Below are 67,475 nucleotides of genomic sequence, written 5' to 3' on the forward strand. Positions count from 1 at the left end.
CACCTGAATGTCAGCTTTCCCAAATACAAGTTGGGTAAAACAGCCAAGCTATTAGGAGGTTGGTACAAGTGATGCCTGCCAACAACCCCAGCGTGGGGTCTCACACGGCACGCCCAATACACGTCAAAACGAAGTGTGCTGGGTTTACTGGCACCTGCTTATAGTAATCTTAGCATGTGGGAGGTGGAGGCAGGACGACCAGGAGTTCAAGGTCATCCCCAGCTTCCTAGAGCAGTTGGGACCAATCTGGGCTATATGAGACTCTGTCTCAAAAATCCAAAACAAAGAAATCTGGTGCCAGGAAGTGACATGCACCCACAGTCCCAGTGACTGAGGTTGGAGACTCATTTGAAGCTAGGAATTTCGCCAAAGCCAACCACAGTAATATAGCGATACTGTTTCAAAAACTAAAACTTCAGTGGGAATGGTGGCACATCCCAGCACTCAGGAGGCAGAAGCAAAAGAATTAGGAACTCAAGGCCAGTGTGGGCTAACACACACACACACACACACACACACACACACACACACACACACGTATATATATGACATACATCTCAAAACAAAAGCCTTGGTGCTGAGAGATGGCTCAGTAGTTAAGAGCATTAGCTGCTTTTCCAAGAGACGCAGGTTCAATTCCCAGCACCCACATGGCAGCTCTTCTCTTCTCTGTCTGTAGTTTCAGTTTCAGGGGGCCCAAAACAGACATGCAGGCAAAACACCACTGTACATAAAATAAATCATTCTCAAAAAAAAAAAAAAGCCAAAACGAAAACTAAACAAAAACCCTTAGGCTGGCATGTAACAGTGTAAACCCAAAACCCAGAGGCCAAAGCAAGACCAGGAGTTCCAGGAAGCACGATGGGGTGTGGGGGAATGTATGCTTTAAGTGGCCTAAGGACCATGCTCTGAGAACACCATTCATCTTTCCATGAGTATTTATTAAGCAGCGACCACATGCCAGGCTAGTTTTCACTCTGGGCAGACATCAGAAAGACATAGTCTGCTCTCATGAAGTTTACATTCTCGTGAGGGTAGAAAATATCAAGGATACAATGGAAGTGACCAGCCAGGGGCATAAAGCAAGTGGACAGAGACAGTGCTTGTGAACCTGAGGAGCCGGCAGTCTAAGGTCACTGGAATGACAGGGAGGAGCCAGCCACCTTCTTTGGGAAAAGCATCCAGGTGGATCTTTTATACCCAGTTCCTTTTAACCCGAGGCCCTCATCTAAGACCGTCTCAAAGCAAACAAGTCCGAAAAGAGTGAAGGTCCCCCCTTTATCATGGAGGCTTCCAAAGCAAGAGGACAGGATAGAGGAGTTTGCCTCAGGGAAGGATCTAGCTGGCTCCTGGCCCCTTCCCTCCTGGGCCTGATACCCCAGGCTTCCTTGGCCCAACGGCATCAGTCTGATTCTTCTGCCTTTTGGGAAACCTGGGAGCCATACATCTCCCACCCGCACATGTCCCCCAAATCTCGGGCCAGGCCAGACCCCAAGGCTGAGCCAGCAGGATATGTGGCAACACCCAATCCTCAGACAGGCCTCCTGGAGCACCAGCTGGATGGGGGGGGGGGCCTCCTGGAGCACCAGCTGGATGGGGGGGGCCTCCTGGAGCACCAGCTGGATGGGTGGAGCCTCCTGGAGCACCAGCTGGATGGGGGGGGCCTCCTGGAACATCAGCTGGATGGGTGGGGCCTCCTGGAGCACCAGCTGGATGGGGGGCCTCCTGGGCACTCTTCCTGCTTTGCAGTACCAGGTCCTTGGGGTCACAGGCATGGGTCTGGTCCTCAGCGTTAAAGACAGTGACAACACCACACAGAGGCTGACCCCCATCCCAGCAGGTTAGAGAACACATAAGACATGACACAAGGACCTCTTAGGAGGAGGAGAGGAGCCATGAGGCACAGTAGATGCCCAGGGCAGGTGGGCAGCTGGGGGCGGGCGAGGATCATTTCTTCTTGGCACGGTCTGCCGCATCCAGAGCAGCCATGTTTCGCGCAGCTGTGATGAGGTGGATGACACTAATGACGGACTTGAGCAGGGCGATGGGAGCTGTGATCCAGAGGCCCATTCGGAAGAGCCCCACAGAGCCCACTACGGGGAGGCAGAGAGAGAGAATGGTAGGAGGCGACGGAGGGGTGCGAGATTGAGGCCTCTCCTTCCCCAGGCAGGGCAGGGTGGAACCCCACCCCCACCCCCTTTTCCTACCTAGTGGTCCCTCGGAGAAATTGAACAGGTACAGGAGGCAGTAGAAGAGTTCATTTCCAGCACACAGGGTGAACAGGGCAGGCTGCACAAAATAAAGGCTGCCTAAGATGTAGGGCCATGTCCCGACCGTAACCCACAGGGACTTGGGCCACAGACAGGAGAGGGCCTCTCAGCCAGCTACATACTGCACCCCACTGCATGCTTCTTTAGCCTCTGTCTGTCTCTGTCTCAGAGCCTCATTCTTACTGCTGCCAGGAGGATTCACACAGACCTCCTGCCAATTCTCCTTCCCCAGGCCTCAGCCCAAGGACCACTCCTGCTTCGATGGTTGGGGCAGACATTCTCTCCTGACCAGGGTCCAGCCCAAGACTTCCCATTCTCGGATCAAGTAAGGGAGGGGCAAGAAGGGCTCACCCTAGAAGTATAGTAGATCCGAAGCACGGGGTTCCCAGAGAGGTCGATCATCTTGTGGCTCTCACTGCCCCTTACCACGGAACTTGGGGAGAAATTCAAAAGACTTCATGAGCTTTGACTGCCACCATACCCACCCAATCATCTCACCAACTGGCACTGGCAACTGGCATTGCCTCCACTGCACGGAGGAGCTGGTGTGAAGCTGAAAACTGCACCTTGTTCAAAGCCTCAGAATTCCCTAGGTGGGGGCAGTCAGGATTAAATGCCCCACCATAAAGCACTCATGCGTCTCCTGGCATTTGGAATCCAAAAATATCCAGCCAGGCCCATGAGAGAAATTGCTTGAGCCACCTTTAAAAATGACAAGCCCACTCACAGACACGGCACTCACCCAGGGACTTTAACAAAGCAAAATTTAAAAAGAGGCCTCAGCTAAGGCTAGGGGCGTGCTGGCCTAGAATTCCAGCACCCAGGAGGCTGAGGTGGGAAGACTGTCGTGAATTTGAGGCCCACCTGGGCGCACACTACATTCGAAGTAAGTCTTGGGCTGCTGTCTCAAGGGGGAAAGGAAAAGGAAGACGCCTCCCAGGGAGCCTGAAGTCATCCCAGCCCCACTCCCACTGAAATGTCTTCCACTCATCAGCAGCTCCAGCATCAAGGCAGACCTGTGCAGATGCAGCCAGTGACTGGCCACGTCCAGGCTCATGCTGAGCTGGAAGAGCAGAGTGGCTCTAGGGTACAGCAGGGCCAGGTTGACCAAGAGACACATGGTGGAACAGCGGTCTGTCAGCATGTCGAGCATGGCCCCAAACCGGGTGCCTGAAAAATAATGAAGTTGAAAAACATCAAGGTGGAAGGGACTGTGTGGTACAGTAGATGACAGGGACCACATCTGGCCTATCACTCGGGGCCGAGTATGAATGGAGTTTGAAAATGTCTACCATCGACTGTTCGAGAAGGAAAGCAGGCTGCTGTCAATAGACGGTGAGGTCAAAAGGACGAGGATTATGAGGACAAGAAATGAGACTGCATGGGGCTGTGGCAGGAAAGCAGTTGGAGGAGCAGAGCAGCTCTATCTTCAACTCCTCTAACCAAGAACCAAGACCCCAAAGAAAGGCAAGAGACCCCAAGTCTCAGGGGCAGTTTAAGAGGTGGATCTGGAGAATTCATTAATCAATTAGTCGGAGCTCCAAGCACCACCTGCTCCCTACCCACCACCCAACCCCAGCTCCAACCTCTCCTGGAATCCTTATTGTCTGTGACTAGCACATAGTAGCACCCTAATAAACACCTGTTGAATGGAATTTTATTTTCTTATTTATCTTTTATTTCATGGTATGTTTGTCTACATACACGTAGTACCTACAGAGACCAGAAGACAACATTGGATCCCCTAGAACTGGAGTTATAGGTGGCTGTAAGCCACCACATGGGTTCTGGAAACCAAATCTAGGTCCTGCACAAGAGCAGTAAACATACCTTTTGTTTGTTTTGAGACAGGGTTTCTCAGTGTAACAGACAGAACTGGAACTTGATTTGTAGACCAGGCTAGCCTTGAACTCACAGAGATCCACCTGCTTCTGCCTCCCGAGAGCTGGGATTAAAAGCATGCGCCACCACCGCCCAGCACAGTAAGCATTCTTAACTGATCCTCTGAGCCATCTCTCCAGCCCCAATGACTTTTTTTTTCCTTCTTCAGCTCTGGCTCACCTGGTTCTCAAAATGCAGCCTGGGAGGACTTTGGACTTGGAGCAATCTTTCTGTCTGCCTCTCCAGTGCTGGAATTACAAGCATGAGCCGCCACGCCCGCCCCAAAGGGAAATTTATCCAGAGAGAGACCTCTTCCATTCACATCACTATGTCCAGTTTAGGTCATACTGTTAGGTCCCACCCTTCATAAGCCGTGTACAGTCGTCAAGAGCAAGCTTAAATCTCAGGTTTAAATCCCCCCAAAATTCCTGTTTGGTGTTCTTACAGAGATGGGAATGAAAGAGCCATCTATCTCTGAGGTTCTGGAAAAGCAGGAAAAGGGCAGGGGGATGGATGTTGGGTCCCCAAGCGGTGGTAGTGGTGGTGGTAGAGCTCTGTCACCTTGATTAAGGGCTCGAGCTGCGTGTCCATCAAAGGCGTCTAGAAGTCCACTGAGTAGATAGAAGGAGGAGGCCGTGAAGGGACAGCAGGGCATGAAGTAGAAGGAAATGATGGCGAAGACAATCCGGGCGTAACCTTGGGATGGGAAGGGAGAGGGACAGGTTGTGATCGGGGAAAGGGCTCACGATCCCCTGCTCTCCGCTGGTGTTGGGGCCGCAGACAGCACTCACCGATAAGGTTAGGCACGAACAGGAAGATATTTTCCTCTGGCATCTTGGCGGCTCCCCTCGTCGCCCTGGCCCAGCTCTGGAGGTGCAAGGGCTTGTCCCAGTCTCACCAGCGCGGCCTCAGCTTTCAGTCCGGGACATCGGCCGCTCCACCAGAGCCCTGGGCCCAGTTCCCCCGCGCGACCCCAGCTGTTAGAGCCCGCAGGGCGCCAGGGCGCAGGGCACCCCTGGGCGCAGCTCACGCACACCTGGCCTTCCGATGGGCAGGAGCTGCCGTCTCCAGCAGAGGGCCCCGCTGCTGGCTGCGCCCGGCTCCCCTAAGCTCACTCTTCCGTCGGGGACGTTAACAACATCGGAGGAAGGAGAGAGCGGCTTTTAAATATAAATAAATAAATTAAATAAATAGTAGCTGAGGCCCCTTTAAGGCCGGCCCGCTTCCTTTTCCTGCCCGCACCCCTTGGCTTCGGCTCATACCAACGCACCGAGGGAGGGGAAGGAGCTGAGAGCCATCCGCAAAGGAGGGAACTGGAAAGGGAGAAGCCGAGGAGACCTGAAAGGGAACCTGTACTTGGCATGTTACAGAGGGCATAAACTCCTGGAGGCCAAGGTAAAGCGGTGAGAGTCCGACGTCCCGAGTCTGGGCCTCCCCGAGAGACGGGGTGACTTAGTACAGCCCACATCGCTTCCCCGCCCGCTACGTCTGCGGCCGCGATCGCTCCCCGACCCAGGCTGGGAAGAGGCGGCTAGAGAGGCTCGGGGCGCGCCTGCCGCTTGCTTCTAGCGCCGCCCTGGTGGTGGGAGGATTAGAGCCCAGGTTCCACCCTACGTCATCCCCCAAATGCCTCGAAATAACCCTGGGGTCACCACCTCTGAGGAGGAACCTGGAGAGCAACCGTGGCACGCTAGGAAAATGTCTTTAGTTCTAGAACCTCTAGTCTCCTAGCAACGGAACTATAGAACCTCCGCAAACATTTAGGTCTTTATAGCAACCCGGAGCAGCGCTTCCCTGGCTCTCCCTCTTTCCAACCTTCCTCCCCAACTCCAACTCCCTATCCCCATCATAGGGCCCCCTTAGACCTCTCCTTCTCCCCTCCCGCCGAGTAGCCCACGATTTCAACCCATCAGCCAGGTCGGGGGCTGCATGTTGGCTGCCTTCCCTTAGGAAGGGCCTTGGCAGAGAAGAAGGAAGAAGGGCATTGGAAGTCGGGGGAGTTATTCTGAGAGCTCCTTCCCTCAAAGTCATAGGCAAAACAACAAACTTTTTCAAGGGCCGGACTAAGAGAGTGGGGTGTTTTGAGCAGTAGCCGTGGACTAAATCTGGGCCCAGGGAATAGTTGAGATGGGATCTGGGAGGAAGTGGGCTGGTTTGTCAGTCTTAACACAAACTCTGTTTCTAGGGGATGGCATCCACATCTGCCAGGAATGGGGAGAAAAAGGACAGCTGGTCATCTCAAGCTGCAGCCTCCTTAGGTGGAGGGCAGGTGAGCAACGAAGGGGATGTGAAGGAGAAGGGAAGCAAGGCAGGAAGTCTGGTTCTGAGTCCTGTGCCTTTATCCTGAAGCTCCATAGACTGGGTTCCTTGTCCAGGTCCTTCTAGTCAACCTTCTAATCCCAGATTCCCCAGCCACAGAGCCTGCAGCCTGGAAGACACCAGACCAGTGGGAATTTGCAGGCTGAGTTCTAACTTCCTTTCCAGAAAGTCTCATTATCCCGTTCAGAAGAATTCCTGACCCGTATCAGCGCAGAACTTACAGATGAAGCCCTGTTTATTGCTCGCTCCCACGTGAACTCTGTGCCCATCAAGGAAAAGCAAATGAAAGACCAAGGGACTCAGATATCTAGACATGGTGAACTCTCCTTCTTCATCTAGGGACCAGTTCCTAACTCCCTTCCAGCTATAGCTGACCTCCCCAGGAATCTGCCCATTTTTCCCCTCCTCAGTGCCAGTCCTGGGCACAGTGCCCCTTACCCTCTCACGCACTCATTGTTGCTAGCCAGGAGCCCCCTCTCCCCATTCACTCTAGCCACAACTCTTTCTAACCATGGGGAAAGTCTCTAATTGGGGCCTCTATTTCCAGTGTTCTTCACCAAGACCCGTGGCACAGATACCCGGTGAGTGAGGCTCTGTCCTGGGAGAATCGGGGGAGAGCAGTGGTAGGGGAGTTTTGAACCATCTTGCAGTTTATGATTGTCAACCTTCTCTCTGTTCTTCTACCGTCTCCAGCTCTGACAGAAATCGCACCCGCACCAAGGCACACCTCCTGCCATCTCCTCGTGAAAAGGTTTGTATATGGTCATTCCGGTTCAGCATTTCCAGTGTCCCCTATGTGCCACTCCTTGTGTTAGGAGCTTGGGACACAGAATGCACAATATAGACTCAGCCTTTAAAGAATTCAAGGGTTGGTTTGTTGGTTTGAGATAGGGTCTCACTATGTAGCTTAGTTGGCCTGAAATTTACTATGTAGACCAGGCTGGCCTTAAACTCACAAAAATCCACTTGCTTCTGCCTCCTAAGTGCTAGGATAAAAGGCGTGATCTAGCCGGGCGGTGGTGGCGCACGCCTTTAATCCCAGCACTCGGGAGGCAGAGCCAGGAGGATCTCTATGAGTTCGAGGCCAGCCTGGACTACCAAGTGAGTTCCAGGAAAGGCGCAAAGCTACACAGAGAAACCCTGTCTCGAAAAATCCAAAAAAAAAAAAAAAAAAAGGCGTGATCCACCATTCCCAGCAAAATCCAGTTTAGAATGAGGCCAGGCCAACTTAGTGGCCGATGATAACATAGTATGGAATGGCGTCCACCTGGGAAAACAATAAGACTGCTTTTGCCTCATCCTCAGCTGGGCTGGGAAAGAAAGGCATCACGGACCTTCCTGAAGAAAGGAACACCTAAAGAAGGGATTTTCTAGGAAAGCAGCTCTGATATAAGTATTCTAAGCAGCAAGGATTGTATGACCCAAGGCACAGAGAGGTATCTTAATAAGTGAGATTGTGAGCAGCTTGTATGCTCTAGGGCTTGCCAGGCTTGGTGGCACACACCTTCGATCTCAGCACTCTGGAGGCAGAGAGGGTAATTCCTGTGAGTTCAAAGACAACTTGGTCTGCATAGTGAGTTCCAGGACAGCCAGGGCTACATGGAATGACCTTATTTCAAAATAAATAAACAAATTTAGGAATTTAGAAATTATACTTATGTAATACAATAGATAATAGAAATATACAATATATAATAGAAATTATATATGGGGAAACAAAAATTTAAAAGCAGACAAAAAAAAGAGGCTGGAGAGATATGGCTCAGCAGTTAAGAGCACTTGTTGATTTCCCAGAGGACCCAGGTTCTATTCCCAGCACCCATATGATGGCTCACTACTGTCTGAAACTCCAGTTCCTGGAGATCTGATGCCCTCTTCTGGTCTCCACAGGCACCAGGCACTCAAGTGGTACACAGACTACTCATACACGTAAAATAAAACTAAAAAAAAATTAAGTAGAGGCAGGTGGATCTCTGTGAGTTCCAGGCCAGCCTGGTCTACATAGTGAGTTCCAGGTCAGCCAGAGCTATATAGATCCTGTCTCAAAAAATAAGTAGCTAAATAATAAATAAAATTTTAAATTAAGCTGGATGGTGGTGGCGCATGCCTTTAATCCCAGCACTTGGGAAGCAGAGCCAGGCGGGTCTCTGTGAGTTCGAGGCCAGCCTGGGCTATCAAGTGAGTTCCAGGAAAGGCGCAAAGCTACGCAGAGAAACCCTGTCTTGAAAAACCAAAAAAAAAAAAAAATTAAATTAAAAAGCAGACAAATGTTAGCTGGGAAGTAGATGGATGAGTTGAAGGAGCAGTTGGCAAGTGGGTAAATGGGTGAATGGATATGTTGACTGAGCATGTGCTAAGCACTTACTGTATGGCGGGCAACACTGTTCTAGAGTGTAGCACTGAGCGAAATAAAGCCCCTGCTCTCAAGAAGTGGGAGATGAAGGAGATGAGTGGGCGGGAAGGCAGGTGAGTAATGAATGCGTGAGCAGGTGGATGGAGTTGAAGGATGGGGAAGGGATGATGGGTAGATCTGTAAGTGAATAGCCGGAAGGAGGATGTGGGTGGATATGTGCATGGAGAAATGGATGATGAGAGCAGTGGAGCAAGGCGGCTATATTCAAGGGTGGTATACAGCTTGGATGCTAGGTGAGGGAAGGATAAGACAGGGTCCCTAAGTGTAGAGTCAGCAGCTCTCACTGTCTTCCAGGGAGTGCTCCCCAACAGTCTGACAACTGGAGGATGAACTCTAACCTCCCTAGTGCTGTTCTCTCGGCCTCCTGCCCTCCCCACTTTGCCCCTCAGTGAAAGCCCCAAAGCCCCTCTTTTGCAACTGGCTAAACACCTCGTCTCGGGAGGAACTCCTGGTCATCAGCGTGCCACCTTTGAAACCAACAAAGTCTTCTGGACCTGTTGCAAGACTCCACCTTCCACGGGCAGTCACACTACTGAGGAGAAAAGTTTTAATAAAGAGCCAGGGATCCTCCCTTCCCCCAAATATCAGGAGTGTTCTGGAGTGACTTCTGGAGGGGGCACGCCTTTCTTCCAGAGGGGCATGGTGCATGTCAGCTATTCCTGGAATCCAGTTGTCGGCCACCTGCAGGACCCAAACCCGCTCTCTAGTACCCTGTGGCTAGCTGCAGCATGCAGGGCCCCCTCTTCCTGCCGAGGAGAGCCTTCACGGTCACCTTGGGTTCTGAGGAGCAGGCTTTTGCTCCTCCCTCTGAGATTTTGGGGTCTTATGTTTATGAGCCCATGCTGGCCTGCTACCAGCCGAAGGTGATGCAGAAGGCCCTGAGGAGTTGCGGTTTCAAGCCCCATGTGGCCACTTATTTGGCCCTCTGAGAAAGTCCATTCACCTGTCTCAACCGTAGTTTCCTTAAGTGAGAACTGAGTAGCCTGGTGTTGGTGGCGCACGCCTTTAATCCCAGCACTCAGGAAGCAGAGGCAAGTGGATCTCTGTGAGTTCGAGGCCAGCCTGGTCTACATAGTGAGTTCCAGGACAGCCAGGGCTACATAGTGAGACCTTATCTCATAAAACAAACAAAAAGAAACAAAAAACCCAAACAACTAAACAAACAAAAAACTGTGAGTAAAAAATTTCACGAGGCCCTTACAAGGATTAAAAAGCAGTGCAAGCGGGGTATGGTGGCAATGCCTAGAATCCCAGTACTCAGTGAGCAGAGGCAGGAAGACTGTCTCCAGTTCACAGTATGAAGCCAGTGTGGAATACACAGCAATGTCCTGTCTCAAAAACACAAGATGAAGAAACCAACCACAATGCATATAGAATCTTACTGACCCAGCAGGCTGCTGATGGAGAATCCTGCAGTTCAAGACTAGCCTGGACTACATGGTAAGATCCCATCTCAAAAACAGAAATATTAACCACAGAAGCTGTCTCAAGTTTACTTAAGCTGTAATCAGGCCAATTTGCCCAATAGTCCCCTACAATCCACCCCTTTTGAGGATTTCAGCATCTCAAACATGCTCCAGTTGTTCAGCTTGTATACATAATTTCAAGTTAGTAAAATTCAGTTAATTTGGAAAAAAAAACTAGACAAAAAAGATAGACATTGGACTGAGGGTATAACTCACATGGCCTGCTTCTATGTGACATCCTGGGTTCAATTCACCAAAAGGAGGCTCCAATCTGCTTACAATGTAGATCAAACACTATAGGGAAAAAGGGGGCATTCTTGGTAGATATATACCAGCAGGTACGCTTAACATGCCAGGAAGCTAGGCATGATGACATGCACTTTTAATCTCAGCACTTGAGAGGCTGAGGTAGGATTTCAAATTCAATACCATCCTGGAGCAAGACATAGTGATGCACACCTTTAATTACAGCACTTGGGAGGCAGAGGCAGGCAGATCTCTGTGAGGTCAGCTTGGCCTACTGAGTGAGTTCCAGGCTAGCCAGAGATACATAATGAGACCCTGTTCCTCCCCGCAACACACACACACACACACACACACACACACACACACACACACACACAAGACCAGCCTGGGCTATAGCAAGACAATCCAAAAACAGTAATAGAGGCAATATGCCACAAAAGATCAGCAGGAGAAAGAAGAGCACAGAATACATAAATGTATACAAACATTTTCAAAAGGGGGAAACTGCTCATGAAACAAACAGAAGGCTCACTGCTCCCTGGATCTCTGAAAGAGTGTGGGCAGTGTGGCTCTTCTAGCTGGAAGAACCTAGCAAGAACCAGTGGAGAGGTCAGTTGCCCCAGCCATCCCTTTACAGGGGCTGGGGCTCAGTCCAGGCTTGTTTTGAGATGGTCTTACTCTATAGTCCTTGCTGGCTTGGAACTCTCAACATAGACCAGGCTGGGCTCAAATTTGCCTGCCTCTGCCTCTCAAGAGCTGGGACTAGTGGTGCTCACCATCGTACCAGCAACAAGCCAGGCTTTTGGACTCCAGGCCAGCACCTGGGACCCTGCCCAGTTTGGGATTTCCATTTTCCTCCAAAGAACTTCCATTTCCCCAAACCCCCTCCAGAGGGCTCCCCATCACTTGCCCCAACCTTGAGCCGCACTTTCCCAGACTCACCAGCTCAGTTACAAGTGGTGACTTTCTGTTTATTGCTCAAAAACAAGAACTCAGAAGCAAATAAAGGGAGTGTGGGTGGGAAGGCACAGGGAAGGGATGGGGCTCGGTCCCACCTCTCCCGTCATCCCTCTCACCCTCAGAGGCCCAGCAGCAGTCGGCATCTGGGGTTAGGGAGCCTTCATGGCCATGGGAATAGTAGAGCTAGGGGACAGTTCTTGAGTGGGGTCCTGGGCTGGCAGGGGCCCCAGGAGTTGCAAGGGGCTGAGTTCCCTTCCCTGGGTCCAGAAGTCAGTAGGATGTGGGGACGGAAGGCCCCTTGTTTGGCAACTAAGAAGAGGCGGCTTTGGACGGCAGGATGCTGGTTTATTTACTGTAGGGTCTCCAGGGCCATCAAAGCCCCCTCATGGGATGGGAAGACTATTTACACAGCAGGGGGGGAGGGGAGCCAGAGACCAGGTCCTACGCTCCTCACTGCCCAGAATGGTGAGAGAGCGGGGAGATCCTGGGTCCTGCAGACTTAGACTTGGGGTTCAGATGGAAACTTCGTACTCCCGTGTATCCTGAAGACAGAAAGAGCAGATAAATTGGAGTGAGTTGGAGGTGAAGAGGCATCCACAGGAGGGGGAAGACATAATATTTGAGCTGAGTCTGGTGGTACCAACCTGTAATTCCAGCTGCTAGGGAGATAGAGGCAAGAAGATCACAATTCAAGGTGTGCCTGAGCTACAGAAGGTGCTCAGGATCAGACTGGACAATTTAAACCCTTTCTCAAAATCCACGAGGACTGGAGAGCTAGGCATGATGTTGCATACCTTTAATCCTAGCACGTGGAGGTAGAGGCAGAGTGTGTGTGTGTGTGTGTGGGTGGGTGGGTGTCCTGTGAATTCGAGGCTAGCCTGGTCTACATAGAGTTCCAGATCTGCCAGAGCTACATAGAGAGACCCTTGTCTCAGAATAAAAAAGAGGGTGAGACACTAGAGATGCCATCAGATGTCTTGAGCTCACCAACTGTACATGAGGCACTAAGTTTAATCTCCAGTACTACACACTCTCAGAAAGACCATGGTTTTTTTTGTTTTGTTTTTGGTTTTTGGTTTTTGGAGACAGGGTTTCTCTGTGTAGCTTTGCGCCTTTCCTGGAACTCACTCTGTAGACCAGGCTGGCCTCGAACTCACAAAGATCTGCCTGCCTCTGCCTCCCAAGTGCTGGGATTAAAGGCATGCACCACCACCGCCTGGCCGACCATGTTATTTTGAGACAGAGTCTCTCTATATAGTCTTGGCTGTCCTGGAACTCCCTAGGTAGCCTAGGCTGACCTCAAACTCAGAGATCTGCCTGCCTCTGCCTCTGGAGTGCTGGGATTAAAATCATTGAGCCACCACGACCAGCAAGACCTTGATATTTAAATTAATATAGAGGAGCTGGAGAGATGGCTCAGCAGTTGAACACTGACTGCTCTTCCAGAGGACCTGGGTTGGATTCCTAGCACCCACATGGTGGCTCACAACTGTCTGTAACTCTTGTTCCAGGGGATCTGATGCCCTCTCTGACTTCTGAGGGCACTGCATGTACTTGGTATACTGACATACAGGCAAGCAAACACCCATACACATAAAACAATTCTAATTTTGTTTCGGTTTTTTGTTTGTTTGGTTTTGTGTTTGTTTTTGTTTTTTCGAGACAGGTTTTCTCTGTGTGGTTTTGGTGCCTGTCCTGGATCTCTCTCTAGACCAGGCTGGCCTCAAACTCCCAGAGATCTGCCTGGCTCTGCCTCCCAAGTGCTGAGATTAAAGGCGTGCACCACCACTGCCCAGCTTGTTTTTTGTTTTTGTTTTTGTTTTTGAGACAGGGTTTCTCTGCATAGCTCTGTCTTGGAACTCACTCTGTAGACCAAGCTGGCTTCCAACTCATAGAGCTCCACCTGCCTGTGCCTCCTGAGTGCTGGGATTAAAGGTGTGTGCCACCACTACCTGGCTACAATTTAAAAAAAATTTATTTTTCTTTGTAGCCCTGGCAATCCTGGAACTCACTTTGTAGACTGGTAGACCAGGCTGGCCTCAAACTCACAGGGCTCCACCTGCCTCTGCTTCCCAAGTGCTTGGGATTAAAGGTGTGCATCACAGCCCAGCTAGAAAATATCTTTTAGTAAAGATTCCAAGTCAGGTGTGGTGGTGCACATTTTAATCCCAGCACCCAGGGCACAGAGGCAGGCAGATCTCTGAGAGTTCCAGGCCAGCCAGGGCTACATAGTGAGACCCTGTCTCAAAAGAGAGAGACAGAAAGAGAGAGAGAGGGAGAGGAAGTTTCCTGGGTTGAATCTAGCTAATATATGTTTGGTTTATCCTGTAATATCATAAGATGACAAAGATATGAATTTCTGAAATGTCTAGAACAACTTGAAGATTGGAGATGGGCCGAAATGCCCACTATGGATTTGAGCTGTACCTGTGGATGGACTCTGGTTCTCCAGTTAGCTACAGCCAGTCCTTACCATTCCCTACCGTCCACACACAGCCTTGCTTTGACCCTCATGACTTTTGTAGGAAACTGAGTTTGAAATTCCCAAAAGAGAGCACGGAGACTTTGGGAGAAGATTATGAAGTCCTGGGGGAGACTGAGAGACGTGGCATTCCAAGGGGAGGGGAGGGACTCACCCCAGCTTCATACAGTGGGTTGCTGAAGTCCGACTCCACAGTGATGGGACTGTAGGAGTGGGAACCAGAGAAGCCAAAGAGCGATTTTCCTTGCAGCCTGGGGAAGGGAGGGGACAGTGGACTTATCATGTGTGAGTCCTTGAACTCCCTTACCTGACTCCCATGCCAGGTATGGCACCTGCCCTGGCATCAGTCAAGGCATGGCACTCACTTGGTGTAGTATATGTAAACACCACTGCCCAGGACAATGACCAAGCCCAGGGGCAACAGGATGGCCAAAGCGAGGTTCCCACCCTCCAGCTGCCGTGATGGGTCTGTAGTCTGGGTCACTGCGGAGGAAGGAAGAACAGTAAATGAGGCAGGGCTGGACCCACTCCTGGGCTCTCCCAGCCTCCTGCCCTGGGTCCTGAACCCTTGGCCTCACCCCTCTGGGGCCTGGCCTCCTGCCCCCAGCCTTGACCTTGCCCTCCCAACCTGGCCAGGCCTGGTCTTCACCTGCACCCTCACTGACCTTCCAGTTTTCGGTTGTCCAGGAGCTCCTCATAGGCCACTGCAGGGAGAGGAGGGGGAGGGGGACGGGGTCTGAGCCAGGGAGGGAAGGAGACTGGGGAGAGGGCCGGAGCCCGGTGCGGCTGGGCTGCACAGCCTGGTTCTCTGCCCTCTGTTCAATCAAAACTTATCTTTGCCTATGTGTGTCTGGGGCCTGGGAACTATGGCTCAGAGCCTATCCTCCTCCAAACCACTAAAGGTTCGAGGTTCCTGGAGAGTCTGAGCCAACCAGTTTCAGGATTTCTCACTGATAGCAAAACCGAGGCCTTTGCAGAGAGGGCAAGGGGCTTCTAAACCAAAGCCCGCACTACAGCCCTTGATAGGTAAGGGACCTCAGAGCTCCCTAGGTTTTCCAGCCATGTCTGTGAGGATGAGAGCCCCCAGGTTGGGCACTCAGCAGGGTCAACCATTGGTCTTGAATTGTCTACCCAACTTTTATAGCTCCGTCACTCCCCAGATGATGATATGCCCCTGTCTGCCCAGGCACCTTTGCAGAGCGGGGGCTGGCTGGTCCACTGGGAGGGGTGACCGGGTACACAGGTGATGGTGACCTCGCCGATGAGCTCAAAGCCCTCATAGCAGAAGAAGCGCAGAGACTCGCCGGCTTGGTAGTGATGCTTGTACAATGTCTGGTAACCATTCTCGGGAACCCCGGGGTTCAGGCACGGCTCGTACTTTACTGCAGGGAGCATCACAGGCCCGCTTAGAAACTGTGCAGGGCCAGTCTGGGTTCCTGGGTCTTCCCTTCCTGGGGTGTCCCTCAAACTTACAGGCGCATTTGGGGACTCGATCACTCCACTTGGGTGTGCCTGTGTCTCGGCTGTAGCAGGTGAGTACAGCTGCCCCCTCCAGGCTGTACCCTGGCAGACAGCGATACTGGACGTGGGAGCCGATGGGAAAACCAGCATCTGAGGCAGTCCGGTGGCCATTGGTGATCTCACCAGGGTCAGCACAAGTCATGACTGGTGACAGAAGAGAGCGGTTAGGGGAAGCGAGGCCTTAGGGGATTGCCTGGAAACAGGGCTTATAGAGGCCTGAGTGTCCAGCGGTCTCCTCAGAACAGCCTTGTCCTCCTCCTCCTCGTCCTATTCCTTGAGGGACATAGTGTGAGTCAGAAACATTTCAGAGTCAGTGGATTTGCCAAATGTGATGGGGCAATGCCTGGAATTCCACCACTTTGGGACTAAAGGAAGGAATATGAGCTCCAAACCAGCCTGGGCTACATAGCAAGTCCCAGAACAGGACACCCTGGGCTACATAATGAGATCCTGTGGGAGGGGAGGGGAGGTCGGTGTGTTTTATATTTCTTTTGAAAGCAGGGTGAGCAGGGCAAACTCGGCCCCTGTCTTTGGGTAAAATTCAAAATGTTTCATTATTATATCAGAGCACACAAACTGAAACCCAGCACTGTCCCTGGCACGAAAGACCATTGTTATGGACGGAAGCTGGTGCCTCAAGGGAGGGCGGCTCTCGTGTCCCCTCCATGTGCGTGGTGCCCGGCCCACGTGGCTGGCATATACTGCCCCCTTCTACGCCCAGTGTTACTGTAGAAGGTCATAACCATGGCCTCTGCGAGTGTGTGTATGTGTTCATGTATGTGCATGTAGAGGCCGGGTGGTGGTCTGCTATTACTCTACAACTTATAAACTGAAACAGGGCCTCTTACTGAACCTGGAGCTCACCTATTTAGCTGAACTGGATGGCCAGTAAGCTCCAGTGATCCTTCATGCCCCCACCACTGGGGGTTACAGGCCTGTGTGCCTCCACACCTGGCTTTTATGTGGGTCCAGGGGATCGGCCTCAAGTCCTGATGCTTGTATGGCATCTGAGCTATCTCTCCAGCTCCATGGCCTTTGACTCCTATAAACCTGTGCTAGGCAGCCTGATAAATATTTAATCCTGATTATCCTGACCGATCAATGTTACTGCCATCTCTCTTGTGGCCCAGGGCTTGGCACTGAGCCGAGCTGGAACCTGCCAGGATCATAGTCATGGAGTTCTGGATAGATCCCGAGACTTGAGTCTCAACTCAGCATCAGACTCAAGGTGTAGCCTGGGCAACTTTTCAAGGCCAGCCTTGGCTAGACAACCTGACTGCTTGGCCCGCTCAGCCCCACAGTTCTGTGAATCCTCCAGGGATGAGGTGCAGTGTCAGCAAGTGTTCCCTGTTTCTAGTCCAAATCCGGCTTTCTGAAATCCCTCCCCACTGACCCCTGGGGCCATTTGCAAGAACTACAATGGTGGCACTGAGGAGGCAGAGGCAGTGGGATCTCTGAGTTCAAGGCCAGCCTGGTCTACAGAGCGAGTTCCCAGATGGCCAGGACCACACAGAGAAACCCCGTCTCGAAAACAAACAAAGGGAGGGGAAAGAAAAAAAGAACTACAACCCATCTTTGTGTCAGTGTCTCCAAATTTAAGAGACGAGATGCTGCTTCTTCCTGCTGTTTGCTTTGTTCTCTTTATTTATTTGTTTGTTTGTTTATTCATATTTTGGGTCTTGCTAATAATTAGCCGTGGCTGGCCCTGAACTCTTGGAAATCCTTCTGCTTCAGCTTCCTGAGTGCTGGGAGTGCACAGCTGCACCACCACATCTGGCTCTGCATTTTTTTTAAAGTCTGTTTTACTTGTTTTGTTTACCAAGTAAGTACTGTGTCGCTGAGCTACACCCCCAGCCCTTGGGCTTTCCAGACAGGGTTGGCTTTGAACTCATGATCATTCTGCCTCAGCCACTGTGCACAGCCATTTTTAAAAGACAAATAAAGCCTCCAAGCTCCTGTAAATATCATACCAAAAAAACCTAAATACTCCTCTGAAGTGACTGTCTCACTCCTGGGTGAATGGGGCCGTATCTTCCTACAATGCTGCTGCATGCTTAGAGCTGTGCCATGACTTTACATGCACCAGGCATTTGTGAAAAGCTGTCTCTGCTCTGCACTACTCCTGCTTCATTCACGGGAGAGCCAGAGCTCAGAGACGTTAAGTACTTTACCCCAGGTCATCCCCTGGTTACCACTGCGCACCATGCCTGGTTGCTTATGTATCTCTCTCCTCCAGGTCTGAGACCCATCAGGGTAGGAAGGAACGAGGAACTGGTACTATAACCACAACCCAGTGCCAGGCTTCAACCACTGCATTCAAACAGATCAAATCCACTGACAAGCCTTGCCTCTAACAGAGTGACTTCCCACCCTGTCAGCTTTCGGGGAACTAAGAGTTTGGGGGTGTATAGAAGAGAACTAAGAGTTCACGGGGCAAAGCTAAGGGGCAATTTGGTGAAACCTGGTAGGGGTGGGACTCAGCCCTGGCAGGGATGGGGTCTGGAGTGGAGGGGGCTTGGGCCATGATGAAAAGTGGATTGAGCAACAGATGAAAGGAAGAAAGCAGTCTGAACTAAAGGCGGGACGCAGTGGTAGTGGTGGTGGTGGTGGTGGTGGTGGTGGTGGTGGTGGTGGTGGTGGTGGTGGTGGTGGTGTGGTGGTGGTGGTGGTGGTGTGGTGGTGGTGGTGGTGGTGGTGGTGTGTGTGTGTAGTAATTTCAAGACACTGAACGCGGTGGGACCTAAAGGACATAGGGGTTGGGTCTGAAGACCTAAGCAAGACTCAGGGCGAAACATCCAGGAGTGATAGGGAAGGGCGGGGTCAGAGCGAAGGCTAGGCTTACGGGTGGGGTCCTACTCACTCTTTTGGCAAGCAGGTGGAGCCGCGCTCCAGGACAGGTCCCATTGGCAAGTGAGGATGTCTGATCCCAGCAGTTCATAGCCAGGCTCGCACTGGTAAGTGAGCACTGTGCCCCGGATAAGGTCCCCGTGGGATGCGGTCCTCCAGCCCCACTCAGGAGGTGGCAGCTCAGGGCATGTATCGTTCCTGGGGACCTCTGTGGTGAAGAAGGACCTCTTCCAGCCTCAGAGGGCCTCGCGCTGGTGCCCGCTCCCTGCCAGCCCCCTGACCGTCCAGAGCCCTCGCCTTCCGTACCTTTGAAATGTAATACGAAGCCCTGGCCTAGACCCGGATTTGGGGGCCCAGGGGGTGCCTGAAACTGCAGAGTGAGATCGGGTCCGGAGGAGAGGAGGCGGCGGCGCGGCTGAGGTCCTCGCAACTGGGCCAGGACTCGAGCGCTGGGACCGTCCCCATCGAACAGTGTCAGCATATCCCCCTCGCGAACATTCAAGCTGCAGTGAGGGGGTCAGAAAATTGGGCGAGCGGCGACTAGCCCATCTCATCCGGTTCTGCCCAGTCAGTCCCCAACTCGCTCATTCTGAACCAGCCCTGCTCTGAATTCCCCTCTCTCAGTTTTGACCATTAGGGTTCTCTCCCGGTTACAGGCGGACTGACTCCTCCCACTCCTGCTTTCTAATCTTCAGTCCCCGCCCATCACTAGCTCCATCCACTCTTCATCCTCTCGTCCTTCTTTGACACTCTCTCAAATGCTGGGCTCTGCCTGAGTATCTGCTTTGGGTCCACGCCCATGCACCTTCTCTCCACTCACGTGACCGCCTCATGACTTGTAGCAATAAGGCACCAATTTGGGGCCTGGGTCCCTTTGATAAGAAGCAGTGTCACACACACACACACACACACACACACACACACACACACACACGAATGCGGGGTATAGCTCAGCGACAGAGCGTTTGACAGCAGAGCCCTCCAGACGTGCAGCAGCCCTCGGAGAAGGCTGTGCTCCCTTTACTTGTCCTTATTCTCCAAGTAACTTGAACCCAGGTCTCCTGCCTCTGTCCTGTACCCACCTGACGACGTCTTTCAGAACACCAATGTACCCACAGAGTTCTCTGTGAACTCAGAAGAGCCCGCTGGGCTCAGAATGCAGGCTGTGCATTGTCTCACACACCTGATGGAACCCACACCCATCACACAAGCTATGTGACCCAGACATACATTTCAACTTGGAGCAAGATGCGCTTCTCTTCCTGGACGTGCAGGCCCCACACGCAGTCCTGGCCAGGGCTATAGCTCTGGGGCCAGTCGGGAGAGAGGACCACACCAGCTGCCTCAGATAGCTCTCCTCCACACATGGCTAGGGAAGAGGTGTCAGGTTCAGGACCCACGTGGGCATGTGATCACCATTCACCATAATCCCCACTGTTCTCAGGAGTGTGCACTAGGCCACCTCAACAGGCTTTTTGGTGTGAAGATTTCTGGTCATATCTAGGTTTTACTATGATTATTTTCCCAGCCCTGCCCTTCATTAACCCCACCCCCTTTCCAGCTTACTCACCCAATCCACAACTCAACCCAACTCTAGTTCTAGCTCTAGAGGCCTTTTGGGTCTGAGCCTGAATTCAAAAGAAGCCCAGCAATTACTTCTCCAAGAGAGCAGCCTCTGAAGGGGCAGAGCTTTACCCAGGCTTTGGGCTTGTGTTTTGGTTTTTAAACTATTATTTTCCAATTTAACATTTATTTACTTATATTTTATTGGTGTTTTGCATGTAGGTATGTCTGTGTGAGGGTGTTGGATCCTGGAGTTATAGATAGTTGTGGTCTGCCATGTGGGTGCTGGGAATTGAACCCAGATCCTCCAGAAGAACAGTCAGTGCTCTTAACTGCTGAGCCATCTCTGCAGCCCACCTTTGGATTTATTATGTCTTAATGTTCATTTCAGATCTCCTTTACAATTGCCTTCCTGAGGTCCCAACTTTGGGGCAGTCTGTGGGCGGAAGGACTCTGGGATGTACAGGACTCACCCTTACAGGCTGGCTCTGTGTCGTTCCAGTGGGGTTCGGTGGGATCCACACATTCGATGGCATTGGGGGGCCCTGGCGGCTCCAGAGCATATCCTGGGAGGCATGAGAAGGTGGCCAGTGCCCCTGGGCGGTACTCAGGGTCTGTAGTAGTCACGTTGCCATGTGCCAGGAAAGGGGCGAAGCATCGATCCTCCTCAAAGGCTAGAGAGGAGTTGGTCACAAAATTAAGCATTAGGGCAGGACTCAGGGATCTTATGTTGGGTACTTAGGCTGAATTTGGGTGTTGCTCAGCCCTACATGGGTTTTTTTAAATTTGTTTTGGTATCTTGAGATGGGGGGGGTGTCTCACTATATGTAGCTCAGGCTGACCTTGAATTTGAGATCTTCCTGCCTCAGCCTTCCAAGTGGCTGGAACCATGCACCTGTGCCAAGAGTACTAACCACCATTCTACAGATAAGGACATCTTCAGACAAAAAGCCACCAGCCCAAGGTCACCTAGGAGGCAACTACAGAGCCAGAACTACAATCCTAAAGGGTTAGTTCTCATCCACAGACATTTGGCTCAGGAAACAGTAAGGGGCCTGAGGAGGGGTGTTTCTGGAGAACTGGCTTGCGTAGGTGTGTTCTCGCTTCAGAAATAACAGTTGGATTCTGATCATCCACAGTGTTGCTGGAATCCAAAAACTGCAGCTAGTGCAGAAGCTGCTCAACTTTTACTGAGGACCAAAATGAACATCTCTAGAGCATTTTCGCCTGTCCACCTGATTGCATCTTATCTACAAAGCCACCTGCGATGCGGGCGAGGCCCTGAAGCTCACAGCACAGCACGCCTGCCTGGAGAGGCAGACTGGAATTCTCACCGAAAAGCTGAGAGCTCTTCAGCGCTTTCAGAACCCATCATGTGCTGGGTTTCTGCAGATTCACTATTATATTTCCTATTACTTAACTTGACAAGGTATCATGTGCAAATCCTGTCCACCTAGCAGGGCCCAGTGCCAATTCCACTTATTTGTGACCCATCCAAAACCACACCCTTTTAATCTCGGAACACATCCCTTCCATTGCACCCTCCCCTTTCTTTCTCTCTTCCCGAGACATGGTTTCTCTATGTAGCCCTGGCTGTCCTGGAACTCACTTTGTAGACCAGGTTAGCCTTAAAAGATCTGACTGTCTCTGCCTCCCAAGTGCAGGGATTAAAGGCGTGTGTCACCACTGCCCACTGGTTCATTGCCTCTTGCTATTGTTTTATAAATTCTTAGCCATGCTGTTTCTCAAATGCATCATTGCCTCTTTCTCCTAAGCTGCTGCCCACCTTCCTCTCTCTAGTCATCTGCTTAACCTCCATCCCGGAGGGCCATATCTAACTGCCTCTTCTCCCATGATCACTGATTCCTTTTGACCTGTCCAACATCCATTCTTCTTTCTTCTGGTCACAGCTCCCCTTTTTGTTTCATTAGGTGGAAGGTGGAACATGCCTTTCCTACTTCTAGTCCATGAGGCTTAGTTGGAACTAAGCAGAGGCGGCCATGCCATGCAGACCTGCCAATCATAATACTTCCTGACTTAATTGAACTTAATCAAGTCAATGAGAACCTTTTCTGGAATTGTTGCCAAAGCTCTTGTGAGCATTTCCTTTCTCTGATGGCCTTAAGTTGAAAGTCTATTAATCTGTAGTTAGATCCACACAGGAAAAGACTGCATGGGAACGAAGTCACTGCACAGTAAAGAACTGAGAGACAGATAATTGTCGTCCTGGCTGTATGCTGGATCCAGCCATATCTGAAACTTGATCAGAGGGGACTACATGGAATGAGACGATGTCCCTGTGATGGGATCCCTGTCAAGTATCAGGGACCAAACACAGAGATGAGCATGGAGGGACTATGTACTTGTGACTATTTCTAGTGTGAGGAAGAGGGAATGGTGTGGGGGTTTGCCAGGCTCAGGAAATAAGACTATTACCTTCAAATCGGAGGCTGAGCAGCAGGGGATTGGCTGGTGTCTCTGAAAGCAGTTCTACGTAGAGGGATTGAGCATCACTGATGAGACCACGCTCAGGGACATCATCCATGTCAGAGTCATAAATCACAGGGGACAGGGGACTTCCCCCTGAGCGCACCATCAGCCTGGGATGGACAGAAGAGTGGTAGGTACACTTCTCCCTGGAAGCTGCCTGTCCGCTCTCCTGGCTTATCTTTAAGCTGCTATTATCAAACACTAACCCATACCATGCACTCTTTTAAGCCCCAACACATTTTATCTTGTTTGATCTTTCCAAGGACTCTTGAGTCAGACACTATTATCACCATACTATACACCATAAAATGAGGGGACAGAGGCACAGAAAGCCTGGGTGCCCAGCCTGAGAGCACCCTCCAAAGAAACAAAGAACACGGAGGAAAATGACAGCATGCACTTTTATAGCGCTCATCATGTCCTAGGCACCACTTCAATTACTTTACATATCTTAATGTATTTATTAATTAAGCATTTGGAGGGGTGCTATTCTCTCCATTCTACCAACGAGAGAGAACTGAGGTGCGGCAAGGCACCCTGACTTGTCTAAGGTTGCATAGCTGCTCTCTGAGGTTGACACAGGATCCATCCAGTGTCACCTGGCTCTCTGCTGAAGCCTCCCAGCTTTCCCAAGGCGGGAACCTCTAGCCCAGAGCCCAGACTCTCACCGGTCATTGTCCTCATCCAGCGAGACCCTCTCAAAGTGCAGATGTAGCCGGCGTCCCTCAGCTGCTTCAATGACCCAGCGGCAGGTAAGGTTGGGCCCTGCAGCTCCCCCAGGCTCAGGGGATACGATACGACCCAGTGTGGCATTGTGGATGGTGCCCCCACAAGATGCTGTGGGCAAAGGAAGAGCAGGAAGGCTTCAGCCCTTTCTCAGGCTCAACTCTAGAGCCTGGTGGCTACTGGCCAGGGATGGCCTCTGTCCTGTGCGTTTAGCAGAGGGACAGGACCTTCTCCAGTTGCTGTCTAGTCTGAAATAGAACCCTATGCATGGAGATCCTGCTAAAATGAAGCCTCCCGAGATGTGGGCACCTTGAGACAGGGAGCCTCAAAACTGAACCTCTCAGATGAGAAGCCTGGACGGTAGGATTCTCTAGACTGTAAGCATTTTATGCTCGGTGGAGAATGAAGACTTAAAGCCCAAAGTCTACCACAGGGACCCCAAACACGATTCACTGGGGTGGGGTCTCCAAAGACAGGGCATCTAGAGTGGTATAGGATGTCAAGCACCGACTGGGGCATTCCAAGATGAAGCCCAGACAAGGTTGGAAACCCCCTAAGGATGGAGACCCTCACGGTCGAGAGCTCTGGGGAGGACACTCTGACAGGGGTTCTACAGCTAGAAACTTCTTCAATATGGCTTCTCCCCAAAGATGGAGATTCCCCAGCTCAGTTCCCCTCCCCCAGGACAGAAGTGTGCACTCACCTATGCAGCTAGGGGGTTCACCAGTCCAGGCTGGCCGGGTACCATTGAGGCAGATGAGCGTTTCCTCACCCTGCAGCTGGTATCCTGAGTCACAGTGGAAGGTGGCAGTGCCCCCAGGATGTAGGTCCGTCACACTCACATCCCCGTGGGCTGGCCGGGGTGGGAAGCCACAGCTCAGGAGGTATGCTGGACAGGTCAAGGATGAAGAAGGGAGCTGTTATCTCACAGAAATTTCTCAAACCCCTCCATCTCCCACTCCCAGGGAGCAAATGGGTTCGTTGCTGGAGCGCACACAAACACTGGCTGCCTGCCTCAGGAACAGGCAACACCCACAGTGCTCACCTCTGGTCTTCGTAATTTACCGGTTTTGGTCCTTTTTTATAGACAAACATTATTTTAGAGCCTAGTCTTATTGGCTATGTGATCTCAAGCAAATCAATTGACCACCCTGAACTCTATCAGCACTAATAATAAATGGCATCTGCAGAGACGGTTCAACTTCCGAGTCAATTTACACAGTTTTAGAGGCAGGCAGAGAAAGAGTGCATGACCCACTTTCTAGGGGTGGATGCCAAGGCTCCTGCTTATGAAATGCTTTGTGCTGTTTCTTTCACAAACGTTCTTGTATGGAGATGCAGCTTTCAGCCAGGCTAGCCACAAGAAACTGCTTTAGGAATGTTGACTTAGGACTTACTACCCAGTGCCCCTGAATGACCTCAGAGAAGGAGGGCTGATGGAGTACTGACTCTGCTCTCTGTGAGAAGCTGATTTCTCTCATCTCTTGTCCTGAGAACTGTGTAACTGGCCCTTCTGTACCAACTTCATTGTGCCTCAAATCAGGGCAGCAGTGACCTGTTCGTCACATCCAGGTCATTTTGTCCTCTGCCAGTCATTCCTGGTGTCACTCTCCCGCTACACATTCCTCACAGTTGTATTGCTTGCGTTCTTTCTCAAAGCTTCTTGAAGTTATTTTTCGGGGGTGGGGTGGGGTTGGTTTTGAAATAAGGTCTTGTTGTGTAGCCCAGGTTAGCTTCAATTTCTCAATGCTCCTGCCTCAGCCTTCAGAAAACCACACCACCATGCTCAGTTTCCAAGGCTGTGTCTTGGAGGTGTAGGCCGGCTCTACTCAGAAGGCTTCCCTGAGTCTGGAGCCTTTCATGATTCTGTCAGAGACCTATCCCTTCCACATTCTGAAAGTCATCAAGCATTTATCTAGGTGGGCTGTGGGGACAGACAGGAACAAAGCAAAACCCTACTTTGCCTTTCCATAGTCCCTAGACTGCTAGGATGAGCAGTCATAAAACAATCATCAAAAACACAGCAGGTTCAGAAAATTCAAGCCCTCTCTGGCCAGCAGAGCCGACTCTGAACGCTTTGGCTTGATAGTCTAGTCCCTTCTCCAGCCAGGTCCAGCCCAGGCCTTAAGTTTACTCAGCTCCTGAGGCCCAAATGTCCTGAACAATAATCTGTGACTCCTTACTATCTCACACCGGGCCCCCCTCCCCCTTTTTTCCTGGTGATGGGATTAAATCCAGGATGTTGTACGCATTAGGCAAATGCTCTACCATGAACTATTCCCCCAACCTTTGGGATTTTTGTTTTGTTTTTGAGACAGGGGGCTGACTACGTAGCCCTGGCTAGCCTGGAACTCTCTACATAGACCAGGCTGATCCTGAATTAACAGAGACCCATCTGCCTCTGCTCCCTGACTACAGGATTAAAGGCATGCAACACTGACAACTAGCTACTCTTTGATTTTTTTTTTTTTTTTGAGACAAGATCTCAGTATGTAGTCTAGGCTAGTTGTGAACTCTTGTACCTCTACCTCAGCGTTCAGAGGGCTAGAATTATATGTATGCACCACCACAGACAGACCACCTCCATATTTTTTGCTCACACCTATGCTTCTACATGCAAGGCTTTCTGGTTTCTTCCTTTCAAAGACTAACCTAAGTATCACTCCTTCCAGGAAGACTTCATGGCTTTCCTGCTCCCATAAGGTCTTGCCTGTGTTCAATTCTACATATGTACTTTTCTTATCATGTTCTTTTTTTTGTTTGTTTGTTATCACTATGAGACTGAACCAAGGCCTGAGCAAGTTGCTCTCACACTGGGGAGGGGTGTCTCTCACCACTAGTAATAATTCATATCAGTAAAGACTGGCCTGAAATCTAACTAAAAACTTTCAATGCAGGAGGGATGGGGTGTAGCTCATTTGGTAACTTCTAGCTCTGAATTAACCAGGCCTATAATACCAGCACTGGGGAGGTAAAGGTGGGAGGCTCAGAAGTGTAAGGCTATACTTGGCTACACAGTGAGTTCCAGGCCAGCTTAGGTTACAAGAGATTCTGTCTCAAAACAAACAAAACAAAACATGCAAAGGATTCCCCACCCAAGGGTACTCACGTCAGTAAACCCCCACCCTCATTTTAGGAATGAGTGTGGGGCAGGGACTTGGGCATCTGATTTCTGACTCTGCAATGAAGTTTCAGGTGTCTCAGAAAGCCATGTGACTTCAAATCTTTTCTCTCCTCTGAGAGATAGAGCTGCCTTGGTCCTCTCTGGGTTACTGCGAGGAACAGTGGCTGGGGGAAGGACTTTGCACATGGGCAAACTTGCAGGGCTGTGCTGGCTCTCTGGACATGAAGCCACAGTTAGAGCAGGTTGAGAAGGGCTTAAATAGTGCCTCTGTCCTAAAGATGCCTGCAGGAGCTGCAAACAAGGGAAGACCAAGGCAGGTAATGAAGCCTTTATGCAATAGCCCTGCTCCCCTCAATGTTCCACTTAGCCCGAGAGTCCTAGTTTTGATGCCCTAGGGAAACAGCTGCTTAAAGGAGCCATGGGTAGCTTTTTTTCCCATCTGATGTCTAGTCCTTGGCTCCCAAGGCATGTGTGTTTTTTGTCTCCAACAACCAGGTCCCTGGCACACAAGTACAAGTCCCAGCCCACTGGTCTCTCCAATAGGCCTGTCGGTAGGAGCTTCTGCCTTGAACAATTTACCCTCAGAGCATGAGGAAGGGACATACGCTGCAACTTGAATAAGATGCACAAGGAATCTAGGGAGAAGGAGGGAAGTACGTGAAGCCAAGTGACAACGGACCCTGTCTCTGACGAGCACACGGAGGGACCTTGGGGAAGACAGCAATGTCTGGAATGGGGACATTAGCTGAGTCCCTTAGTTAATGTACATATATGTGTGCTAGAAAGTGCATGTGCACTATGAGAAGGTTCCCACACACGTGCACACAGGATAGCATAGATACATGTGTAGCTCGTCTGTGTATGAATGCATGAAATATTCCTGCCCTGGAAATCAGAAGGAGTTGCCAAAATTGCAAACCTAAGGGTGTCAGTTTTCTGCTGGTGCTGTTTCAGCTGCCTGCCTCTCACCTGAAGATTAAAGAGCCCTGAACTCCTCAGACACCTGCCTGCCTTGCAGTGTGGCCTTTCCATTCACCCTTCCCTCACTGCCTTCTTGGCTTTGGCTGTGATGGCACTGGCTGACATTTTTGAGTGTTGGATCCAGACACTGGTTTAGATGATCCACAGGTACTAACTATTTGATCTGCCTAGTAATACTTCACAAAAAGTATTATAACTTCTGTTTCTCAGACGGAGCCATGAGGCGTAGAAAGGTGAAAGAAACTACCCAGGTCGCACAGCGCAGACAATTCCACCTTCCATGCATGCATGCATGTTGAGGTACGTCACCTTTCTTTCTTTTCTTTTTTGGTTCTTCGAGACAGGGTTTCTCTGTGTAGTTTTGGAGCCTGTCCTGGATCTCACTCTGTAGCCCAGGCTGGCCTCGAACTCACAGAGATCTGCCTGCCTCTGCCTCCCGAGTGCTGGGATCAAAGGCGTGCACCACCACGCCTGGCCTGGTACTACACCTTTCTAAGGGTCACATTTTCTCTCCTCTCTGGAACTCGGGATGTGTGTTTCCATCCGTGAAACAGTTGCTTCTCTTTCTTCCTCCCACCCTTCCCCTGGCCAGCTCATCCTGAAGGGCCTCATCTTAGTCACCACCTCCTCCAAGAAGCCATTCCTATATTCCTTAGAAAAAACTTGGTCCCTTTTGTACCTGCTCCCCTTGCCTGAGTTCCCTCATCGTCCTTACTCTGACACAACCATTCTGATTACGTATGCTTCTACCCAGATCCTCAGCTCCTTAAAGATGGAATTATATCAAGCTTATTCATTTTTTCCCTAAGGCTAACACAGAGCCTGGTATGAAGTAGGTACTTAGTAAAAATTCATTGGACCAAATAAATGAATTGCTACTTGGATTCATTCACACCCATTTACAGATCCATGAATGTGTGAGAAAAATACACATGCATGCTTTTTGAGGGTCCTGCCCACACAGGGTCCCAAGCAGGAAGAAGATCCTCTCAGTGCCCTGAGTTAGAAGGGCCCTGGAGATGTCTTCTCTACCCCACATGGCTCTTGTCCCTCCAGTGGCACTTCAGACTTCTCACCCTGATAGTGAATCCTGAAGCCATTGCCCCTTGGGACCCGAGGACTCTGGAAATGCAGGAGCAGCCGGTTTGTTGGGCTCCGAAGGACCTGTCCTTCTCCCAGCATGGAGGAATTGGCCAAGAGTCTGGGGGCCAGGCCTGGGGATCCCCCACCGGCCAGCACCAGGAGCTCCTCTTCTTGAGACAGGTTGAGTGTCTGCACCTAAAGAAGCCAGATACAGGCAGGCCAGGGCAAGTTAGGAGGGTGAAAACCCCCACCCTCTGGTAAACCACCCATGTTGCAGAATTCTAGAAGAGTTTTGAGATCATCTAACTCAGAAAACAGGTTCACCCGTTCTTAGACCAGACTTAGGCACACTCAACTGGCACCAAAGAAAATTACCTGAATCTCAATGCCATAGCCAGGGTAGACATGGATGCTGTAGGTGCAATCAAGGAGTTCCACAGAGCGACTGGCAGTGCTCCCCAAGTCTGGAGACTCCACGAACCCTTCCCCCTCGGAGATGTTGTTATTGCACAAAACTACAGAGAGATAAGTGGCTTGGGCTGAGAGGTCCTGCGTGCTTGCTGTCCTGGCATTTTTAGTGGTCACCTGTATCCCCCAGTACCCCTCACCATCCTCCACTGAGACTTTCCTTCCCCAACTACAGATGGAAGCCCACAGACGAACCCATGGACATTAATGCTGGCCTTTGCCATTACTAACCAGAAGCCCCTCTCCTACCGGTACCTAAGCTCCTTTTCCCACGTGATCCACGCAGCTTTCCCCCCATTCATCCCCACATGCGTGCTTCCATGCCCTTTCCATCACCTCACCTGGACTAGTAACAGTAGTGGTGACAGTTGTGGTGGTGATGATAGTGGTGGTGGTTTCCTCCTCTCCTCCTTCGGGCCTGAGGGGTGGGACTGGGGAGGCGGGGCCAGGCGGGGGCGGGGCTGTAGTTCCAGGGGGCGGGGTCAGCAGCTCTGGCGCGGTGGGGCCTGCCCCCCTGACCCCCTTAGGGGTGACAGCTGTCGTCAGAGGCCCTGTCCCTGGCTCAGTGGCACGTGGCAGGGAGGGCGCTGCAAGAGTCTGGCCGGCTGGAGGGGTGGCTAGTGTGGGGTCTGGGTCAGATCCTGAGATAGTTTGAGGGTAGTCAGAGCACAGGAGCAGCAAATTGGTCCATGGGGGTGGGGAACAGCTAAGCATGAGATCCCAAAGACTCCCCACAATGTAAAATCCCCCAGTTTCTCCTTACCCTCCCAGGCTCCCCACATTCTCTCACGATTTTGCAGCCAAAGCTCCTTTTCTTTTTCCACCACGGTCTTGACAGCCCCCTTGAGCCTCCCGCACCCCCAGATCTGGCTCTCTCCTCTGCCTACCCCTCTCTCTCTTCTCTGTCTCACTCTCTCTGGAGCGTTTCTCTGCTTAGTCTTCTTATTGCTCTCTGGTTTTAGGATCCCAGATCACCTGCCAGTTGTATATCACTTTTTCTCGCCATTTTTGTGACTCTGGTTCTCTGAACTCACGTGTCTCTATAGATACATGACCTTCTCGTGATTGTCTGTTCATCATTCTGTCCCTGTCTCTGGCTCTGTCTAGGGACAGTTTTGACTCTTTCTTCTCTTGCCTGCCCCTGAATTTCCTTGGCTTCCTAGGGATCTTTCTCTCTCCGAACTCTCTCTGCCTGCCTTCCCTCTGGCCAGGCACTCCATCTCCCAGGGGCAGAGCCTCTTGCTCTACTTTTATGCCACTTTAGGGGCCTCACCCGGCAAGAGGCCGATCTCTGGGCCCTTCCGCAGCAAAGCTCCATGGAGCAGTTCAGCCAGGTCCTCAGAGGCCACCGTGGGAGTCTCACTTCCCGACTCTGGTATCATCTCATCCTCCTTCAGGGGAAGACCTAGGAAGTGAAGTCCTATGAGCCTCTCCGTTCCCCTACATCCCTTCCTTCTCTGGAGAGATACTTCCCAGAGCACTTCTTAGCAGACACTCAGAGGGTCTTAGGCTGGGCTGAGAGCCAAGATCAGAGGAGAGGCTCCAATCTGCCCTCTCACTCATGAGCCCCTACTCCCGTTCTCTGGGCCGTCAGTGAGAGCCTTAGTTACTACTAACCCTGGACAGCTCTGGCAGGATGTGCAGAGCCGGGCCTCTGGGACTGCTCTCCATGCCTCCCCAGTGAAGCATCCCCCCAATCCCAGAACTCTGAGGAGAGTCTGATAGCACCTCCCAGACCTCCTTCCACAGTGCCAGCTTTCTCTCTGGGTTTCTGCCTCTGCAGACTCTCTCTCTCTCTCTCTCTCTCTCTCTCTCTCTCTCTCTCTCTCTCTCTCTGCAGTCTCTGCTGCCTTCTCTAGAGTCGGGTTTGGGGATCAGAGTGGAATCAGGGATTGAATATCCCCGCTTGTGTTCATCTGTCTTTGTCCATATGTCCAAGAACATTTGTATGTGCAGCGCTGGCATCTCTCCCAGCACCTCCATCTCCCACCCAGGTACCCTGCCTGCTTCCACCGCCTCCGCAGACATCCACCCAACTTCCCCCAGCTCTTCTTCCTGGATTTAACCCCTAAAATACAACTAACAGCTCTCCTTATTCATTTTTCCATCTCCTTAACATTAGGAGTTCAAGGGCTCCATGTACCAGTCAGAAAGCCTTGGCTTGCCCCTTCCCAGTCAACTATGCCCCTCCCCTCCCCCACAAGCTCGGAAGACTCAATATGTTCAGAGAAAGGTGGAGGACCCCCCCCAGGGCCTTCCCAGGGCCCACCCCCACATGTCCTTACCCTCAATCCAGGCACAGCTCAGCAGAATTAGGAACAGCAGCTGGGAAGGCCGTGGGTGCTGGGCCTTGGGAGTCCCCATGGCGACTCACCCTAGTCTCTCTCCACTGTAGCTCTTCTGAATAATCTAGTTGTCACTTTCCCTCCTCGTCCTTTTATCTTTCCCTTTAATTTTGCTTTCCTGCTAAGGGTCAGCAAAGGAAGACAATTTTTCTCCCTTTGGGATGGAGGAGCAGAATTGGCCTAGGGGTTGCCTGGAGTCCGCCCCCTTTAGCTCAATCTTTATCCTTGGCTCTCCGATCTATGGTAAAGGGGGGCGCGGCTCCCGCTGCGGGGGGTGGGGCCGAGAGGGCCGAAGGTTATCCCCTTGTTCGGGCGCTTGGGTCCATCGGGATGGATAGATTGCCAGCCGGGGGAAGTGGGAGGGGAAAGGCAGCTTCCGGGGGCCCAGGGTGGGCTTGAGGATCCAGAGGGTCCTTACGGGGTTCTAACGGGGCTTGTCGGGGAGAGGAAGAGGGAAGGGGTTGCGGAACCAGGGAAGCCGAAGCTCGGCCACTGGAGCTGCGGGAGGGAGAAGCTGAGAAAGGTGTCAAGCCCACGTCAGATCCTGGGGACGGGCGAAGGGAGGGGCCTGGGATTTATTCGCCGATGAGGGAGGAGGAGGAAGTGCAGATGGAGGAAGGAGGGATCCCGAGCCAGGACCGTAATCTGCACTCCGAGGCCCCTAGGGGAGCGAAAGGAAACTCTGGTCCCAGCAGTAATTAGGCTCTCCCGGCGCCATTCCAGCACATCTGGAATCTGCACCTGGTCTTCCCAGGAAGCCGAGGGGGGCCCCAGCTTGGTTCGCGCCTTCCTGGCCTGTCCAGTATGTCCTCTGTCCACACCCGGACCTCCCCGAGGGCCTTCACTGTGCCCTTTACCGAAACTCAGGTGGGATGGACTCGGCCCTCCCCCATGGAAAAGGGGAGCATCCACATTTGTAAGGCGTCTGAGGGGTACGCGTTGAGGCCCCTCCTCCCGCACGCGACCTGACAGCGGCCTGCGGCCCAGCGGCTGCCACCCGCGATGCCCCGGCTCTGCCTCGCGGCCCCCGGGCGCCCTTTCAGCACCAGGGCGCGCGGACAGCTCCCCGGCCCCGCCTGCGCGGGCGGGCCCCGGGGTCCGTGATTGGCTGCAGCGGCTTTCGCGATCCCGCGTCCCGCTCGGTGCTGGCTCTGGCGAAGCCCAGCCCGGGGAAAGGGGAGTCACAGGCCGATCTCTCCAGGGACCCGCAGGCCCACGGTCCAAGTCGCAGTCCGGGAGCACAGGCCTCGCGCGCGGGGCAGCGCTCTCGCCCCGCCCCCGAGCCCGCCCCGCCCCGCCCTTCTTTTCGCATTGCGGGGCGGCTGGAGGTTGGCACTGTGCCCCTGTACCCCACGTGGCGCTCGGTCAGGGCTGGGGGTGGGGGTCTAGAGAGGCACATCCAGAGAGAGGTCTCCCCTCCCCCCCCAACCAGGGCCGGGCTGCGGCTGCCTCCGGGAGGGGTCGTGGGTAGCCAGGCAGCGAGGGCTGCGGGAAGGGGTGACGTCAGGGTGAGTGGGCGCCCAGGAAGGGGGGTGTGTGGGAGACCGGGAACCAGAGAGGACGGACCCGAGCAGGTCGAGGGAGAAGACAGGACAAGGGGAGAGGAAAGAGGAAGGAGAAAGAAGCCGCTACAGAGTGGGGCTGCAGGCCGGGGGGATTAGGGACTGCTGTTGCCCCGGGGAGCTAGGAGAAAAAGAAGGGGTCGTCTAGGGACAGGGGGGCTGGAGTGCAGCGGAGGGCGGAGAAACAGAGCGGCGAGTGGGAGACTGAGGGTGGGGAGAGAGGGGAGAGGAGACTGCGGGAAGGGGAAAGAAGAGCGGGCTCATAGAAGAGAGAGGGATCAGAGCGATCTCAGAGTAGAGACAGTCAAATAGAGAGAGAAAAGGAAGAGGAGAGAGCTAGAGGGAAGCGTGTGGCCTGCAGGAGAGAGGGCCAGGGGTCGGGATGTGGAAGGGCAGGAACCAGGAGGCAGTCATCGAGGGGACAGCTGGAGAACTGGGGGGACCCGGGAGCTGGGGTCTGGAAGGGGCAGCAGGCCTCCTGGCCCGGGCCTCTTTGCCCATGTTTCCATGGCCACTGCCCTTAGGCTCCTCGGCTCTCACCGTGCTCCTCGGAGCACTCACTTCTCTGTTCCTTTGGTACTGCTACCGCCTGGGCTCCGAAGACATGCAGGCCCTGGGGGCCGGGAGCCGAGCTGGAGGTGTTAGTGGTGGGCCTGATGTTTGCTCTCAGGCTGGCCCAAGGGGCTCTGGGGATCCTGGGGAAGGACCCAGGGCAGAAGGTCTAGTCAGCAGGAGGCTTCGGGCCTATGCCAGGCGCTACTCCTGGGCTGGGATGGGCAGGGTGAGGCGGGCGGCTCATGGAGGCCCTGGCCTCACAGGAGGGTCGGGGCTCCTGGGCATTCAGCGCCCAGGCCTACTTTTCCTACCAGACCTGCCTTCGTCCCCCTTTGTGCCACGCGATGCCCAGAGGCATGACGTGGAGCTCCTGCAGAGCAGCTTCCCTGCCATTTTGCGGGACTTTGGGGCTGTGAGCTGGGACTTCTCAGGGACTACCCCTCCGCCTCGGGGCTGGTCCCCACCCCTGGCCCCTGGGTGCTACCAGCTCCTGCTGTACCAAGCAGGCCGGTGCCAACCCAGCAACTGCCGCCGGTGCCCGGGAGCCTATCGCGCACTGAGGGGGCTGCGGAGCTTCATGAGTGCCAACACCTTCGGCAATGCTGGCTTTTCCGTTCTCCTGCCCGGGGCCCGGCTCGAGGGCCGCTGTGGACCCACCAATGCCCGGGTTAGATGCCATCTGGGTGAGTCTATCCTGTCCACAAACCCTTGCCTCCGCATTTCCTCCTTCCCTGCCCTTTTCTCTGTCATTGGCTCTCTCTGCACTATGGTTCCTTCCCATCATGCCTTTCTTCTCAGAATCTTCCCCAACCTGGATCTCCTGAGTTCCATTTCCAGACAAGCTATCCAGTCGGTGGCGACTTGCTGTGTGTTCCACATTGACTCTCACTCTTCCCCCACACCCCTTTTCTTTTAATTGAAAAGAAATCCTCACTGTAAGTGGTTACTGTTACTTGTCCTGAAGAGAAAATACTCAGAAAACCAAATTTAAACTGTAAAAAGAGAAAGCCTTGAGGAAGGCGCGGTGGTGCATGCCTGTAATATCAGCACCTTGGGAGACCGAGGCAAGAGGATCCCAAGTTTGAGGCGAGCCTGGGTTTTGACCTTATTTAGTTTTAGGGAGTATAGTGAGAAACTCGAATCCCTTCCCTACTCTCAAGTTGTTTCTTTTTCTTTTCTTTCTTTCTTTTTCTTTTGGTTTTTCGAGACAGGGTTTCTCTGTGTAGTTTTGCGCCTTTCCTGGAACTCACTTTAGAGACCAGGCTGGCCTCGAACTCACAGAGATCCGCCTGCCTCTGCCTCCCGAGTGCTGGGATTAAAGGCGTGCGCCACCACCGCCCGGCCCCAATTTGTTTCTTGAGACAGGGTGTCTTACTATGTAGTCCTGGATGGCCTGGAACTCTAAATTTAGACCAGCTGGCCCCAAACTCAAAGAGATCTTCCTCCATCTACCTCCTGAGTGCTGGGATTGGAGGTGTACGCCATCACATTTGGCCTGCTTTACTTAGGCTTTTTCATTGATAAGTAACAATGTTAGTGGGATGTTAGGTAGGTTTTCTTTCTAACGTTCTAAAGATTCAAAGAAAACCAGAAAAGAAGGCGGCTTGCTGGCTGCTCCCTGCAGATACCATGCACATGTTAGACTTTCAACCTTAGTAATGTTAAGAAAACTACTCCATCTTAAGGACTTCTCCAAATGCCACCTTCTGGAATGTCGTTTGCCATCAGAGTTGGCTCGGTTCTCTCAGCACACTTGACTGAGATCCTGGGGTCAGGCTGGAATTAGTAGTTATACCTCATGGGAGAAATGCCCAGCTCATAGTAGGTTCTGGAGCTGGACTGACAGTCCAGGAGACTGCTCCGGGGAGCTTTTCTCCAAATGACAGAGATGGTTCTCACAGCAGCACTACAGTCTTAGCATCCTTCAGACAGGCGGTGTTGTGAATGTACTCCTCCCGGTCACCTTTGAGAGGACCACAGAACTTGACCTGTAAGGCCGAGTGGGTAGGCCCCTTGAACACAGGCAGGAGTGGTAGATGCCCATTCTCTCCTCACAGGCCTGAAGATCCCCCCTGGCTGCGAGCTGGTTGTTGGTGGTGAGCCTCAGTGCTGGGCTGAAGGGCATTGCCTCCTGGTGGACGACTCCTTCCTGCACACAGTGGCTCATAATGGTAACAGGACTCACATTTTGCTGGGTTGGGGTTGAGGGACCAAGGAACTGAGGAGCTCTGGCCAACCTTATCTCAGTGGCACCATTTTGGTGCTGCACAGCCTTGGGCAAATCAGTGTCTCCAATCACCTATGGGGCATCTGCCTTCCTTACCAGGTGATTGCATATGGTGACTGTCTGTGCTCCTGTCCAACTCTTGCTATGGGACCTCAGGCATTTACTTAACCTTATGTCTCAGTTAGTTGGTATAAACTGTGCCCACTTCAGGCACACAGAGTTATCAATATAAAGGGTTAGGACAACACTGGGCATGGTGATGCTCACCTATGAACTCAGCACCTGCACTCAGGAGGCTGGTGTTGGAGAATGGTGAGTTCAAGGGCTGGGCTACATGATGAGACTGGCCTTAACTCAACAGCAGAAACACTGGCTCAGGCCTGGCACTGACTGCTGTCCTCAGTGCCCGATAGGAACACCTTGGCAGAGAAGAACTTGATATCTGTCTCCATCCCTATGTGCCTAGGATCCCCCGAAGACGGGCCTCGAGTGGTCTTCATTGTGGACCTCTGGCACCCCAACGTGGCTGGGGCTGAACGCCAAGCTCTTGATTTTGTCTTCGCACCAGACCCTTGAAAGAAGCTGTTCCCTTCTGGCACCTGAGCTGGGGTGATGCTGCTCCCGGGAGTGGTGGTCAGGACCTCCTTTCCTGAGGGGGTAGCAGGGTGTGACTTACTCAGCCAGCACTGAAATACAAATTCTGAATCCTCTCCTAACTCCTGACTCCTTCCTTCCCAGTTACCAGTTCCAGGTTAGGGCTTAGGGCAAAAGCTCATGTTTCTACCATGCTAACAGCGAGGCATCTTCTCATCCCTCACCCAAGAGGCAACAGCAGACTCTTAGTTCAACTTTATTCCAATAATTTAATAGAAAATTAAAATAATAAATAATATGAACCAGATCAAGATAGCCGAGCTGGTACAGGTCCAGGCCAGCCTAGTATAAAGTTAAGGAAGTAGGGAGGACAGTGAGGCAGGAGGGAGCGGACTGCTCTGTGCAATGGTGGAGAGCAGCTTGGAATGTGGTTGATGATACTAAGGTCTCCACACGTTTTCAATGTTAACAGAAGAGAAGGGAAGTCTGCGTCACTCTAGACTAGATGGCAAGAGACAGACAGCAGAACAAGGATGTGCAAGAGGGGTGGATGCTGGCTTTCTGAAGAGCCCCGCCTAGGGGAATGCTGGAATGTACCGTGTTGTTAGCAGTGAGTGGTAATGACTGGAAAGGGCCCCACTGAACATAGCATGCAATGAAGGGACAGAGGGAAGACCCACGACTTGGCCAGCAGAGCCGGGGCAGAGAGAGGGTCCCAGAAGCAAGAGGAAGGCAGGGGAAAGATCAAAGGTCAGTCCTTGAAGACAATCTGTTGACCGTGAGGACGCTCATCGTGGGTGATATGTCGACGGACATGAATCCTCCGGACACGATGCTCTCGGTTCTCTTCATCATCCCCTCGGCCTGCCCCACCACCTCCAGATGCACCCCCTGTGGCCTCCAGGAGAGCTAGATCTGGGCCACGGGGAGTCTCATAAATCAAGATGTTCAGTGTCTCCTCGAAGATCCGAGCCTCCGGGAATTCCACCTGCAACAACACCAGCAATCTGTAGCTCCGACCCTCCGGCCCAGCCCCAGTCCTTCCCCAGTGGGTCTTCTGTGGGCTCCTCCAGGCCCTGAAGACAGGCAGTTATCCTTCACTGACTAGTCTCTTGGAGTGCTCATCAGCTAACAAATCCCCAGTATGTCACTATCCAGGGTTGTTCTACGCATCAGGAACACAGCAGTGACAACAAATGCTTGCCCTCAGCATGCTGGAAGTCTGGGGGAGAGCACACTTCCTAAACCACACACCAAGTCAGATGATGACAGTTTATGGGAGAGCTGGAAGGAAATGGGTGAAAATGGCCTTTCCTGGGAGTGTTTCATCCTTCAAGAGGGAGTTCAGGCAAGGCCTTGCTGGGAACTCGAGAGAGGGAGGCAGATAAAGAAAACCCACGAGGAGCAGCAGCAAGGAGTATAAAGGCTTGATCAGGACTTTGTCTCAGATGACAAGACAGAGTGATGGAGGGAAACGGAACTGAAGTAGGAAAAGCGGCATTGTGCTGGGCAGCCTTGGAAGAGTATAATGAACATAGCTTGCCTTTCCTTCTTTACAATACTGAGGATTAAACTCAGAGTCTCAGGCATGCTAGACCAGTTCTACTGCTGAGATGTACCCATACCCTTATTTGTTTACTACTGAATTAATTATTTGAAGACAGAGTCTGACTAGGTTGCCCAAGATGGCCTTGAACTTGCAGTCCTCTTGCACATGGCCAGCCAGTACAACTGGGTGAGACTGCCTCTCAGTCAGGTGGACTTAGAGGTGTACACCCCCACACCTTCCCCTTAAGCTACATCCTAACAGTTTGTATCTTCCTAGCTTCCTAATTGCAGAAAAACCTTCTGGAAGCTGAGGTATCTATTCCATGCCTTTGATCAATGTTTCTCAGTACTCCCACTAAGTGACAAGTACCAGGCTAATACTAGCTAGGGGACATCGGCCAGGAAAAGGCACAGCACTGCTCTGCGGGCACTGGTCTACCCTATACTACAGCGCTTTGTCCAGCTAAAAAGGGAGTTTGACCAACTTTGTCTGGGGCAATAGTATTGAAATCTCATGAGCAAAGGTGTCCAAAGAGAAATGATGCTTGGCTTGGGTCTGAAAGCATAAGTTCATTGGCAGACAAGGAAAAGGGAAAGATTCCTCAACACACACCACAGAGGAGGGACTTGTACTCTGCTCAACATGTTGTGCCTGTGGTTTAAAGTCTGGGGCAGTGCCTAACACAGATTGGGTACTGACTGGTCAGTGGTGGCACATGACTTTAATCCCAGCACTCGGGAGGCAGGGGCAGGAGGATCTGTGAGAGTTCCAGGCCAGCCTGGTCTACAAAGTGAGTTTCAGGACAGCCAGGGTTACACAGAGAAACCCTGTCTCAAAAAAACAAAACAAAAACAAACCAACAAAATCAACAACAACAAAAACCAACCATGTTCTAAACAGCAAGGCCTGGGGCTCAATCCCCAGCACCAAATCAAAACCAAAGAAAACAGAACCTGGCTCTAATCTTACAGCCTCATTTCAAAGGTAGAGAAACAGAGATCACTGAAGTGAGACCTACCCAAGCTATTCAACCACAGCCTTAGAACTCTGGCCCTTGATGCCCAAAGATCTTGCCCTTGCCTGACTCCTGATTTGCCTCTGTCCAGGGTCCCAGTCCTACCTCCCATCCCTCCTTGATCCCCTCTGACCTTGGTCTGCTTCTTCTCTGTAGCATAGACTATGGAGGTGCAGCACACTTCGGCGATTTTTCGGCCCTGCCCGTAGAAAGACCAGCAGCAAATCTCGTCCCCCAGGACATCCTTGAGGAAGAGCAGCCGCCCATGGAAGCGTAGCGCTAGTTTGTCAAACAGCTCGATGTTCTTCAGTAAGTTGTCATCTGAAGTGCTGAGGACCAGGGTCCAGCAGGCCTTAGGTGACTGTCTTCTCTCCCTCAGCTCCCCCCAGAGGGGCCCAGATTCCCAGCACTCCAGTCCTGCCCAGCAGGGGACTTCCAACTGTGTAGGCCTCTCAGAAGGGAAGCATTTGCTGAGCAAATCACTGACCGCATGGCACAGAGGTTCCTGGTGCAGGCTTTCAGCCAGGCCATCACCAGGCACTCCAGCTTCACTACATTTTAACTGAGCAACATTAGGCAGGTTATTTTATCCCTTGGTGCCACAATATCATCTCTAGATGGAGATCAACACTTCCTCAGACCGTTGGGAGAGTGGATAAGTCAACAGACACACTGAGACCAATCGTATAGGAAATAAGGAGCTAGCCTATGCCAACCATTATCATAGTCTTGGCCTAAACCTCCTTTACTGATGGCAGGTGGCACAGTTGGAATGGGGCATTCAAAAGGCAGGCATTCTGGAGTCTCTTTATGTAACCATAATCCTCTGAGGGACAGGAGCAGAGCCCTGCTCAACCCTAGGACTGTGCCCAGTGCATGAGCACACCAGACGCCCACGCCCCCAGTAGATCCCAGTACGTGAACACCCGTAGACACACCCATGCCCCGTGCTCACCTGGTATAGGAGTACTTGTTGTTACTGCGGTTGTGCAGAAGTTTCACCACAGGCTGCAGGGGAAAGCCCATGGAGAACGGAGTCAGGAGACCGGGAAAGGACAGCAGCCTTCAACTACCCTCCAACCCACAGGGCCCCAGGGCCTCACCTTGGAGGTGCTGGCCAGGAGCTGCTGTTCTTCCCGGGGTGATGTCACTGTGGGGATGAGGCACAGCGGGGACAGGTTCTCCCTTTTTTGCTGCGGAGGAAGTGGAAGGTGATTAGCAGTACAACCAGTGTTCACTCACTCACCACTTAAATAAAGGCCTTCTGAAGCTGCGTGGGGGTTGAAAACACTCTGGAGAGTCTCTAAGGATCACAGCGATGTGACCACTCCAGATTTAGCTTTGGAAATCCCCGCACTGGCTGGGCTTTGGTGCCCTCCCTGCAGCTCTACCCTTATCCTGCCAACCTGCTGTTCCTTAGACACCCAGCTGTGCCCTCCTGGACTCTGCACTGGTCAGCCTGCCTGGGGTGTGCTTCACTGAGCTGTGTGCAAAGCTGACTCTTCAGATCTCCACTCAGCATGCTGGCCCCCACAGCGCCAGCCCCGCTCCAGGGCCTCGCTACCATAGCTTCCTCGGGCTCAGATTATTGGTTCCTTTTCTTCACAGCACTTAGGTCCGCATCTGTTTTTATATTTATGGTCTTCCTGAGGACTGTACAGGTGATGATCAGTACACATCTGCTGAGTGAAGAAGCCTGGCTGAGTACAAGGGGGCTGTTTATTTCTGCAGGGCTGGGTATTGAACACAGGACCATGAGGGAATACCAAGCAAGTATTCTACACTCACTGACCTATACCCTTCACCCTTTTTAAAAATTGAGATTTAATTTTTAAAATATTGAGACAGCATTGCTAAATTACTCAGGCTGACCTTGAATTTACAATCTCTTGTCTTAGCCAATAGTGGAGCACACCTTCAATCCCAGCACTTGGGAGGCAGATGCAGGCGGATCTCTGAGAATAAGACCAGCCTAATCTATATAGTAACAGCCTGTCCCAAAAACAAAAACAAAAACAAAAACAAAAACAAAAAAACCTAAACAATCCTGCCTCAGCTTCCCAAATGTTGGAATATGCCAGATCATGTCTGTCTCTAAAGGTACAATTCTGAGACAAATTACAGAAATTATTTTTTGAGAGTCTTGGGTTTTTGTTTTTTTTTTTTTTAAGTTTTTTTGAGACAGGGTTTCTCCATGTAGCCTTGCTGTCCTGGAACTCACCATGTAGACCCAGCTGGCCTTGAACTCAAAGATCCGCCTGCCTCTGCCTCCAGAGTGCTGGGATTAAAGGAATATGCCATCACCTTAAGAGTTCTGTTTGCTCGTTTGTTTGTTTTGAGACAGGGTTTCTCTATAGTTCTGGCATGGCCTCAAATTCACTATGTAGACCAGGCTGGCCTCAAACTTAGAGATCCACCTACCTCTGCCTCCTGAGTGCTGGGACTAAAGGTGTGTGCCGCCATGCCCAGCTAAGAGGGTTTTTTTTGTTAGTTACTTTGTTTGCTTGGGGTGTGTGTGTGTGTGTGTGTATGTGTGTGTGTGTGTGTGTGTGTGTGTGTGTGTGTGTGTGTGTAAAATTAACATGGAAAGACAGGCATGGCAGGCAGCAGGTGCCTTAAGGCCCAGCTAGAAAGAGGCTGAGGTGGGAGGGCTGCTTAAACTTGGGAATGTGGGAGCAGCCTAGACAACATAGTAGACCTCACTCTCAAATAAATCACAAATGGAAAAACAGTACACCCGTAATCCCAGGAGGCAAATGTTGAGCATAGCCACAAATGCAGGCTAGCTTGGTCTACACAGAGTTTGAGGCTCTCTAGGACTTTGCATCAATATTGTTTCAAAACAAAAAACAATGACAAGCCAGGAGTGTGTACAGCTGTGATCAAAGCACTGGGGGCAGAGGCAAATGGTTATCAAGCTGGAAAGCAGCTTGGCCTCCTTCATAAGACTATCTCAAAACATAAAAACAAACCACAGAAGCATAAAAGTCTACCATTACTAAGTCAGTTTTGAAGCACCAACCCTATAAGACATAAATACACACTATGAAGACAAAATAACGGAACCAGTTTAGTGCAGAGACAAAACTCACACCAAGGCACACAGAACCTGGGAAGAGATGAGTGTGCACATCTGAGAACTGAGGCGGGGTAAGTGCAGGGAGCAGGGCACATGTGGGCTGTCTGCCACTGTGTAACAAATAGCCCCAAACATCATAGCTTAAGTTAACAAAAGGAATATGATTTTCTTTTCCTGTGGGTCAGGAATTCATTCGGGAGCGGCTTAGGCCCTCTGGCACAGGTTCTCCCAGGAAGGGGTGCACAGCACCAAGGATCTAACCTTTGCACTCAGACCTCCCTAGGTCTGCTTGAGTATCTTTACAACAGTTGGTTTCTCCAGAGAAAACAATGCAAAAGAAGATGAAGGCCCCGTTGTCTTTATGACTAGCTTCACCTGCCTTACGTCACTGGGGCTGACTCAAGGCTGGCTCCATTGTCACCTGCATGGATTCACACGCAAACAAAACAAAAACCAAACACATTCCAAGGAGTCTCCAAGTCTCACCCGTTACATTGACAGCTCAAAGCACAGAAAATCTACACCAGGTTCAGGTTGGGATGGGGCCATCTGGGTACAGTTCACCAATTTCAGCTTATGAAGCGCATTTCTTTCTACTTGAAGAGCTGTGAACTATAGGCATGTCGTCTCCTCCAGTGGCCCACTAGGAATGTCCTTGTTCAAGACAACAGGACAAGACAACAGGAGGCACACAGAAGTCACTGGTCCTGGAGTTTGCTAGTCACTGGGACAAACATTGGGAACCCTTTGATGCCCACACCTGACCAGTTATGATTCACATGGTTCCGATGCCCAGAGGTATCATTCTTTTCCCAAGAGATGTTCATAGGCCCGGTTTCCTCAGCCTGCTTCTCAAATGCTAAGTTTCACTGTCGAAACCCCTCTTTCACTTCGGCTGTGCCTGCCCTTTCAAGTCCGGGTGATGTCCCTGCCAATGTCTTAAATATTTATTGTCTTCTAAGTCTTGGGCCTCATGTCGTAAGAGAAAAACCACACCTATAACCTCTACAAAAGAGCTTTTGACTACTTTGGGCTTGTAAACCAGCTGCCGAGAGGCACCACATCTTAAGCTGCCTTTTTAATACTTTTACTTTTTCTTAGACTCATCTCATTGTAAGGCCCCTGCCTCTGAGTGCTGGGATTAAAGGTGTGCCCATCAGGACATCAAAATCTTAAGATCCTTAGAAGAGCTGTCATTTGGGTGAATGTGGTAGCACATTCCTGCAATGAAGTTCTTAGAAGGCTGAGGCAGGAGGATCATGAAATCAGCTTGTGCTACAAAGAAAGATCCTGGCTAGGCAGTGGTGGCGCATGCCATTAATCCCAGCACTCAGAAGGCAGAGGCAGGTGGATCTCTGTGAGTTTAAGGCCAGCCTGGTCTACAAATCAAGCTCCAGGACAGTCAGGAGTGTTACACAGAGAAAGCCTGTCTTGAAAACCAACAAAACAACAAACAAACAAAACAAAGGAAGGTCCTGCCTAAAAAACAAAGTGCTAGTAATGTGACTGAATGAGTCTCTGGGCGTCTCTTTGGGGACTTCTTCACAATCACATCCTTGAATTTATCTTTAGGTTACATTTTCCTGGGAATGGCCTGCATTTCATCTTTGCCTGGAAGCCATTGTTAACTGTGTGTGTTATCTGGAAAGCTGGGGGATGTGCAGACAACAGTTCCTGTGCCACTGTTTGCTTCTTTAGCTTATCCTCCCCTCTGCAGGTATCAGCAATAAGAAACTGTAGCTCAGGCTGTCCTGGAACTCCCTCTACAGACCAGGCTAGCCTGGAGCTCAGAAAGAAGTCCATATGCTTCTACCTCCTGAGTTCTGGGATTAAAGGCATGCCATTTGATGGTTTTGCATAGAACACCCCACACACTAGAATGCACAATTTGTCACTTTTTTTCCAATTTATTAAATTTTTTTGGTTATATTCTTTCTCCTAACTCCTCTCAGATTCTCTCCACCTCCCTTCCCCACCCACCCAACATCATGTTTTCTCTCAAAAAAAAAAAAAAAAAGAAAAGAAAAAGGAAACCAGTAAGGCAGAAAACAAAACAAAACACATGGAGTCTGTTTTGTTGGCCATGTACTGCTGGACACTGCCGCCGAGTGTGGTTGATATATATACCCAGTGACGCGCCACTGGAGACCACGGATTTTCCCTTTCCCAGAAGGTATCCATTGCAAACCGATTCCTGGTTGGGGTGGGTTTTTGTGTCCATTCCCCTTCTCAGTGCCCGGATGTTGTCTGGTTTGGACCTGTACTTCTTGCCATGGTCTCTGAGTTCCTATGTGCCAATCTTGCCGCGTCTGGAAGTAACCCCACCATCTGTTACCTCTTGATAACAATGACTACAAACACAACAGCCCACACACCAATTATTTAGCATTGCCTCCTTTCATTTCTGAGGGTCGGAACTTCAGACTGGCCCATGGTCCCTCATGAACTAGATGATGGCCACAGCTGGCCATAGTAACACATGCTGTAGTTCCAATCTTTGAGAGGTGGGAAGAGGTACATTTTGAGTTCAAGGCTAGCCTGGGATAATAAGGGGACCTTGTCTCAAAACTAAAAACAATACAAAACAAGATGGTGACCAAGATTGCATCATCTCAATACTGGATAAGACTTAGAAGATGTACTTCCGATAAAGTTGACCCACATAGTTGGAGTCTGCTGACAGCAGGTTCTAGTTTCTCACCCGAGAGACTTCCCAAGGGCTGTTTGGGTTCACATATAATGACTTGCTTACCAGAGTGAACTGTCCAAGAGGCAGAAGCTATGCCTTTTCTGACCTGGCTTCAAAAGTCACACATTAGAGTTGCATGTTAGTCCTATTCAGTGTGGGAGAGGACTACATAAGACCCTGAATCCCAGGGAGGCAAAAATCACTTGTGGCCATTTTGGATACTAGCTATCAAAACCTGTTTAATAGATGGTACCTGGAAAACCAACTTACTCTGTAGAAGGAAAAAAAAAGTTAAAAAGCAGGGCAGTGGTGGCACACATCTTTATTCATTATTTATTCATGAACTTATGCTTTTTCAAGACAAGGTTTCTCTGTAACAGTCCTGGCTGTCCTTGAACTCACAAAGATCCACTTGCCTCTACCTCTCAAGTGCTGGGATTAAAGGCTTGGTGCCCTCCTTTAATCCAAGCACCAGGGAGGCAGAGGCAGACGGGTATCAGTGAGTTCGAGGCCAGCCTGGTCTACAAAGTGAGTTCCAGGACAGCCAGGGCTACAGAGAAACCTTGTCTTGAAAAACCACACACACACACACACACACACACACACACACACACACACACAAAGTCCCTTCATAATTTACATTTACAAAAGTGAGTGTCACTGAGATTAAAATGTCCATACATGAGGGGCCGGAGAGATAGCTCAGGGGTTAAAAGCACTTTCTGTTCTTGCAGAGGACCCAGGTTCAGTTTCCAGTACCCACATGGTGGCTCACAACCATCCTTAACTCCAGTTCCAGGGGATCCAATACACAAGGCATGCATGTGGTCTACATACACACAACAGGCAAAATACACACACACACACACACACACACACACACACACAAAATCCTTTTTAAAGTCCTTATATAATAAGATCTGTATATAAAATTATAAAGCTAATTAAAAAAGTAGAATAGGAAAAAACCTAAGTAACCCTTCTCCCCCACCAAGGGATACATACAAATACCACTAGGGAAAATGCTATTTTGACTATATTAATGTCAAAATTGCTCAGTTGATAGTACAAAGCACAACTTTATAAGTGACCCCATGGAACAACACTAAAGAAATGCTAAACCTATAATTATCCCATAACCCTAATGAAATTAATGACTTAGGCAAGGAATATCAATTGGTGTGTTGTTTACAGGCAACTGCCACTTGCACAATGCCCAGATTAATACCACACAGATGAATTTATAGTTGGCAACAAGGAAATATAACTGCAGTGGAGGACTCAACTTATCATCTGAATTTAGGGACCAGTTCTGAGCATATTAGTCATATCAGCCACATCATGGGTATCTTGATGTAATACAGTATGAAAACCTATACCTCCTAGAATGTACTCTAACCAAAATGCTTAACATCAAACCTTTACATTTATGTCTAATTTATAGGAAATTCAGGATATATCAGGGTTTGTACCAAATGACACCAGGACTGAACAATCAGGCAAATCTGGTGAGCAGACCACTGTATAGGCAGTATCTTTAACAACTCAGCTTTATAAGGAAAACAAGAAAAAAACAACCGAACAATCTGTTCCAGATTGGAAGAGACTTACAGAACATCGACAGACACAATGTGACGCTCTTGACTATAGTTCTTGGTTTAAATGAACTGCTTAACACATTTCAGGCAGAACTGGAGAAATTGGAGCATTTGCCCTGGATGTTAGATTAACTTTATTGATATAGAAAGTTATCAATTATTAACAATGTCAAAAAATAAAAGCAGTATACAAAACAGTACATACAACATGGCCATATTTTAGTGAACAGACATATACACATGCACACACACCAAAAAAAGTAGAAAAAATTTGGAGCTTCATCTTTTTGGTGATCCATTTCCTAAACTTCTATAGTTGATAATACTGCATTAAAAATAACAGGTGTTGGGGCTGGAGAGATGGTTCAGTCAATAAATTACTTGTCATACAACCATGAGTACCGAGTTTAGAGTCCTAGCACCCACCTAAAAATCCCAGGACAGACATCTGACTCCACAGCTGAGGAAGTGGGGACAGGCAAGTCCCTGGAGCTCACTGGCCGGAAAGCCCAGCCAAGTCAGTTAGCTCCAGTTTCAGGGGGTCCCTGTCTCAAAGAGGAAGCCGGAAGCAGGTCTCTGTGGGTATGAGGCCAGTCTGGCCTACACAGCAAGGCCAGGCCAAGCAGAGCAACAAAGTAAGACCCTGTCTCAAATAAAAAAAAATATAAAAACAAGAAATAATGTGGAAAGTGACCGAGGAGGGCACTGACGCTAAGCTCTGGCCACCACACTTATGCACATGTGTACATATCCACACAGACTCGCACACCCCCATACACACATAACACATTTACATACATAAATAGATGGCTATTTGTAACTTAAAAATTTAAGGATCTCGGGCCAGCAAAATGGCTCAGCACATAAAGACGGATGCCATCAAGCCTGACAACCTGAGTCTGGTCCTGAGGGCACACGTGTTGACCGGAGAGAACCGAATCCTACATGCAGTGTGGCACACACATACCCACATACAAGACTGAATACAATTTAATAAAACACACACACACACACACACACACACCTCTATTCCACAGGCAAGTGACATTCTAAGAGAAAATACTGGCAATATTTAAACCTGACCCTTGAAAGCCAGAAAAAATTTGAAGGTTTTTGTTTGTTTCTTTCTTTGTTTCTTTGTGTAGTCCTGGCTGTCCTGAAACTCACTCTGTAGACCAGGCTGGCCTCTAACTCACAGAGATCCTCCTGTCTCTGCCTCCTAAGTGCTAGGATTAAAGGTACGCACTACCACCGCCCAGCTTCCCTATGTAACTCTTTAAAAAAAAAAAAAAGACAAAGTGTTTCTTTGCGTAGCTCTGGCTATCCTATCCTGAAATTCAGAGATCCACTATGCCCAACTCCTATGTAACTGTTATGGGCCTTGAGTTTACAATCCTACTGCCTTTTCCTCCTGACTACTGGGATTACAGGCATGTGCCACCATGGTCCCAAGCATGGTAGGTATACAGCATCATTGATGCTTAAGAGAAAAGCCAATTTTTTCATATTAATACATGCTTTAGAGGATATGTAATAATGCTCTTATGTAATATGACTTAATTCTCCTAGGAACTAAACTAAAATAGTCAAGGATCTCCCATTAAGGAACAAGAAGACAGAAACTGGGGAGAAAATTGGGTAAATATGTAAAGCAATCGCAGAAGGAGACTCTAAAAAGGCGAGTGAGTATGAGAAAGATACTCAACCTCATTAGTAATGAGAAACTTTCGGAGTTCAATGAGATCACTCCACACTTATCAGCATGGTAAAATTAGAAAGATGGAGGATGGTGAGGATTACTGAGAATTACTGGAATGAGGTTTCTTTTTTTTTTTTTTGGTTTTTTTTCGAGACAGGGTTTCTCTGTGTAGCTTTGCGCCTTTCCTGGAACTCGCTTTGGAGACCAGGCTGGCCTCGAACTCACAGAGATCCGCCTGGCTCTGCCTCCCGAGTGCTGGGATTAAAGGCGAGGTTTCTTATACACTGCCTATCAGGAGAATAAAGCAATGTAAGCATCTGAGAAAATGAAATCTGGCTTGCATGTGTCCAATGGCCTAGTAATTCTCTAGCTATAGAATTTGAACAGGACCAGAGGGGACACATTCAGGATGCCCAAGGTGGCACTGTTTGTGGAGGCAGGAAGGAAAAAGCAAGCACCAAACTCGAGAATGTATGAATTTGGTGAGCCAACAGCATGGATTCCTGCGCAGCAGTCCATACAGTGTGGCTAGATCCTGCAAGAAGTGGTGAGTGAAAAATGGCAAGATCCACAGCTAAGTGACATTTATGTAAACATACATACACCAAAAGCATGTACACAGAAACGCTTTAGTTTTTCGAGGGAAGATATATAATCCAAGCATATGTATGAATACATTAGGATCGGACAGGGATAGGAGTGAGGGAAAATGGACAAGGGATTGGGAATGAAAGAGCAAAGATTTGCCTAGACCAGTGTTGCTCTGGCATGCCCTGAGGACCACATGGAGCTGGGGGATGGGTGGGAAGAAGCTGCTGGAGCATGGAAAGGAAGTGCCACATTCAACTGAACACACTGGCTTTGAATGCATCCCTAATGTTTCTTTGTATCCATGTAGGTTAACCAAGGGTACAAGATGTACCAACAGGCAGACAGCAAAATCCCTCCTGACACAGTGGGTGTGCGATGACATTAGCTCAATTTCAGTTACAGAGCAGAGCTAGGCACACACACCTGTGATCCCAGCACTCAAGAGGCCAAAGCAGGAGGATCCTGAGATCAAGGCCAACCTGGGCCACACAGCTAGACCCTGTCTTAAGAATGTAAGATAAGGGACTAGAGAGATGGCTCAGGGGTTAAGAGCACTGACTGCCCTTCCAGAGGTCATGAGTTCAGTTCCCAGCACCCACCCACACGGCAGCTAGCAACTGTCTGTAACTACAAGATCTGACATCCTCACACAGACATGCATACAGGCAGAACACCAATGCACATAAAATAAAAATAAGTCAATTTTTTTTAAAAAGTAAGATAAAGTAACTGAGCAGGACAAAAAGGTAAGATAAAGTAGTTGAGCAGGACTGTACTTCCAAGATCTAGGTCAGGGCCAGCCAGGTGGCTCAGAGGGGAAAGGAGGCAGAACCTGACAACCTGAATTTGCTCTCCCCCTCCCCCGGTCCCACAAGGTAGAAGAGAATTCGTTCTCCAAAGCTGCCTCTGGTCTCCACACATTAGATGCGGCACATGCAACTCCCCAAAGAATATATTTTTAAAAAGATCTAACTCAGTATTTTTCAAACTGCTACATGGTAACTCTTTAATGGGTCATAAAATAAGTATAACAGGTCTCAAACATTAGAGAAACAGGGAAGGGGGTAAGTGAAGGAAGCGATATATTAAGGGACATTTTATTAACAGCACCCCTTCACAAAATGCTTTCAAATATACAAGCACAAAATCAATTTTTTCCCCTATGGGCTACAGATAAAAAGTTGGAAAAATATGTATACTGTCCAAAAGAATTCTGTACTTTCGGATTTCAAGAATCAATAAACAGGCCAGTGAGGTGGCTCGGTGGGCAAAGCAGCTTGCCACCCAGCCTGAAGGCCTGAATTCAATCCCCGGGACCGATATGGCAGGAAGAAAGCATCTGGCATATATCGTTGATTGGTTATTGCTGGAGGTAAAGGAGGAAGAAGGGAGAAGTCCTCTGACCTTCACATACATGCTATGGTGTAACCACACCCACAATAAATAAATAAAAAGTTAAAAGCAATAAGCATTCCTGAAAGAAAAGTAGTTCAGTCTCCACTTTTTAATTTACAACAGGCATTCAAGACACACAACTTACAATCTACTACTGTATTATTACAAAAACCCTGAGCAATACAAAAGGTTGGTTGAAACTTAATACATTGTATTTATTTTTCTTACTTATCTTTTGGAACGTGAGAACAGAATGCTAGAGGCAGGAACTGACAGGCTCAAGGTTACCAGGCATGGCAGAGTTGGCCTGGATCCTGAGGGGACACTAGAAATAGAGCAGGTAGGGAGGGCCTGGAATCCCCAGCCCTGTTTATGGAGTGTGGCTCCACTTCTATGACACTGCATTTGAGGAAAGAATTTCAGCATTGAAAAAAATTAAAAATAAAAAAGCCCTGAAGGGTTGGAAGGCACAGGGTGGGGTAGGGGGATGTGCTGCCTCCTAGGGTAGGACCAGATCACGGAGGTTATTACATTCCATCTTAAACTGGGATGTGGTGGGAGCGGGCTGGTGAAATGGTTCGGTGGCCAAACCTGATGACCAGTGCTCCATCCCCAGAACGCACATGGTAAAAAAGGAGAAAACTGGCAGAGAGCTGTCCTGTGACTGACCTCCACACGCACTCCAACTGTGGCACGAGCGCGCAAACACACACACAGAAATCAAATTTTTAAATTATATACATTGATATCCCCCTCCCCCACTAGCCTAGAAAGCTACTTAAGACCTCAGAGCAAAGGAGAGGCTGAGCTGGGGTTGCGTTTAATGGCGTCACTCGGGTGGTAGGGTACACTAGGGACAGCTGCAGGCACAGAGCAGGTATTTCTAACGATGACAGTCCTGACACCAGGTGAACTGCAGCCCTGACTCAAGCGGCAGGGAGGCTTCGGAGGACTGCACCCCCAAATCCTAAGAGCCTGGGGTTATGACCAGTCTGAGGCAGGCTCTGCAGCCATCTCTCTCTTTCTTCTGTTGTAACAGCTAACTACTGGAGAGCTCTCTCAAGAATGCGTTGGGGAGGGACTCTCACCTGTAGTGCCAGCTGACAGTCTTCAATCAGGCCCTGGACCAGGTAGTACCGGGCTTCACCCAGCAGCTCCCCGAGTTCTCTGGTACTCTCAGGCAGTGGGACCGACCCATCTCGTAGGTAGTTGAGGATTGTACCAAAGTGGCGGCCACTCCGGTCAATCAGCACCCAACCTGGTGGGGTGGGAAAAGGCAAAAGGAAGGATAGTTTGGTGGGAGACTGATGTTAACACGTTTTTAGAAAACGAATTCCAAAGCCAAAAGAAAACCTAAATACTTATCTGTTTCAAACCTCTGCCACATCCAAGAACTCTTTCAAACATCTCCAAGTGAGTCATACACACACCTGCCACAGAATAACTCCCTCCCAAGTCTGCTGGACAGACAGAAGGCTCTCACCATGGGCAAATCTTTTGTTGTTGTTTTGTTTTTTGTTTTTTGAGACAGGGTTTCTCTGTGAAGTCTTGGCTGTCCTGGACTCACTCTGTAGATCAGGCTGTTCTCAAACTCACAGAGATCCACCTGCCTCTGTGTCTCCAGTGCTGGGATTAAAGGCTTGCGCCACCACAGACCAGTGCCCGTTGAGAAAGTTGTATTTAAGGCAGGACCTCACTATGCAGCCCAGACTGCGTGCAAGCATTATAGGCACGTGCCACCAAGCCCGGCTTACCGTGGGAAAATTCTCACCGAATTACTATACCAATAAATTTAACCCCTTCTATTAATTTTAACCAATTCATTTAAATGAAAATGTCCACCTCAACCGTCCAGTTCACCACAATAATAAAATAATGACAACATTATTCAAAGAACTTACTCTGTGATTACATGTGATTTTCTTGATTACTGGTCATTCCCACTCAATGCCCTACCGGATCGTCCCTCACTGGGGGGGGCGGCGGGAGCGGTTAACTCCATAAGGCTCATCAGATCCCTTTACCAAACCTTCTCTAGCACTAATTGGCGCTTCACAAAACTTATCAAATAACTGATTTCTTCATCTTCAGTATTTGAAAGCTGAACTTCACCTCCTAAGCATTTGCCTTCATAATCTTTGTTAACCCCTTCTCTTTAAGGTTATACTATATAGCATGTGGGTCCCAAATTTAAAGGCAACACTCCGAGAAGGTTAAGGTTCACCTGCCAAGGAAATCTGCACCCTTCACTCAGGACCCTGGTAAACCCAAAGCAGCCTTCTCCTTCTACAATCTGCATTTATAGATGATTCCTAGAGAGTGCAGGGACTTGTGTTAGAGACTGACACACAAGATCTTTCAGTTCTCCAGGCTGCCTGTTGGCGGTTCTACCGCAGAGAGGCAAACAAAAGGCTGGGCAGTAGGAAGGGGTGGTAAAGGTTGTCTGGGGGTGCTGCTTGCAGCAGGGCTGCTTCCTAGGCTTTCTCAACTAAGGGGAGAAGAGACTCGCAATGGAGTGTTTGGCAGAGATTACTGCTGGAAGTAAAGGACTGGGGAAGGAGGGAGACTTTGAATAAGGAAAAGATAAGATGGGACATGGGGAGCCGGGAACGAACCGGGGGCTGGAGGGCAGCACGTGTACCAGCGACACGCATACCTCCGGCGTCTGTGAGCACCTCCACGCGGCCGCTGAACATGGCCTTGAGCATGGTGTCCTGCCCAGTGAGGGTGCGCAGCGTGGTGTAGTGCAGCGAGCCGCCCACGTTCAGCTTCACATACTTGCTGTTCGGGGTCAGGGGCTTCAGACTGTACGAGGGGGAGCCAGGCTCCACACCCGAGGGCTTAGGGGACTCCAGGCAGCCGGCCGCAGCCGGCGCCGGGCCAGAGGCCTCGGCCGACATGCCAGGGAGCGGACGCAGGCGGCAGTCGCAGGCTCTCTCCGCGTCCCGGAGCGGCTCTCAGAGACCCCGCGACTCCAGCGCCGGCGCCGGACGGCTCGGAGCACACGCCCACTCGCCGCCGCTACTCCTCGACGTCCACCCTCCGCCCCATCGCGCTCTCTCCACCCGGAAGCCGGCGCGGGCAGCTGCGCAGGCGCGGCCAGGCCGGGGGCCGGGCCCCGGGGGGCGGGGCCAAGGGCTGGAGCAAGCGCAGTCTGCGGGTGCCGTGGCGGTCTGGTGTGCGGGCGTGGGGACAGTGGTTCCAGGGGACTCGGGAGCCTAGCTGGCAAAGCACCCGGTCGCTTTGCTCCTTGTGCGTGTGGGCAGAGAAGGCCGCAGCCCGTGACGGTCTCAGCTCGCGGAGCGCTTCATTCGCGTGGAAGGAAACAGGCTCAGAGGACTGGGCGTTGGGCATGGTTTTCCCTACCCCAGCGCAGTGCACTTGAATGAAGAACCGTCCACAGAAACCAGAGAAAGTTCTCCAAGGAGGCCCATAAGGCTCCCAGGGGAAGTGGAACTAGGACGCCCAGGTTGGAAGGCCTAACGGAGGAGGTGATGGTGAAGTGTCTAATGAAGACAGTTGCAGGCAGGGAGAAGGGTAGATAGAAACCTGAGCCACATGTAACTGTCATTTCAGACCTGGAGGCTGAGGCAGGAAGATGGTGAGTTCCAGGCCAGCTTGGGCTACATAGTCTAGTCATACCTGCCTCAAAACAAAAGGAGAACCATTAGGCAGGAACATGGAGATTGGAAACATATGGCTGGACAGGCTAGTGAAGATCTTAGAATCCTAGCTGTCATGAGACCTACCGTTGAATGCCAAAAAGAGAAGAAAGTAGAGCGCACTGTGGACAAGAGAAGGTTTTTTGTTTAAGCTGAGCGGTTTAACAGCCTGCCCTAATGTCTGGAAGCGGGTTTTGCTGGATGGAAAACCAAAATCAACCTTCTAGTTTCCACCCTGTCACTAACTGGAAGACCTGGGCAAAGCTCCTCTCTCTGGTCTAGTTGGCTCTTTTACTGCTTACCGTGGGTGCAAACTTAAGTGTTTACCACGGACAGGGAGAAGTGTGGGAAGCAGAGCGGACCTGTTAGAAGGTATTAGAGAGAAGGGTAACGAAGGGGCTTCGTGTCCTGACAAAAGGGGGTTGCCAGTTCTGTTTTCCCCCTCAAGTGTGGCAGTGAAAAAGAAAAAGCAGTTCCTGACAGCCGGCAGCTGGCTTGCACTCTCCTTCCTGAAGCCTTGGTGTTGCCGGGAACCAGCCTGGCACCAAGAGGGAGCCTGTGGTCTTGTCCGGTTCAGCACAATTTCACAAAACACCAATTTCAGACAAAGTCACACTCTGGTGGATAAAAAGACTTTTCCATAATCACGTCTGAACACAAAACACATAAGTGACCAAACACAACCATCTCCTACAATGTTTCTGCTGACTACTGGGGTCTTTGTTCTCACAGAGAAGCATTAGGGCAGGAGTTCTCAACCTGTGGGTCTTGACCCCTTTGGGGTTAAATGACCCTTTCACAGGGGTCACCTAAGGCCATTAGAAAACATAGATATTTACATTATGATTCATGACAGCAAAATTACAGTTATGAAGTAGTAACTATTTAATTTTATGTTTGTAACTCCAGTTCCAGGGGATCCATCACACTCTTCTGCTGCCCACTGTGGTACACAGACATTTATGGAGGCAAAACCCCCATACATACAAAAATTAATTAATTAAAAAAGTATTCCCTTGCTGGGCAGCGGTGGTGCACACACCTTTGATCCCAGCACTTGAGGCAGAGCCAGGCACAGCTCTATGAGTTCGAGGCCAGCCTGGTGTACAGAGTGAGTTCCAGGACAGCCAGGGCTACACAGAGAAACCCTGCTTCACAAAACAAAACAAAAAACCCCACTTCCCGCCAGTATGCAATCTATCATAAGGCTTTCCTTTCTTGAAACCTACTATGAGGTCAAATAACAAGCCCCAAATCCTGTAAGAAGTTCTCCTGAACATGTGATTGGCCAAGATAGGAGTCCCCATGGTGCTCTCTTTATTTTCTTTTTTGTTTTGAAACCTCTTGCTACTTATTCCTAAACACTGTGGTTCGATCTTAATGGCCTTTGTTTACAGAGCATTGCCAGAAACAGAGGTCCACAGATGTTCACCGGAAGCCCTCACTACCCGGGATGGGGACCCTCAGTTTTAGTCATAGTGGACAGTGCTGAAACCTTTTGTGTTTCTCTTTGGGGGTACCATTCTTCTCACGATTAGGAGGTAAGTTCTTGCTGAATTGGATTTTGACATTTTGTCAGGATCCATGAACAAAATGTATATTTTATTTTTGCTTTTGTCTCTTGGAATAAGGTCTCCCTGAGCCTTTTGGTTTTTATCAGACTTTGCTCTTTCCTTGGTGAGACTATCTTCTGGGCTTCTATGCCGGTTCCTAATGGCTGTCTTCTTGCTGTTCACGTGTAAGGCATCCAAGGTGTGCCTAAAAGGATCCTAAGTGCTTTATCTCTGGTGACTGAACTCCACTTGTCCCTCCAAGAAACTGAAGGCTGTTCAGACATGGCGGTGCATGTCTGCAATCCCAGGTACTTGGGAGACTGAGACAGGGGGGTGTAGCTGGGCTTTCTTGGACTTATTATTAATTATGAATGCTTGACCTTAGCTTAGGCTTGTTTCCAGCTAGCTTTTTTTTTTAACTGAAAATAATCCATTTCTATTCATCTATGTGCTGCCTCCAGGCTCATTTACCTCATCTACATACTGTCCATCCTGCTTTTCTGCTTCTTCCATCTGTATCTGTCTGTCTGGCCCCGGCGGGCTGACCACCCCTTTCTCTCTGCCTGCCAGTCCCTCCTATCCCTCCTCTGCCTAGTTATTGGCCATTCAGCTTTTTATTAGACCAATCAGGTACCTTAGGCAGGAAAGGTGAAACAGCAACCTATCTTTACATAGTTAAACAAATATAGCATAAACAAAAGTAACACATCTTTACATAGTTAAACAATTATTCTGCAACACAAACAAATGCAACACACTTTACATAGTTAAACAAGTATTTTCTTCCACAACGGGGGGTGGGGGGGTCTTAAATTCAAGGCCTGCCTGGGCTATACATAATGAACTCAAGGCCAACCTGGTCAAGTTTGTCTCAAAAATAAAAACGAAATTAAGAATGCAGGTGTCTCTCAGTGTAACAACACTTGTTTAGAATATTCAAGGCCTTAAATTCAATCCCTAGTACTCCAAACCGTTGGGCACACTGCCTGGGTAGGAACAGACAACTAGGTAATATCTCAGAAAAACACACACCTCGAGGCGGGGGTGGGGGGGGGGTGGGGGGTGGGGTGGGACTGGGAGCGCCTAATGTTCTATTGCTATGAAGAGACTATGACCAAGGCAGCAAGCTTACAGAAGAAAGCATTTAATTGGGGACGTGCTTACAGTTTCAGAGGTTTTGTCCATTATCATCATGGTGGGGACCAGGTAGCAGGCACACGAGCAGGATGGTGCTGGAGAGGTAGCTGAGAGTTCTACATTCTGATTCGCTGGCAGCAGGCAGAGAGAGACACCTCAAAAGCCCATTCCCAGTGACACACCTCCTCTAACAAGGCCACACTCCTAATCCTTTCCAAACAGTTCATCAACTGAGAACTAGGCATGCAAATATGTGAGCTTATGGAGACCATTTTTATTCAAACCACCACATATAGTGTGTGTTTATGATGATGATGTGTATATATACACATATTATATATATATATATATATATAAAATATATAATTTTATGTGTGTTTTGTCTGCATGTCTGTATATGCACCACGTGCATGCAGTGCCTTAGGAGGCCAGAAGAGGGCATCAGATCCCCTAGACCTGGAGTTACAGATGCCATATAGATTCTGGGACTTGAACCTGAGTCCTCTGGAAGAGCAGTCAGTGCCATCTCTCCACTGAGCCATCTCTCCACCCCCACCCCCCCTTTTTTTCACGCACATCTCTCCATCAACCAAGGGTTAGTGAGCCCTACCACCACCTCCACAGGCTGTACAACTGAAAATATATTCTTTTTGTTTTGTTGTTTTGTTTTTGTTGTTGTTGTTTTTGAGACAGGGTTTCCCTATGTAGCCTTGGCTGTCCTAGAACTTGCTGTGTAGACCAGGCTGGCCTCAAACTCACAGAGATCCTCCTGCCTCTGCCTCCCGAGTGCTGGGATTACAGGCATGTGCCACCACTGCCAGGCAAGAATATATTCTTAGGCCAGTTTTGTTGTTGTTGTTGTTTGGTTGGTTTGGTTTGGTTTGGATAGCTTTGCTCAGGCTACTATTTCAAACCTTAAGGAACTCTTAGTTTTGTCTGTGTCTCTGCATACCCATTTATTTCATTTCACCTATTCAGAATCTTTCTTTTTTTTCCCTGGCCATGATGAATGATTCTGAGTCTTTAGCAGGTCATGGAAATGCAGGGTTGGACACCATCTTTATGGGTCCTCATCTCACACAACAGTGGGCGAAGACCTGCTCCTTCATGCTGTTGTTTCTTCTTCTTCTTCCTTTGTACTGAAGTCTCCTATGTGCTAGGCAAGTGCTCTGTCTTTGGACTAAATTCACAGTCCTGCTCTATACTTTTCATTTTGACATAGGCCCTCACTGAATTGCACAGGTTGTTCTTGAACTCACTCTAGGCAGACCGTGAACTTTTGATCCTCCTGCCTCATCCTCCCAAGAAGCTAGGATTTCAGGCCTCGGTCTCAGTCTCAGTGATACAGTCTCTGTATCAGTTCTCAGTTTCATGACTGTATTACCTTGTGTCCTAACCTCTCTCACTGCAGATTTTCACCAGGGACAATTTGGAATTCCAGTGTCCACTGGGGGGAACTTTTGATAAGAACAAGATAATTTGTTTGAGAAACACCCCAAACCAAAAAGGGAAGGGATGTAAGGAGATTGTCTTAATTGTCAAAAGCAGAGATACTTTGTTTAACACGGTTAACTTTTCATTTGAACACTAACGAATGCTGGCTTCTTTTGTGTTTGCATTTTGGTTTTTGAGACAGGGCTTTGTGTAACCCAGGCTGGCTTTGAACTCAGCGTGTGGCACACCCTAGCCTTGGTTTCCTGATGTCCGCTTCTCCTTGACAAGTGCTGGGGTCGTAGGCCTGTGGCACTGTGCTTGGCCTGGCCTAACAGTGCCTTTTTTAGTCTGGGTCTTCATTAAATGCGAAGTTCTGAGTTACTGTTTGGTTCGGTTTTGTGGTGCTGGGGATAGAATCCTGGGTCTTGCACATGCTAAGCAGTTACCTTACCACTGAGCTACCCACAGGGAGAAGAGACTTGCTTAGCATGTGCAAGTCTGTAGGGTCTAGCCCCAGCATCACAAAAATAAATAAATGTCATCATCATATTATTATATATTATAATAATAATGCAGTGTCCCTCAGTGTATTAAAATTTGGGAGTTTTTTGTTGTTGTTTTTGGAGTTTTGTTGTTGTTGTTGTGACATTCAAATTGGCTTCCTGTCCTTGAAGAAGGAAGATGGTTTAGCCTTTGAGGGTGATGACCTCACCTTTCCTGAAGTGTCCACTTCTCATTCTTGCTTCCCTCTTCTCTCATCATCCTCTTTTTGAAAGCTTTCAAAATAAACTCATGAAAACAAAGTGTTCAATTGCATATGAATATTCTAGAGAAATCTAGTCCAATTAAACAGTCAAAAATGTCTAAAAGAAATAAAACGTTATTAAAATGTAGATGTGTCCTTTGTGGGTCCTGTACTAGCTTTTGTTAATCTAGCTACAAGATAAGAAAGGTCTTACCTTGTGGAGGTAAAAAAAAAAAAAAAGAAAGAAAAAATAGGGGGTTGGGGATTCAGCTCAGTGTAGAGCGCTTGCCTAGCAAGCGCAAGGCCCTGGGTTCGGTCCTCAGCTCTGGAAAAAAAAAAAATAGTTCTTGGCATTACCTAGTTCTTTCAATTTTACTTTATTTTTTTGAGGCCAGCTGGCCTGGAACTTGCTGTGTAGACCAGGCTAGCCTGGAACTTGAAGCAATTCTCTGTCTTTGTTGTCGGTGTCCTGGGACTGCAGATGTGCACCACTGTGCCTGGCAACAGATTTTTTTTTTTCAATTTAAATCACAGATAAAAATAGTGTCAGTACAGTTGGGTGGTGGTGGCGCACACCTTTAATCCCAGCACTCAGGAGGCAGACCCAGGCAGATCTCTGTGAATTTGAGGCCAGCCTGGTCTACAGAGCGAGATTCAGAACAGGCACCAAAACTACACAGAGAAACCCTGTCTTGAAAAAACAAAACAAAAACAAAAATAATAATAAAATAAAAAATAATGTCAGTACAATATCTTTATTTATATAATATCAAAATTAATTTTCTATCCTTTAAACCCTCTCAATTTTTGTATTGATCTTATTTGTTAAGTAAACAAACTATCAGTGTATCCCTCAGAGTTTACCTGTTAGAGACTCAATCCCCAAGGCAACAGAGTTGAGAGGTGACACTGTGTGTGTGTGTGTGTGTGTGTGTGTGTGTGTGAGAGAGAGAGAGAGAGAGAGAGAGAGAGAGAGAGAGAGAGGTAGGATGAGTCATACTCTGTAGTCCTGGCTGGTGGCATCACAGACCCACCTGTCTTGTCTCCCAAGTGCTGGGATTAAAGGCATTCACGCAACAATCAGCCTTCAAGGACAGACTTGAAGTGACTCAGTCACAAAAGCTCCATCCTCATGAATGGATTAAGGAGTAGGTTTGTGAGCAAAGTGAATTTGGCCCCTCCCTCCCTCTCTTGCCCTTCCACCAGAGGATGATAGAATGGCAAATCCTATCCCAAATGCTCTCTCTTCCTTGTAAATTACCTAATGTTGTATGCTCTTATAGCAACACAAAAGGGATTAAGACACATAGCAACCCCCCCCCCCAAAAAAAGTCAGGCGGTGGTGGCGCACACCTTTAACCTCAGCACTCAGGAGGCAGAGGCAGACGGATCTCTGTGAGTTCCAGCCAGCCTTCTCTACAGAGCGAATTCCAGGACAGACTCCAAAGCTACACAAAGAAACCCTGTCTCGAAAAACAAACAAACAACAAAAACAAAAAGACACATAGCTTTCACATATTGCTTACATCAAAGGAAAACATATATAATTGTGTGCTACTAAAAGAATAATAATGCAACTAAAATCTTTCTAGATTATGGATTAGCCTATAGAAAAACGTCTGCCATAAATCAAACAGTGAAGGGGAAGATGAATAGGAATCTCACTTACACAACTTAAGTAAAACATAGCTCTCTGAACAGATGAAGATAGGTTTCTTCTGTATCCCAGAATCTAATCAATATTTATATGTATAATTCAGCTATTATTTGGTTTAAAAGGACTTATTGGGAAATGTTATCATTTTTACTATTTTCTACAGAGAAAATATTTTCCAGTTTCAAATAACTCTGGACTTTGGAATTACAACCTGTTTTTGTGTTAAAAAAAAAATTTAAGTGGAAAATGCTGAAGGACCACTGAACTTGATGTATTTACATATCTATATCTGTATAAAATAATGATTAGAAATGTTTGTTTAAAAAGGAGAAGTGCAAATGTGAATCTAGCAAGAAGTTGTAGATTTTCAACACTGTACACAAACTCCTTTGTAACAAATAAATATTTATGCTTAAAAAATTTATTTATTATGTATACAGCATTCTGCCTCCATGTATGGCTGCAGGCCAGAAGAGGGCACCAGATCTCATTATAAATGGCTGTGATCCACCATGTGGTTGCTGGGAATTGCTGGAAGAGTGTAGATGGTATTCTTAACCTCTGAGCCATCTCTCCAGCCCCTAGTGTTGTCTTTAATACCTCTTTTAGCTAAGATCCCCCACCACATGTATATTCATTCATGTGTGTACGTGTATCTGTATGTGTGAGTGCATGTGCCCATATGTGCACACGTAGAAACCAGGGGCATTCTCCACCTTCCTTTTTTTGGGAGAGAGGGGGGACAGAGCGTGTATTAGCCAGTGTTCTCTAGAGTCACAGAACATATAGAATGTATATATATATATATATGGGATTTACTGGAATGACTTACAGGCTGAGTCCAACAATGACTATCAATCAATGGGACGTCCAAGAATCCAATAGTTGCTCAGTCCCACGAGGCTGGGGTCTCAGCTGGTCTTCTGTACGTGCTGGAGTCCTGAAGTAGCAGGCTCCAGTCAGTGAAGGAATGGATGTGCTGACTAGGCAGGGGCCAGCCGGAGGAAGAGCGAATGGCCCTTCCTTCTTCCGTCGTCCTCCCAGCAGAAGGTTTGGCCCAGATTAAAGGTGCGCCTTCTGCCTCATGATCTGGATGAAAAGCCTGTGTCTTCCGGCCTCAAGATCGGGATCACAAGTGTACCCTCCATTTCTGGACTGTAGTTCATTCAGATATAGTCAAGCTGACAACCAAGAATAGCCATCACAGCGTGTGTCACTGAGTCTAGAGCTCACCCAAGCTCCGATGGGTTACAGGCTGTTACTACAGGGTCCTCATGTCTGCACAGTGGTCACTTACTTTACCCACTACGCCAGCTTCCCAGCCCCTGGCTAAGTTTTCCAATATGCTTTTTTTTTTTTACCTTTATTATATTACTTGTTTGTTTGTTTGGTCTTGAGATAGGGTCTTTAAAAAATTGTATGTCTATGGATGCTTTGTGGTACATACACCTGATTCTCTGGGACTGGTATTACAGCCAGTTGTGAGCTGCCATGTAGATGCTAGACACTGAACCTGGGTCCTCAGGAAGAGCAGCCAGTGCTCTTAATCACTGAGCCATCACTCCAGCCTCTCAAAATAGGGTCTTCTGTATCCCAGGCTAGCTTCAAATGTACTATGTAGCCAGAAATGATCTGATCCTTCTATCTCTATCTCTCCTTTCAAGTGCTGGGATAACAAGTGTGTGTCACCATTCCCAGTTTATTCGATTCTGTGTGAGAGGCAACACTCCACCAACAGAGCTATGCCCCAGCCTCCATCGTGTTACTTTTTCTCTTTTTATGTTCTTTTGCTACTCAAAAAAAAAAAAAAAATGTGCGCTGGCTAGTCTTCTGTCAACTTGACACACAAACTAGAGTCATCTGCAAGGAAGGAAACTCAACTGAGGAAACGCCACCATAAGATCCAGCTGTAAGGCCTTTTCTTAATTAGTAATCTATGTGTGTGGGGGGGTAGCCCATTGTGGGTGGTGCCATGCCTGGGCTGGTGGTCCTGGGTTCTATAAGAAAGCAGGTGGAGCAAGCATTAGGAAGAAACCAATAAGTAGCCCCTGTCCATGGTGTCTGCATCAGCTCCTGCCTCCAGGTTCCTGCCCTGTTTTAGTTCCTGTCCTGACTCCCTTCCATGACGAACAGTGATATGGAAGTGTAAGACAAATAAACCCTTTCCTCCCCAACTTATTTTTTGGTCACAGCAATAGAAACCCTAACTGGTGTAGAATTTTCAGACCTCAACTGCTTCTCTGAATTTAATAAAGCGCTGGCTCTGTTGCCCTGCCCCTGCCCCCGCCCCCCCAATCTTGCAGACAAGCGATCTAAAAGCTTCAAATGCTTCAAAACGTAGAGCCCTTCCATAGGTCCCTTCTTAAGTTTTCTTTACACATTTACTTACAAGCTTTGGTCTTGTAAAAATTGGACCTGAGCAAAATGCTTCTGCTGAGATCATTATAACCCTACTTATAAAATCTAGCCTGGGCATGGCTTGGCAATGCTTGCTTTTAATCCCAGCTCTTGGGAGGCAGAGGTAGGCAGATCTCTGAGTTCAAGCCCAGAGAGATTCTGCTGAGATCATTATAACCCTACTTATAAAATCTAGGATTACAGGTGAATGATACCAATCCTGACTTCTAAGTCCCCATGTGGGAATGGTGTAACTTCGGCCACCAAATGTGTCCACTGCAAGAGATGAGAACTGCCCGTGCTGTTTTGTTATTGGTGTTTTGTTTTGTTTTTCAAAACAGGGTTTCTATGTGTAACAGCCCTGACTGTCCTGGAACTTGCTCTGTAGGCCAGGCTGGCCTCGAACTCACAGAGATCTGCCTGCCTCTGCCTCCCGAGTGCTGGGATTAAAAGCGTGCGCCACAATGCCCAGCTGGGGCCCTGTTTTTAGGATTCATAACTATTTTTATTTCTTGAGACCATGTACAATGTCATTGTTGATGCTCTCTGACTAGTGCCAAATGCTACAGAACAGCCTTTGTCCTGCTGGAGGGTGTCCCGCAGCAAAAGGAGGAGACGTTAATCTTAGTCCAACTACAAATGTTAGCTGGACAATTTCTGATTAGCAAAATCTTGGAGACGAGGCTGAGAGATGAGGTGCTGGCTCCATCTGCCTGAGAGTGGCAGCCTGACCTGGCCCGTCGCTCTTCTTTCAGATGGACAGTGTCCGCTATCAGCCAGCCAGTGGTGGCGCACGCCTTTAATCCCAGCACTTGGGAGGCAGAGGCAGGCGGATCTCCGTGAGTTCAAGGCCAGCCTGGTCTACAGAGCTACATAGAGAAACCCCATCTCAATAAACAAAAGCAAAGCTACCTTGAGTATGAAATTATCTCTGCCTCCTGACAGCAGAGCAAAACCCTGTCCAGATCTCTCCTAGAAAGCCAACACAACAAGTCCTGTGGTGAGTTGTCGCTCATCCTCTGCTGGGCCTTGTACTTCCTTTGATTGTGGGCGTTTCTCTCTTAGCAGTCACAACCATCGCTTCCCGGGTTCAGTGTCTGGTGTACTCCATGTGGCCCTCCACGAGACAGTGTTAGCAGTTTGTTTGCTTTGTCATTGATTGAGACTGGGTCTTACATAGCCCAGGCTAGCCTCAAACTATGTAGCTGAGGATGACCTTGAACTTCTGATCCATACCCCACCCCTGCCTCTCTCCCTCTCCCTCTCCCTCTCCCTCCCCCCGTCTCTCTCTCACACGTGTGTGTGTGTGTGTGTGTGTGTGTGTGTGTGTGTGTGTGTGTGTGTACTTGCATGCTTGCAAGTGTGTGAGTGCATGCACATGCACTGTGTGAAGGTCTGAGAATCACAAGAACAACGTTCGGATGTTAGTTCTCTCCTGTTACCACATGAGTCACGGGGACTGAACTCAGGGCTTCAGCCTTGGCAACAAGTGCTTTCTCTACTGATCCATCTCACTGATCCAAAATACAGAATTTTTTTTTTGAGTCAGGGTCTCACTATGTAGCCCTGGCTAGCTTGGAATGCGTTATGTAGACCAAGAATTCATAATGATCCACCTGCCTTCCTAGTGCTAGGATTAAAGGTTTGCACCATCGTACCCGGCTCCCAAAACAAATTTTTAATTACTATGACCAAAATGAGTTAGATTTGACCCCTAGCTATCACTACACAACCTTCCAGTTGAATGGCCCACTATCCGTATGTGGAGATTAATCGTTGATGAAGAATCCAAAGCTTTCGGGCACCTTGGTGAGCCAGGGATCGATTCCATACTTCCACATGTATCTTTCTGTCACTCCGAACTCTGAACTCCATTCAAGCCAGGCCATCTGCAAGAGTCCCCGCTGTGTGTTTGACTATAAATGAGGTCAGATTCCTATTTTACAGAAACCGCTGGTGTATACCCATTCCCTTCTCACTGTGAGCCTGTAGCCATGGGAACTGCAGTCAAGTACACAATAACACCTCCATGAACAAATCCGTAGGGAGCAAAGTTCATTTTAATACAGCTGGCCTGACCACAGAGGAGTCCGGGGGCTCTCCAGACTTGGCAGCATCGTGCCACCTGTGGAGGAGAAAGTGGAGCTATCTCAGGTAAGGGCTTTTACTGGGGCCTGGGACTTGGGCCAGGCCTGTAGGCAGAGTTCTTTAGGGCTTGCTTTTCCTGAGGAGAGAGCAGTAGAGGGACCTTGTGTACCAGGTCCCAGGTGGCTAAGAGCTCTGCTGGTCTGCTAATGTGTACACCAGTCTGGAGTCTAGAAGCAATTCTACCATCACCAGGAGTATTGGCTAGGAAATCCAGCCTTGTAACCAGGAGCAAGGACACCAGTTCTTCTCTGTTGTTTCTGGTGCTGAATTGAACCCAGAACCTGGCCTCTGCTAGACAAGTGCTCCACGGCTAAGAACATTCCCAGTTCTGTGATGGCTGCTTAGGCCTGTGTGGTTCCTTAGGGAGGAACAGAAAGGCCTCAGGCTAGATGATGGCCCTCCTGCTCACTAAGTCACTTTTCCGCATCCCTGATGATATATCCTTCACTCTGTTCTCCAAAAACTCCTTGAACTTCGTCTTCCTCTGAGCACCAGGTGAGTCCTGGAAAACCATAGGCCCTCCAGACCTCCACTTCCCCTTTCTTCTGCTCTGTGGGCCCAGCCTAACACCACAGGTTCTTTAGGATTGGGGATGGTCCTGACTCGTTAGCCTAAAGGTGCCTGGTCAAGACCATCTTGCCATGCTCACAGTGCCAGGCTGGGCTCCGCTGAAGAAGAGATTACCTAGAACTACCGTTTGGAATGGAGTCACGCTCAGGGGACTTTGGCTGCCACCGACACACTATGTGGATCTTGTTTGCTTGTTTGTTTGAGAAAACATGTCATGTAGGCCAGGCTGGCCTCCAGCCTGATGCATGGCTGAGGATGAGGTTGAGCCTCCTGCTTCCACATTTCAAGTGCTGGGATTACAGGCCTGTAATTACATGTCTAGATATCACTGGGTTAGGGATTGAACTCAGGGTCCTGTCCGTGCTGGGATTACAGGCCTGTAACTACATGTCTAGATATCACTGGGTTAGGGATTGAACTCAGGGTCCTGTCCGTGCTGGGATTACAGGCCTGTAATTACATGTCTAGATATCACAGGGCTAGGGATTGAACTCAGGGTCCTGTCCACCTGGGGCAAGCACTTTCCCCTGAGTGACATCTTCAACCATCCATGTGGCTCTTAACAACACTTCCAATCAAGTTTCTCTGAACATAGTCCATTGGACCGTGTCCACGTGTCCACAAAGAGGTTCAAGGTCACAATCCAGGCCTCCAGCTCCAGTCTGGCTGTTTCCCCTGCCCCCACTGCCAGTTCACCTGGGTTCCCAGCATACCTGGCCAAGCTGCCCATTTTGAAAGAAATTGCCAAGAAAAACAAGCAAACATAATATACAGCCTCTGCCCCATGCCATACGTAGATATGAGGGAGAGGAACAGGAAATACGGAGGCTGCTACAAAAGATTTGACAGTTTATGTTAACCATAAAGAGGGCTAAATGCTCTTTTGGATTTTTAATTAAGGATTCTTTCATTATCTCGTTACCATCTCTTTTTTTCTGTGTAGTGCTGGGATTGAACTCAGGGCCCCCACACAATAAACTTACACTTTACCTATGAAGACCTGCCAGTTGCTGAGGAACAGAGTCCATTTTGAGATTCAACAGAACCAGGGGACCCTAGATGATACTGAGAAGAATCCTTTGCTGGGCTTCTCTGAAGCCTTTATTCCACGATAGCTCAGGGTTCAAAAGCAGGCCCAGAAAAACAGTGAAAAACCTACAGAGTATCTCTCATCTCTTTCCCCAGATGTGCTCAGGATACAGAAGGTGCCAACGTGGGCTGTTTGCATAATGCCCTTGAGTGCCCTACACTGCATCCCTCCCAGGGGAGTAAACAAGGTTCTGTGGGAACTGAGTCCACACAGCAGGACCGCGTAGGAAAGAGCAGGCTATACTTTGCCCACCCAAGACACATCTCCAGCCTGACTCTTCTGTTTCGTAGTTGTTGTTTTGTTTGTTTGTTTCTGAGACAGGATCTCCCTGTGTATCCCTAGCTGGCCTAGAGTTCACTGTGTGAACCAGGCTGGCTTCACACTGCTGGATTAAATCCTCTGCTGGCTTTAAAGGTGTGTACCACCACACCTGGCTTCTTTTATTGCTTAAAAAAAGTTAGTAATTGTTGAAAATGTTAAGAAAGAAGAATATTCGGTGTTCAATAAGGTCTTCCCCTATTTTCTATCCTAATAGTCCATTTATCCTCTCCACAGGCAACCACCGATCAGAATTTCTTTCTAAAACATTCTACATATATATAAGTATCTACTTAGATTTAAACTCCTTTTTATTCAACACAAATGCTGGCATACTGTATATGTTTCTTTATGTGTTGATTCCACTTGCTGTGTCTCAGGCTTATTTCACTTTTGAATACACTTATTTTACTTTGGAATGTGCAGATGTGTCTCATCCTATTTAGTGGCTGCGTGGCACTCTATTGTGGATATACCGTGGTTTGCTAAAGGTTCCACTGACCGATCAACTGGGTTGTTTCAGGTCTGTTATAAACAGGGCTGTAATAAGCATCTTTGTCAGACTTCTAACACATGAGTGGGCTTGCCAGAGAGACTCCTAAAGGTAGGGGATGTCTCTCAGGGGTAGAATGCTTGTCTATATGTTCAGGCCTTGGCTTCCATCCCCAGCTAAAAAGGAAAAGATAAACTCCTGAAAGGAGAATGGCTGAATCAAAGGTTGCATTTAGCTTCAGTGACTCTCAACCTATCCTTAAGAAAGCAGGAGTCATTTCAAGCTTTTGTCGAGGTTATGAGTGGATGGCTTTAAAGGTGTGTACCACCATGCCTGGTCCCACCCTTGCCAACACCACTATGAGTGGGTTTGCCCTCATCCGGGTTAACACTCGTTTCTACCACCACATGTTTCCAGGCTTTTGATCTCGATGTGGTTTCACTTTTTTCCCATTAAAATAGTCATACATGCCGGGTGGTGGTGGCGCACGCCTCTAATCCCAGCACTCGGGAGGCAGAGCCAGGCGAATCTCT

At 49.4% G+C, this 67,475-nt stretch overlaps 5 protein-coding genes across 12 annotated transcripts; 2 read left to right on the forward strand and 3 right to left on the reverse strand.

Annotated features, from left to right (window-relative positions):
- Positions 1-920: 920 nt before the first annotated feature.
- On the reverse strand, positions 921-5,321 carry Cdipt (CDP-diacylglycerol--inositol 3-phosphatidyltransferase). Of its 2 annotated transcripts, XM_052714160.1 has the most exons (6): positions 4,943-5,309; positions 4,713-4,847; positions 3,287-3,440; positions 2,622-2,703; positions 2,208-2,289; positions 921-2,093 (listed from the first exon to the last, which is right to left on the reverse strand). In XM_052714160.1, exons 1-6 carry the CDS (start codon positions 4,983-4,985, stop codon positions 1,948-1,950), a joined length of 642 nt encoding a protein of 213 aa, XP_052570120.1. In that variant the 5' UTR covers positions 4,986-5,309; the 3' UTR covers positions 921-1,947. The 2 variants fall into 2 exon arrangements, with proteins under 2 accessions (XP_052570120.1, XP_052570121.1); XM_052714161.1 differs by lacking the exon at positions 921-2,093 and having other exon boundaries at positions 2,208-2,309; positions 4,943-5,321.
- A 122-nt stretch (positions 5,322-5,443) lies between these two features.
- On the forward strand, positions 5,444-9,470 carry LOC128095306 (putative protein T-ENOL). 4 transcript variants are annotated; one of them, XM_052714163.1, is made up of 7 exons: positions 5,444-5,546; positions 6,337-6,420; positions 6,636-6,786; positions 7,018-7,051; positions 7,164-7,221; positions 8,861-8,936; positions 9,178-9,470. In XM_052714163.1, exons 2-6 carry the CDS (start codon positions 6,340-6,342, stop codon positions 8,909-8,911), a joined length of 375 nt encoding a protein of 124 aa, XP_052570123.1. In that variant the 5' UTR covers positions 5,444-5,546; positions 6,337-6,339; the 3' UTR covers positions 8,912-8,936; positions 9,178-9,470. The 4 variants fall into 4 exon arrangements, with proteins under 4 accessions (XP_052570123.1, XP_052570122.1, XP_052570125.1 ...); XM_052714162.1 differs by lacking the exon at positions 5,444-5,546 and adding an exon at positions 5,708-5,915; XM_052714164.1 differs by lacking the exon at positions 5,444-5,546 and adding an exon at positions 5,922-6,068.
- Positions 9,471-11,541: 2,071 nt separating this feature from the next.
- Sez6l2 (seizure related 6 homolog like 2) lies at positions 11,542-31,687 on the reverse strand. 3 transcript variants are annotated; one of them, XM_052714153.1, is made up of 18 exons: positions 31,126-31,687; positions 30,114-30,245; positions 29,182-29,481; positions 28,748-28,887; positions 28,366-28,567; positions 23,888-24,073; positions 23,127-23,295; positions 22,405-22,568; positions 20,442-20,642; positions 19,636-19,774; positions 18,712-18,908; positions 18,419-18,613; positions 15,511-15,702; positions 15,228-15,419; positions 14,703-14,741; positions 14,403-14,520; positions 14,192-14,288; positions 11,542-12,097 (listed from the first exon to the last, which is right to left on the reverse strand). In XM_052714153.1, exons 1-18 carry the CDS (start codon positions 31,202-31,204, stop codon positions 12,068-12,070), a joined length of 2,772 nt encoding a protein of 923 aa, XP_052570113.1. In that variant the 5' UTR covers positions 31,205-31,687; the 3' UTR covers positions 11,542-12,067. The 3 variants fall into 3 exon arrangements, with proteins under 3 accessions (XP_052570113.1, XP_052570116.1, XP_052570114.1); XM_052714156.1 differs by having other exon boundaries at positions 29,182-29,301; positions 31,126-31,686; XM_052714154.1 differs by lacking the exon at positions 14,703-14,741.
- A 1,286-nt stretch (positions 31,688-32,973) lies between these two features.
- Positions 32,974-36,239, forward strand: Asphd1 (aspartate beta-hydroxylase domain containing 1). Its single transcript, XM_052714157.1, has 3 exons — positions 32,974-33,985; positions 35,360-35,473; positions 35,996-36,239. Exons 1-3 carry the CDS (start codon positions 33,130-33,132, stop codon positions 36,103-36,105), a joined length of 1,080 nt encoding a protein of 359 aa, XP_052570117.1. The 5' UTR covers positions 32,974-33,129; the 3' UTR covers positions 36,106-36,239.
- A 133-nt stretch (positions 36,240-36,372) lies between these two features.
- On the reverse strand, positions 36,373-52,804 carry Kctd13 (potassium channel tetramerization domain containing 13). Of its 2 annotated transcripts, XM_052714158.1 has the most exons (6): positions 52,395-52,784; positions 50,827-50,996; positions 39,791-39,880; positions 39,643-39,695; positions 38,821-39,016; positions 36,373-37,111 (listed from the first exon to the last, which is right to left on the reverse strand). In XM_052714158.1, the coding sequence occupies exons 1-6, from the start codon at positions 52,636-52,638 to the stop codon at positions 36,875-36,877; spliced, it is 990 nt and encodes a 329-aa protein (XP_052570118.1). In that variant the 5' UTR covers positions 52,639-52,784; the 3' UTR covers positions 36,373-36,874. The 2 variants fall into 2 exon arrangements, with proteins under 2 accessions (XP_052570118.1, XP_052570119.1); XM_052714159.1 differs by lacking the exons at positions 36,373-37,111; positions 38,821-39,016; positions 39,643-39,695; positions 39,791-39,880 and adding an exon at positions 40,783-44,075 and having other exon boundaries at positions 52,395-52,804.
- Positions 52,805-67,475: the final 14,671 nt, after the last annotated feature.

The sequence above is a fragment of the Peromyscus californicus genome, unplaced genomic scaffold (assembly GCF_007827085.1).
Source record: "Peromyscus californicus insignis strain IS unplaced genomic scaffold, ASM782708v3 Scaffold_4__1_contigs__length_199733344, whole genome shotgun sequence".
Taxonomy (NCBI): Eukaryota; Metazoa; Chordata; class Mammalia; order Rodentia; family Cricetidae; genus Peromyscus; species Peromyscus californicus.

What these genes read in the sequence shown, in the direction of transcription:
- Cdipt (XM_052714160.1), bottom strand. Translation starts at nt 4,985, where the DNA reads ATGCCAGAGGAAAATATCTTCCTGTTCGTGCCTAACCTTATCG. An exon ending in AGCTCGAGCCCTTAATCAAG is followed by an intron (nt 3,441 to 4,712) that starts GTGACAGAGCTC and finishes ATTATTTTTCAG; the next exon opens with GCACCCGGTTTGGGGCCATG. An exon ending in TTTCTCCGAGGGACCACTAG is followed by an intron (nt 2,094 to 2,207) that starts GTAGGAAAAGGG and finishes GCCTCCCCGTAG; the next exon opens with TGGGCTCTGTGGGGCTCTTC.
- LOC128095306 (XM_052714163.1), top strand. Translation starts at nt 6,340, where the DNA reads ATGGCATCCACATCTGCCAGGAATGGGGAGAAAAAGGACAGCTGGTCA. An exon ending in GACTCAGATATCTAGACATG is followed by an intron (nt 6,787 to 7,017) that starts GTGAACTCTCCT and finishes CTCTATTTCCAG; the next exon opens with TGTTCTTCACCAAGACCCGT. An exon ending in TGCCATCTCCTCGTGAAAAG is followed by an intron (nt 7,222 to 8,860) that starts GTTTGTATATGG and finishes ACACTGTTCTAG; the next exon opens with AGTGTAGCACTGAGCGAAAT.
- Sez6l2 (XM_052714153.1), bottom strand. Translation starts at nt 31,204, where the DNA reads ATGGGGACTCCCAAGGCCCAGCACCCACGGCCTTCCCAGCTGCTGTTC. An exon ending in TGAACCCCCTAGCTGCATAG is followed by an intron (nt 23,296 to 23,887) that starts GTGAGTGCACAC and finishes CTTTGCCCACAG; the next exon opens with CATCTTGTGGGGGCACCATC. An exon ending in ATCTTGCTCCAAGTTGAAAT is followed by an intron (nt 18,909 to 19,635) that starts GTATGTCTGGGT and finishes CCCTCACTGCAG; the next exon opens with CTTGAATGTTCGCGAGGGGG.
- Asphd1 (XM_052714157.1), top strand. Translation starts at nt 33,130, where the DNA reads ATGTGGAAGGGCAGGAACCAGGAGGCAGTCATCGAGGGGACAGCTGGA. An exon ending in CCGGGTTAGATGCCATCTGG is followed by an intron (nt 33,986 to 35,359) that starts GTGAGTCTATCC and finishes CTCTCCTCACAG; the next exon opens with GCCTGAAGATCCCCCCTGGC. An exon ending in GCACACAGTGGCTCATAATG is followed by an intron (nt 35,474 to 35,995) that starts GTAACAGGACTC and finishes CTATGTGCCTAG; the next exon opens with GATCCCCCGAAGACGGGCCT.
- Kctd13 (XM_052714158.1), bottom strand. Translation starts at nt 52,638, where the DNA reads ATGTCGGCCGAGGCCTCTGGCCCGGCGCCGGCTGCGGCCGGCTGCCTG. An exon ending in GGTGCTCACAGACGCCGGAG is followed by an intron (nt 50,997 to 52,394) that starts GTATGCGTGTCG and finishes CCACCCCACCAG; the next exon opens with GTTGGGTGCTGATTGACCGG. An exon ending in CAGAGAAGAAGCAGACCAAG is followed by an intron (nt 37,112 to 38,820) that starts GTCAGAGGGGAT and finishes GTGTTGTTGCAG; the next exon opens with GTGGAATTCCCGGAGGCTCG.